General features: G+C 44.3%; 5 protein-coding genes and 1 pseudogene across 6 annotated transcripts; 1 reads left to right on the forward strand and 5 right to left on the reverse strand.

Annotated features, from left to right (window-relative positions):
- Positions 1–6,277: 6,277 nt before the first annotated feature.
- On the reverse strand, positions 6,278–9,575 carry LOC133884390 (tubby-like F-box protein 8). Its single transcript, XM_062323785.1, has 5 exons — positions 9,321–9,575; positions 8,117–8,676; positions 7,887–7,974; positions 7,410–7,542; positions 6,278–7,317 (listed from the first exon to the last, which is right to left on the reverse strand). Exons 2-5 carry the CDS (start codon positions 8,480–8,482, stop codon positions 6,570–6,572), a joined length of 1,335 nt encoding a protein of 444 aa, XP_062179769.1. The 5' UTR covers positions 8,483–8,676; positions 9,321–9,575; the 3' UTR covers positions 6,278–6,569.
- A 13,514-nt stretch (positions 9,576–23,089) lies between these two features.
- Positions 23,090–24,731, forward strand: LOC133885525 (soluble inorganic pyrophosphatase-like). 2 transcript variants are annotated; one of them, XM_062325253.1, is made up of 7 exons: positions 23,090–23,370; positions 23,465–23,493; positions 23,584–23,757; positions 23,862–23,927; positions 24,022–24,146; positions 24,247–24,328; positions 24,431–24,731. In XM_062325253.1, exons 1-6 carry the CDS (start codon positions 23,223–23,225, stop codon positions 24,308–24,310), a joined length of 606 nt encoding a protein of 201 aa, XP_062181237.1. In that variant the 5' UTR covers positions 23,090–23,222; the 3' UTR covers positions 24,311–24,328; positions 24,431–24,731. The 2 variants fall into 2 exon arrangements, with proteins under 2 accessions (XP_062181237.1, XP_062181236.1); XM_062325252.1 differs by having other exon boundaries at positions 24,022–24,142.
- A 4,830-nt stretch (positions 24,732–29,561) lies between these two features.
- Positions 29,562–32,797, reverse strand: LOC133885078 (fructose-1,6-bisphosphatase, cytosolic-like). Its single transcript, XM_062324712.1, has 11 exons — positions 32,170–32,797; positions 31,798–31,872; positions 31,620–31,681; positions 31,466–31,532; positions 31,043–31,156; positions 30,868–30,954; positions 30,717–30,787; positions 30,574–30,639; positions 30,201–30,287; positions 30,032–30,107; positions 29,562–29,834 (listed from the first exon to the last, which is right to left on the reverse strand). The coding sequence occupies exons 1-11, from the start codon at positions 32,374–32,376 to the stop codon at positions 29,721–29,723; spliced, it is 1,026 nt and encodes a 341-aa protein (XP_062180696.1). The 5' UTR covers positions 32,377–32,797; the 3' UTR covers positions 29,562–29,720.
- Positions 32,798–34,427: 1,630 nt separating this feature from the next.
- Positions 34,428–34,837, reverse strand: LOC133885922 (histone H3.2-like; annotated as a pseudogene).
- Positions 34,838–43,077: 8,240 nt separating this feature from the next.
- Positions 43,078–46,223, reverse strand: LOC133884480 (actin-1). The gene is made up of 5 exons (XM_062323910.1): positions 45,945–46,223; positions 45,040–45,105; positions 44,562–44,955; positions 43,860–44,473; positions 43,078–43,401 (listed from the first exon to the last, which is right to left on the reverse strand). Exons 2-5 carry the CDS (start codon positions 45,094–45,096, stop codon positions 43,336–43,338), a joined length of 1,131 nt encoding a protein of 376 aa, XP_062179894.1. The 5' UTR covers positions 45,097–45,105; positions 45,945–46,223; the 3' UTR covers positions 43,078–43,335.
- Positions 46,224–51,782: 5,559 nt separating this feature from the next.
- LOC133885921 (RING-H2 finger protein ATL72-like) lies at positions 51,783–52,755 on the reverse strand. The gene has a single exon (XM_062325690.1). The coding sequence runs from the start codon at positions 52,625–52,627 to the stop codon at positions 51,896–51,898; it is 732 nt and encodes a 243-aa protein (XP_062181674.1). The 5' UTR covers positions 52,628–52,755; the 3' UTR covers positions 51,783–51,895.
- Positions 52,756–56,102: the final 3,347 nt, after the last annotated feature.

Genomic DNA, 56,102 nt, shown 5'->3' on the forward strand with positions numbered 1-56,102 from the left:
AAGAAGAAACTCAAAATAAATATATATGAAAAGTTGACAAATAACTTGAGTTGGTAAGAAAAGGAAACATCATGCCCTCATATCTCACAAATATAGCATTCATTGATGGCACAAGAGATGGAGAGCGGTGCATGGAAGTTCAGTAGGAAATTACTGCTTCCAAACAGGCCCATCGATGGCGATATGCAGCTGCTGTTGCACACACACACACTATCTTCTTTGGGGGCAGAGAGAGAGAGAGAGAGAGAGAGAGAAGACGACGACGACAGCGGCGGCGACAACGAAAGGAAACCATAGGCCATCTCTGTGTATACAGTTTTCATCATCGGGCAACACATTTTTTAAGACATTATAAAAGGCAATACTGCCATTCATCGTTCAAAAGAAAATAAGCAGTCTCAATTTATTAAAACAAGAAATTTGGTGCAGCGACAACTCCATAAATGGGAGAGCAAAACAGGCCTGTTAAGATGTAATATGAAGTTTCAAAAAGCAACCAAAAAAATGGGAAACTCAATAGGATAAGAGAGGGGAACCCACAAGCATATACAACGAAATTTGATGATAAAATGCCTAGCAAGTCACATCTTACAACAGAGGACCGACTTCCACTCGAGAATGAAATATAAACATACTGCTCTTCATAATAACCCAACTAAAGGAGGACTTTGACTCCGACGACAGATGAAGCGATCATAAAAAAGAAAAGGAAAATATCATATTACTAGTGGTCTATATTACCAAGTGGCCCTCAGACTATGTGACAAGCAAGTGCTGCTGTATTTCATCATAGGCTTATGCAGCGAGCTTCAAGCCTCCAACACTAGCGCTGGAGCATGTTTCAAGGGATCAGTAGAATAGAAGATAACGAGGATGACGGTGATCGTCGTGCCAGCAGCGGCAACAAATGGGGAGGAGGAAGAAGAAGAATGAAAAAGAAAAGAAAGAAAGAAAGAAGCAGAGACAATGGGCGTGCCCATCTGTCAGTGAGAGTTCCACTTCATTGCATTTGATACCCAAGCATGCTTCAGCGCCCAGATCATGGTGAAGCCAACACAGCACAAACCGTTTCAAGGGCTCCAACCTTGCAACTGCAAAGGTTGTCCCACCAGGATCAAATCTGTTTCAGGCCACCTATCCATCTATCGACGAGTTTCAACATAATCATCATCGGGCCAAGGGCAAATCAAGCAAGCAGCCAGCAAAAAATAGAAATGTCCTAAAATGGACAGCTACAACTTACAATATCACTATATGCAGCAGAGTTATGGCATTCATTGATGGCACAAAAGATGGGTCATACATTCTTTCAAAGTAACACAAACAATCAGAGTATAGATGCAAGCACCAAGAAGCAAGACAAGCAACTATAGAAGAAGTAGGAAACCGTGGAGGTAGTATCAACAGTATCACTCTACCACCGAATACTGTTTTTACAACAGTGTTGTAGACTTCAGTGGCGCCATCGAGGAGACAAAAGAGAAGCAGAGGATGGGTGCTAGAAATAAACCTAGCACCATCTCTGCCACATCGCACAACCCACATACTAAAGCTTAACCATTGAGCATTACACCAAAGCATTCACACCAAGGCAATAACACCTCAGCAACATGATTATTTTAGCGTGTGTTCACACATATAAGAGATCATCAAATCGATTCCAATAAAAACATCGAAATGTTTATAGCAAATAGCCCTCAGATTTGACAAGTCTGTTCTATCCATCAGAGGCTAATGCAGCGGGCTTCAGCGCTGGCACTGGAGCATGTCTCGAGGTCTCGATAGAAGAAGAAGGAACAATCCATCCGAGCAAGCTAGGGTTTACTTACTAACAAAGAAGAAATCGATCCAAGTTCGGATGGATCCACACATCCAGTACCAATAGAGGCAAGAAAAGAGGAGGAGGAGGAGGAGGCGATTGGCCAGCCACAAGGGCGGACCAACTTGTCAGTGAGAGTGTTCATCCGATCCCCAAGCATGCTTCGGCGCCCAGAACACGGAGAAGCCAACACCGCACTAGCAATTTCGGCAGCTCCAACCCTGCAAACGCAAAGGGTGACCCCGTGGAGCACAAATCCGAGCCGATCTATCTGTCTATCCATCCATCATCCGATGGGGGTGTCATCGCGATCATCATCGGGCATGGGTAAATCCAAGCAACGAGCGCAAAAATCGGAGCACGAATGCAGAAACAAACCGAAGGATCCAATCTACGCCACGATACCGATCGAAGTCTCAAAACCGAGGCAAAATCGAAACAGGCGAAGCGCAGAGACCGCGAGAAGAATCGAACGACGAGACGGGAGCGGAAGCGGGTGCGGGTGCGGAGAACCTCCCAACCGAGGCGGAGAGAGCCGCGGCCGGCGGGTCGGAGCCCTCCCCTCCGGCTCCGGCGGCTGCGGAGGGGACGACACGAGGGTTTGCGCCTCCCTCCGATCCCGCTGCCGCGACACAAAACCCTTCGATACTGGACTCCGATCCTGTGCAGTGGAGATGGGCAATGTATTTTACTGTAGCAGCCGAAACAGTAAATTATAAATAGATGAACAGATACTCTGATCTGATTGGTTGATTTTTAATTTGACGGTTGAGGAAGTATCCTAATGTATTTTACTGTAGCTCTACGCAGTTGCTAGTTGTAACTGCAGATGATCCCGATTGCTCGATTCTGGTGCGGTGGTGCCGTTGCTCTGCCACACACGACGCCCTGCTTTTTAGGCGTTCGAGGGCAGGCTCCACTACCGAGAAACTAAAGGCCGCGCCATCGGCTTCCAACTTTCCAAGCAGCACGTCGAGAGTAGCACCGGCAATGTTATGGGTACGTTTTGTTTCGACGGGGTATGTTGCCTACTGTGTTGAGTATGTTATGGACACATCACTAACATATGAGGTATAGACTGAATGTTAGTAAAGGTCTATGAGTGTTTGAAATCTATAAGTCAGAAGTATAAATAAATAGATTTGTTAAAAAGTGATTTTTAAGAAATTAGAAACATGTTTCTGAGAAAATTAACTAACTGAGAGTAGTTTTTCTAAGGAGTAATGTGTTGAAAAGCTAAAAAATTATTGTAAAATTCAAAATCTAAAATCCAAAAGTAGCTTTTCAGAAAAATAAAAAATACAGCTTTTCAGATAAGCCAGAAGTAAAACCAAGCAAACAGACACTAACTGTGCAGTAGTTGTATAATATGTTAGAAGATCTTTGTCCGTTTTGTTTTAGTCGACGAGTCAATTATTTGATGGAGGAAATTTACATCTAGCATGGGCGTAAAAAATAATTACGGGTGTATTTAGATCGTTGCCGTCGTTTGTCATGCCTGACTAGGTAAGAAATCAGATATTTGATTATCTTGCTCGCTATCTCGATGTCTACACTTTTTAAGATTTGTTTTAGCCCGAGCAAACTATAATAACTTTTCAACGCCGACAAAACTAGTCTTATTGAGTGAGACGAGCAAACCAATCAAACACGCCCTACCCGTGGGCATGAGACCACACCAACCCACGGTTACTATCTAAGCGTGCGCCTGCGTCGATTCGACCACCAAAAAATTGATAGGGAGTCATGACTCATGAGTAGCAATCCAGACAAGCTTTATATACCGACGGTGGAGGACGATAGTGCGTTCAAGCTCGCCAAGCTTGCTGTTGCCTTGCTCCGTTTCGCTTACTGAGAGAAATGATTTACTTCTCCTTTCTTTTGGACCATTGGGTGAGAAGAACGTGCTGTAATGCTGCAGCGTTTTCAAATAAGATCGATGAACGTAACAAAAGCAACTTAGCAAGTATGGCGTGATCTCAATCAAATAAAGCAAAAATGGAGAAATCTGCTAGAATTGTATATCGACCCTGTTATTATTAGGAATTGCTTGTTACTAGCAAGGTGATTCGTGTAAATTACGTGGCTAAAGCAATCATTTTTTTTTATGTTGATATTTTGTAATTTGGTTACTTTAGAACCTTTTCCTATATGTATTATGGTCTTCGAGTAAAGTAGTTTTTCTTTAATGAGAAGAAGTACAGTTTGCAATCATAAATAATAGACCGTAATTTACATTGCCTAATGGTTCCTTTGCATGGCGACTTTGTTGTGCTGAGGGTTTAGTGTCCTTTAATTCTCTTCTAGCATGTACAATCGTCCAGGTAACCAGGTCAGGTGGCTGCCCACTGCAGCGCCCTGCCCAACGTTAGGTGCGAAAGACGGAGGAGGCATGACGCAAGCATGAGCGGGAGTCAGTACTAAGCTTTCTATGCCGCAACATGGCATGTTTAATTATGAAATTAGCAAAAAGAAAAGGGAAACAAACGCGATCTGCAAAGATAAAGCTGCGTCGCTGCTACATAAAAAAAGGAACCACTTTGTGTCGTCGAAGGGTGAGGATCGAATTGAGGATTTGCATTTGAATTACATTTGTGTCGTTTCACTTCACTTTCCGTTTGAAAAAATTGCAAAAACATGTCTATTTTTATAATTTTTTCAAATGGACTCATGTGTTTTCAATTTTTTATAGCATTCTTGAGCGACAAACGTTTATTTTTTTTATCATTTCAGCGGATGATAGACGTATATTTTTATAATTTTTGTAAATGGTCGTCTATTTTTATAATTTTTTGATTTTCAAAATTAAAAAAACTCACAATCAGAAGGATGGCTAGTGGGCAAGTAGCTGTACCGGCTGAGAGCATCTCCAACCGGCTACTCATATTTGACCCTCTATTTCTCTTATTTAGGGACTCCTCATCCAGATTTCATCCCCTATTTCTCAACGCGTTCCAACCGACCTCTCATATTTGACCCCTATATTCGAATCACCTCTATTTTATTAATATTTAATAACTCTCTCTCCTCTCTCTCCTCTCTCTCCCCTCTCTCCCTCTCTCTCTCCCCTCTCTCCCAAATGAGGGGTTGGATGAGGAGTCCCTAGATGTAGGGGGTGAGGGATGAGATTTGAGGGTTTCTCAAATAAAGGGGATCGGATAGGGGGTCGGTTGAAGACCGTTTTTTATCGTTTTTTCCTCAAATATAGGATAGGGGGTGAGAAGAGGGCTCGGTTGGAGATGCTCTGAGAGCCCATGTTCGAGTAGATAAATAGGGGAGAGATCGATCGGAGTGGGCAAGAAAGATAAACAAAGAACTCTGAACCCTGTATCCCTCTTCTCTCTCGATCGCCAATCCCCAGATTGCTTCCGAACCCGACACAAATTCTCCAATTCCCGGTCTATATCGATCGTTCTTGTGACACACGACACCGGTGCAGAATCTGGCGAGCAGACAGAACCGGATTATGCCATCATTGTTCGTGCTGTGGACAGAATCCATCGCATTCCCCGTAGTGGAATTCCACTGCGTCGTTCCACCATGCCGCCCATGCACGAATCGGCTGGAAAGCGAGGCAGACAAGATCAGAAATTCCCCCTCCTGATCTACCGGGAAGTGATGCTCGTCGAGTTGCATGAGCGCATCTGCCATTCGCCCAATTAAACGGAGGGGTTTTGTTCGATCTCCTCAATCTGAATATGCAAACGCGGCCAAGTAACTTCATCGAGAAGCAATGGTCCAAGGGCTTCATCCTTCTGAATCATATCGAGCACCAGGTCTTGCGCCATCTCTAGTGATGAGACCACGCGCACTGCCACCATTCTTGTAGCCGTGAGCACTTCGTATTGCACCGGGAATGATTACCAGGCACCATGTATTCAATTATTTCTTTCACTCACTCATCGTCCAGTTATATGTGCATTCCAACTCAGTCACATGCTCACCTGCACAATAATTATTCCTTCACCCAATCACACTCATCATGGGTTCAAGTGCACCCTTCTTTCCCTTTTATCACTACAGAAATGTATCCTCTTCCTCCACACAGAAAAGTGCTCAATTTTCTCACAAAAGAGAAAGGAAAAAAGCTGCTCAATTTTCTCACAAAAGAGAAAGGAAAAAAGCTGAAAGGCACAACATTGTGCTGAGATGAAGGGGCACATACATGTGCAATGATTCTCCTATCAGGCATAACCACTGCACTTAACGCGCCAAACAAAAGGGGGCATATTAAAAGTGATGATGGATACATTATGGTTAAAAGTGTAGATCATGCCATGATGATACATTAAGGTTGTGACCAACCATGTTAATATAAAAGGTTAAGGCTCTATCATGCGAGGCAAGTCCGGTACAACCGAGCATGATTCTCATCTTGTATAATAATGCAAGCACCCATGCACAACAGATTTTTTTTAAATAAAAAAATGCCTCGGCCTTTTTTAGTTCACCACCATGTCGCAGAATCCACGCAAAGCTCAAAAATATTTTTTCAATGGAACCTTTCACGTTACAGGTGGGATCTCATGCACATCACACATGGCACCAATGCACGAACTCTAGTTTCAAATGGAACAACTAACCATGGTGCCAGCAGGTGAAACATACATGCTAAGATGTCCAGTTCCAGGCTACAGCAAGCAGAAAATAACAACACAACAAAATGCAGACATCGACTAGAATCCTAGGGCCAAATGCATCTCCTTTTTGTGCATTTCCAGTTCTGCCTCCATTGATTCTGCACTATCATTTATTCACAGGCCAATTTGGTGTCAAAGCTACTCAAACAGATCGCGAATGCCTGGAAAGCTGAGAGTGGATAGCGGTAGTCCATCGTGAACATATCCTTCGCTACCTTACCAAACTGTAGAATAATCTTGTCCTGGTCTGATGGAGCAGGTTGCGACGGTGTTGGAGCCCCGGCAGGGGGCTGGGTTGATGTGGCGATCAACTGGAAATTCTTCACCGAGGCAATGGTTACACGGCCACGGAAGTTAAGGCACCAGCATTGGAGCTGTTCATGCCACCTGGGGGACTTATTGCGAAGAACTAATGGCCTCGCCTTATTCTGTCCCTCTTCGTCACCAGCTATGGTGCCTCCGGCAATGTCAGAAAAGTGGGCACTGCTGAAATTGCGGGAACTAATGAAATCCATGGATCGGTCCATGATGGAGGACTTGGAGGAGGTGGTGCTGCGAAACGACTCCTCTAAAGCTCGGGGCACTATATGCTCAGGCTGTCCAGGGACTATGCCACCAGGCTCAACCGCGGAGGCAGGTATGGAGTGCATGATGCAGTGCATCCGCCTAGGGCCCCTCGTTCCAAGAACATTCAGCTCATATATCACCTGAGCTATGTTGTAACTACCAGTTGGCACCTTAGGAGAGACTTTCTTAGAGTTGAATCTCCGGCTCGTCCGTCCAGCATGAGGGCCTACAGCCCCATTATAAGGGGGCTGTGTGTCATAAATCATAAATTTTGTGCCAAGGAAGTTCGACCTGGAAATGACAAGAAACACAGAAATTGGCTTAGACGAACAAATAAATGGGACCTGAGAGAAAGGTTTGTCATCAGCATGCATTTCAATTACCTCAGTTTTCCAATATAAGTGCTGCTCGATCTCGAGATGTTGTCAGCATCCATCGAGACAACATACTCCGTGCAGGTTGTTTTACGGTTCCTTTTAGCTGATAAAAGGAACTTGCCATTCTCCACAAGTACGGCTGATTCCAAAAACAGAAAAGGAATCAAAGATGTGCCAATTTATTCAATCAAATGAAATCAAATGTGCCAGATTTTTAGCCATTCGATAGCTTAAAGAAATATTGGAACAGAAAATGTTGCGAACACACAAGGACCAAAATTAAGACTTGGTGCTAGAAGAGATTCGCCAAAAAATTATTCATCGTTTTTTTAAACGGGTATTGTACCCTTGCTCATGACAGGATCAAACCAGCGTCGCGAGCTTGGCACCCTTGCGCCTTGACCGTCGCTGTCTCGTTTCTAACAATGTTAAAACAGTGAAGGAAAGATCTACTTTTACAGGCAAAAGGGAAGCGTAACGTACCAGTGCTCAGGCACAAGTAGAGATGATACGTAGACTTTGATTTATCTCGCTTTATGAAACATTGAATCATTCCATCTCGAGGGCCAGGCTGTGAAGACAAGCAACGTGGAAAATGTCATTAACATGAACGATGTAAGAATAAGCAAAGGGCTGCCATCACTAAGTACAAAATATCATTCTTGGAAGCATTCAGTTCAAGGTTTGCTTTCTTCGGAGAATGTGGAGTTTACCTGCTTTAGAGAGACTGGGAAGGTAAGCTTCCCACAAAACTCTGGGCTCAGCACAATCTCCCTGCACCTCTCCCTCCACGCTCTACAGACAGCAGCGCAGGACACGACATTCTTGCGAGAGGGCCAGGTGCTCTCACTAGCCTCCAGCCTCCGGATCACATCGCGGAGGAGCTCAGGAGGGAGATTAGCCCAACGACTCTCCTGGATTATGAGATCTGCATCACGGAGCTCATGCACCGTGCTCTGAGACTTCCCCCTGTGATGCCCGGTGAGTCCAGAAAGGCCAGCAAGGGTCACCTCAAAGCTACGTCTCGACAGGCTACCAAAACCATCCCTGACATCACGAACGATGCTGCGAAACGACATCTGTGCTGGCTAGAGCCTGGCAGTAAGGTCTGGAAGAACCTTGAGATTTGGCCTACCAGTATATATATCAGGGAAGGTCACCGACAATCTTTGCAGCTGTTCCACTTATGGAACAGTGATCCACCAGATCACGCCACCACCACGGGGATTACTGCTTTGGGGGCGTCTATACAGATGCAACCACCACCTGTAACCTGCGAGAAGAAAAGAATTTTGATGAGAAAGCGTGTGAATCTTAGCATGGAATAGAGCCAGCGATATATGCTACGAACAATATAGACAGATTCCGAATACAGTTCGCCGCAATCAAATCAAGGTTCGTGTAAAGCAAGGGGAAAAAATAGTCTTATGGTAAACCACATAGAACTACACAAATTTCAGGAGTGCAGTTGCGAGAGAGGGCCAGGAAATTAGGCGTTCCATGATCAAAAGATCATAAAGACACCTTTTTCTCCCGATTCAACAAGGATAAGATAAAAAGGAGAGATCTTCGAGAAAATACACATCAAGTAACAAATCGACAGGCTACGAAATCTCGGAAGAGACGGAACGGACGCAAGATCTAAGTAAGGGAAGCGACAGCAGCCGCAGACCAGTAGTCAAGCCATAGGGCAACGCAACAGTCTCTTCATCATCAAATTGAACCGACGAAGGGACAAGACAAGGAGCCCCAAAAACTCGATGATTTGGAACAAAAAAATGGCAGGCATTTACTGCGACGCCCGGACAAGAAAACGCCCACAAAAACGATGCCTTTCCTCGCACCCCTACCGCCGAATCGACGCGTCAATCAGAGAAATTAGGACCAAATCGGACCACCCAAGGGGAGAAAACTCACATCAGCGCGTGCCGGAAGGACGCGGACCCGTACGGAGCCGCCTCGGCCTCCGCCTCCAGCGGAAGACAGATCGAACCGCAGGCAGTTCCGATGCCTTCAGCAAGCTGGATTTTTCTTTATCTCTCGGTTTCCCTCCTGAACAGGGAAGAGGAGGAGCTGAGGAAGAGGGGAGGTGGAGGTGGGTGGAGAGGGAGACTCGGAGCGAGCAAGAAGGGAAGGCGAAACGAGAAAGAGAGAGGGCACGAGGTGTGTGTTGTTTATTAAGGGACCGGACTGGTCAACGGAGGGGCTGGGCAGGGTTGACCATCCCGTTCCGTTCCGTTTGGGAGGGAGGGGCCGACGCGCGTGGAGCGTAACGGCGTCATGTGTCGTCCGCTCGTGCGTACTTGGTACTTCTGCGCCAGGACCGGGCTGAGGTGAGCGCCTTCAGTCTCTGCTCGCCCCGGTGCCCGCGCCACGGAAAGCGGGTCGTCTTTGGTGTACTCGTCGGTTCGTTCCCGTCCCCGACTCGGCGTGGCTGCGTGGCAGCGACAGGGAGCCAGGGAACACGGCACGGCTCGGCTGATAGCCGCGGCCGCACGCTGACGTCGCTGGCTTGCGCATCAGGGATGTGAACGTGTGTGTACCAATCTAAACGTTGCTATGGGCAAACGGATTAGATTTTAGAACAAATATTTGGACCCTGAGCCTGGATTCGTTATGCATATCCCATGCAAGTTGCGCCGGAAGTGCTTCTGTAAAGAGATCGAAAAAATGCCATTCTGTTGCTGGCCGACTCTACAGGTGCCGAAGCGGAATTTTCTAGCTTCGTACCGTGCGGCCGTGGATCACACCGGGCATGAACAACGTCTATTCGTTATGGATTGACATAGATCGATCCATGGGGTATCTAGTTAGTTAGTTAGTTAAGTTAAATTAGAGTGGATCTGTGGACATCCATTGATCAACACGTCAATCCCTCTTGTTCATGACTTCGTGCCAAATGATCATCCCGGTATCAGGTTGCTTTTCTTCTCGTGCATCATGAATTCCTGATTGGAAGCAAAATGCACTCCAATATCATCCAACCGGTGGAGCCGAGCAATATAAGAATTTTTTAAATAATATTATTTTACTAGAAAATTATAAAAATATTATTTAAAATGAGAAATTTGCGAAAATACCTGTCAGTTGATACTTTAATTGGCGACTAGCCATCTATTGACATATATGGAGGCTTGTTGGCACTCTGATTGTTGACGGATCATATGTCTTATAGGATGATATTTAAAGAAAAATTTATAACTATTTCATATAATCCTAGATAGAGATGATCTTTATATAAAAATTGTACATATTGATGATATCTACAACTTTGCAGTTAAAAACTTTTCTATTTGTATCCGTTTAGATGCTCAAAAAGTGACTAGAAATTCTATATCTAATTTTTCAGATCTGAAATTTATAACCTCTTTTTAGACATCTACTAAAAAGTTATATATACTGTCAATAGTTACAATTTTCATATAAAAAACATATTCATTCAAGATCATATGAATGGGTACAAATTTCATATAAACAACATATTCATCCGAGATCATATGAATTTTTATAATATCATCTTCGGTAATTAGAATACCGACAAGTCTACGGGGAATTACATATCGCCTATCTGGTTGCCGATAAAGGACTAGTCGGTAATTCAATTATTGATAGATGACTAGTCGACAATTAAAATGCTCACTAGCACATGTTTATATGACTTTTATATTTTGAATATTATTTTTATAATTTTTTTAATAAAATAATACTCCTGTGACGGCGACAGCTCAAGTATCACTCACAATAAGGTTATTTTGTTTTTTAATTTTGATTATAGATTTTAGCTTCAAAATAAAAAAAACACTCATTTATAAAAAATGATTTTCATAATTTATAAGCTAAATTATACTATAAATCCTACAATTTATAATCTAATGAGATAAAACTTCTACAAATTTTATTAAACTAGATTTATACTATCTAAAGCTAAAACAAACGTGTCTAGATCTCTTGTGTTGACCACCGCCAACCCTCTGTGCCGGTGGTAAAATAGATGCGCGGCGCAGAGAGTCTGTGCAGAGTGCAGGGTGACGAGGTCGGCCGGCGCCCGGCGTGCGTCGCGCGGGTGTGAAAAGCCGAGCGCGCCCCCGACGCCGTGCACGCTGTCGTGCTCCATGCTGATCATCAGCCGCAACAAAAAAAGGCTCCTTTTCCTTAACAGCCGCCATTAAAAGAAGGGATCAGCACAGACTTTTTTAATCCGGCACGGTTTGCTAGCACTACAACTACGCTCGAGGAGAGGTGGAAGCGAAGCTCAGGTCGACCTCCGCTGCCCAGTGACTAAGCTGGCACCACCTACGCCGTTGGATGCGGATCGCACGGCCCGCTCGGGACCTCGCCGTGACGGTGCACAGGACACGCGCGTGCGAGGACGTGACAAGGAGAACTCGAGAAGGTCGCGAACGGTACAGGTCGGCGCCCGAGGTGGCGGCTGATCATGGCCTGTCCCTTTCGCGAGCTGGACGGGGCGGGGGCGGGGGCGGGGGCCGGTCGGAGCGGAGCAGGTCGTACCGAACGCCGGGTACGTGTGCTTCCCTCTCGGTGCACGGCCCCCGTTCGCTAGCGTCTGCGCGTGGGTTCTGGCTGGAGCGAGCGGGGCCGTGTGCCCGCGCAGCTGTTTCGCTTGGAACCAGGTCGGTCGGCGTGGCTTGAAGAAGCGTCGCACGTATGACGCACGCATCCCGTCCAGGGTTCCGACGTGTCGGTACCATCCTATCGGCTTGAAAGAGACGGGTAAATGCTCTGCTCGTGCTAGTACGCTGGAGTTTCGTAATCCTTGTGCTGCCGAAGTGGACTGTTCTTCGATTTGCCTCGGATGGATAAGGAAGCGAGTTGCGTGCTAATATACTCGAGTCGACCAGGAACGCATGACAGAAGGGTCTGTTGGTTCACACGAAGATGCTTGCGAAGCTCAGCTAATTTATGCCCGTTTCTTCTTATTTTCTAAGGAACTTCAAATGACTTAACAGTATGGTCCAGTGGGAGGACTCATCTACTAGTAGTATCTTCATTCAAAACATAGTTGCATGCTGGAATTTATGCTAGAAGGAGCTGCCGTATGCAGATGATACACTAATTTTCTCCTCTGCTGAGGAAAATAAGCTTAGGAATCTGAAATGCACTCTAGTCTGTTTTGAGAAATTGTCAGGGATGTACAAGTGATGCCATACCTGTGCATCTAGATGATGACCAGGTTCATAAGATCTCACATATTTTTGGGTGTCCAATAGGCAATTTGCCTATCAAATATCTTGGAGTTCCTTTACACTTTAGTAAACTCAGAAAAGAGGACATCCAACCATTAGTGGATAAGATTATTAAGAAGATAGCAGGTTGGAGAGGCAGATTATTATCCTATGGAGGTACACTTATTTTGATCAAGATTTGCTCGGCCAGTATACCAGTCTATCTGCTCTCCTTTATAAAGTTTCCCAAGTGGGCAATAAAAATGATTAACTCTCACCTAGCTCACTGCTTGTGGAATAATTTTTAGGGACATAAAAGTTACCATTTAGCAAATTGGCCAAGTGTATGTCTGAAGTAAGAGTATGGTGGTCTAGGTATCCCTGATTTGAGAGATCTTAACATGTGTCTTTGAGGTTCTTGGATAAAGAGGTACATTAACGGAGAAAACAAATTGTGGAAAGAGGTAGTGTATTTTAAATACAACACTAGTAGTCCAAACAATTTTGTTGCTAAAGATGACAATGCATACCAATTCTGGAAGGGAGTGATGTGGGCAGCTCAAGTAGCAAAACTATGTTATAGATGGCATGTAGGACATGGGAAAAAGGTTTAGTTCTGGGAGGATAACTGGCTTGGATCTTCTAGTTTAGCTGTCAAATACTGGGAGTTGTATGTTATTGTTAATGAACAAACAGACGATGACGATAGCCGAGCTTTGGGATGGAACTAATCTGAAATGCACCTTTAGCACTTGATGAGAAAAATGGGAAGAAATAGTACAAATTGCTTCTACCATCTCCTTAACTAATGAGGAGGATGGATGCCTTGATTTGGCAGTACAACTCTAATGGTGTGTCCTTTTATCAATCTCTGTATAAAATTGCGAACTTTAGAGGGGTCATGCCAATCTGTACTCCTGCGTTGTGGAAGTTGTATATCCCACCAAGAGTGCATATCTTTCTATGGCTGTTGTCCAAAAATAAAAAAACTCACTAGAGATAACTTGGGAAAAAGAAGAAAAGTTGATGACATGTCTTGCTTATTCTGTACTGAGCATGAAATTATTCATCATCTGTTTTTTGAGTGTGCAGTAGCTAGGAAAATGTGGCATACTCTGTCAGAAGTAGTTGGCAGATCTTTTGGGAATGATTTTGAATCAATTTCTCAGCTATGGATTAGTAATAAAAAGCATGTGACTATCAATATGTTCAGTTCTGCCGCCCTGTGGGGGCTGTGGAAGCTAAGAAATCATCTCTGTTTTCAGAATGGGTCGTGGAGGAGTTTGGCGCAAATCTGACGAAGCGTGATCCCTATGCTCAAGAATTGGGCGATACTATGCCCGGTATGCATTTTGGAGGACTGTCATCTCTTGCTTGGCGCTTCGGAGAAGGTGTCCACGAGACCGGAGAGGCTCAGCTGCGTGGCGGTGGCAGCTGGGGGAACCTGATCCTGCAACAGTGCACAGGCATGGTCTGGAGGAAGGGTGGCCTGACGAGTGACAAGATGCAAGGGGCACTGCCTCAGGGGTCTTTTGTGTAGGTGGTGTGTAGTTGTGCCAAAATGATGTAAACTATGAATTGGCGCTGTAAACCGTCATGTCCTATTTGCAATGCATGATGGACTGGGGCTGTGGGGCATGTTCCTAGTAGAACTCTAAAAGAAGAAAAACATTCTGACTTACCAGAGCGAACGCTTCGACATCTTTCAATCTTTCGTCACATGGACCTTGAACTACGGAAGCGATTTTTTAATATAACTGTACAGTATGATGCTATCGATGACATGTGAAGCTAGCACACATATTAACGGACACGTCACGATGCTACAATCTGCTCCCTAAACTACCTTCGTGTCACGGCAACCTCTCCTCTAAGTCGATTGATTTGAATATGCCGCTATCAACTAGGTTAGGAGTAGGATGTTTCCGGAAGACAATGCTCGATGCTGATAGATGTTCGAGTCTCGTTTGATTGATCTCGTGAAAACTAAGACGCGGCACATATGCGCACGGTCCCCGATCATCGTCCGCACAAGCGATAGGTGACCCTTGGTTTCGGCCGTGAGTTCCTCGTACGTACGTGTCCCTTGGAAAACTTCAAAAAGCAAGTTTCAGTGAAACGTGGCATGCAATCGAAGTATCGATCATCCAGACATGACAAGGTAGACGCGTCACGTCGGACATATAGCTCCAATGACCGACCGTACTACTACCCAAACTCAGCCCATGCATTCAGCAGATGATCCGCCATCCACTCCCCGTTCGATGCGCTTAGACATTTCTTAGGTAATGGAAATTGTTTCCAGCCTATATCGTTAAGAGATGTACGTAGCCTGGATACGCTTAGACATCGCGAGACAGAAAATTTAGGGCGCGTCTGCAAAGAATAGTTCGATTTCGTTTTCCAAACCAACAACGTAGAATCAAATGAAACAAAGGAACTTAGTCGTGCCGTTCCTCAAACAATCAGCTGGAAGGAAAAATGGAGCACGCGCATAGACACCATAATTTTAGATGTCAAGCGACGCTCGCCGGAGTGGATGCCGGAAGCTCGCCGGCGTCCGCTTCCGCCGTTTCCTTCCCCTTGCCTAGATCAGCGTCGTCTTCGGGCCCTCCTTTACACCTTTGGTTCCTCTTGCTCTTTCGTTCCAATGTTTTTTTTCGAAGGGTGGATGGATATTCATTAAAGCAATGAACAGTACACCCTGAATTTTACAAACAGGTCCTGAAGAAAGATAAAAAATACAACTAGAGGACACAACAAAGACTCAAGTGTTGCTGATCGACCGTACTAGAAACTTGCAACCAGGCTGAGGAGCTCTCGCGTGCGAAGGAATGAGTGAACATGCATGGATCATCGTCTTTGTCGTCGTGGCATACCAAAACGTTGGCGTAGTCGAACAAATCGATAGCTCAGATAAAAAAAAAACTGGCCTCGTCGATGAGGACATCAACGACCCAAAGTACAATCCCAACCTAAGAGAAACGAGATCCATCAAGCTCCAACGGAAAAGAGCTGAGGAAAAGAAAACTCACACCTTCAGCACAGGAGCCGATGTCGTCACCATCGCCATGACCAGAGTTAAAGCGGAGAAACGAAAAGACCCATGACGCATGCATCGTCAAGGGGAACAACATCTCCCGTGGTCCTACAACGGCAGCAGCAACACCAGGGAGGATCAGAGAGAATAAAACAACCCCAACCAGTAACGTTGCTGTGGGGATTTCTAACACTAACCAACCTAATCCTACACTAGATAAGAGGGATATATACTCCGGACACCAATCTCGTAGCTCCCATTCTCCTGCGGTGTCAGAGTGGCTGCCAAAGGCAAGGGGAGCCGACGAGATCAATGTCGGAACGAGAATCGCCTCTGGTTCGCCTGTTTACTGTAGCAAAGGGGAAGGGATAATCAGGCTGCCATAGGTAGTAAGGCATGCTTAACCACTTTTGACATAATCTATCTATTATCTTAATATTTAAGAGGAAATGCAGGCATCATATTCGCTTTTAAAGTTATAAAGTTACCACGTTATTACCACATTAATCTGAAAAATAAAAATAATCTAGATCACTCATTATTATGAATATCTAACCGTCTAACTTTAATCAAATAGTCCATATCAAATACGATTAATAATTATATAATTTTGTAATTAAATTTAAAATATATGGAAAGAGTCCGAGATAGATTAAAATTCAACCAGTGTTACAAATTGATTTACCATAGTACAAGAGGGAGAAAAAATAACTCCAAAACCAATTGGATTTGACGTTGTACCGGATAAAAATTCCAAAAGCAATCGGAGTACGCCGACTCGGATAGGTAACAGAGGCCTATATATTAACATATACACATGCATTGGTTCTGTATTGTTTCCCTCATGGTTATGAACACTTTTCAGGTCATAAAATCACCATGTTAAAAAAAATTCTAACCACTAATTATTATAAACATCTAACAGTCTAAATTAAATCAAAGAGTTCATATCAAATATGATTAATAAATAGCTAAATTCAAAATTATAAAAAATTAGTAGTTCGATTTCCATATGATTTCAAAAGTAAAATATCTGAATAAAAAGTCCAAATAAAATAAAATAAATAATAATTAAAATTAGGATTAGAATAGAAAAAAGAAGGATCCATACCGAATATAGTCTTAGATAAAAAATCAAATTATTATAGAAATCAAATACCTAAATAAAGAGTTCATGTAATATACAATTAATCAAAGGTTATTATGATAAAATATTACAGCGAGACTAGCCACGCTATGAGCGTTAGCCACCTTAATAGTAATATTATTATTTTAGTGTTAAAAGGAGCCACCATGTTCGCTCTCAATGTCATGAAATTACCACGTTAAATGAGAAAAAAAGATTTAAACTACTCATTATTATGAACATCTAATGGTCTAGATTAAACCACAAAGTCCATATCAAATACGATTAATAAATAAATAAATTCAAAACCCAAAGAATCCATATCAAATATGATTAATAAATTGCTAAATTCGGAATTAGAAATTATGAAAAATTAGCAGTTCAATTTGCGTACGGTTTGGGAAGCAAAATATCTAAATAAAGAGTCCAAGTAAAATAAAATTAGTAATAATTGAAATTGTGGTTAGAATAGAAAAAAAGAATGATCCTTATCAAATATAGTCTTAGAAAAAAATCAAATTGTTATAAAAAATAAATACCTAAATAAATAGTCCATGTAAAAATTAATATCTAAATAAATAGTCCATGTAAATCATATTTGATGATGTGCTGACAAGCCACATAGAAACGCACAGTGAAGCCATTCGAATAAGGGGCCTTGTCCTGCGGAGATGAATTGATGGCGGACAGGATCTCCTCCTCCATGGGAGGGCACCCCAGTGAGGCTAGATTATTTCGTTGAATGCCAAGTAGCTCCCAGTTTTGGTCTTTCTCCCTGTGACGGTCATGTCATGATGTGCTGGAAGTGCTCTTACGCCGTGGAAGACTTGTCCGCATGTGAGGTTGCCCAACCGCTTGTAGTTCGCAAGCGTAGGATGTGATTGCATCTTTCGTGAGCGTTCACCATAGAATGGAAAAATAGTGTTTGCATCCCCTTCTTTAAGGAAGGTTATTCTAAAAGCCTGCCTCTTTTCGGCGCACTCAATTGCGGCCAGGGATAGGACTCGCCTTTTTAGTTGTGCCTTGAAGACCGCCTCGCTTGCAAAGAGAGTCATGCGCTCCTAGGTAGAACCGAGGCGGACAATAACCTCAAGAGCCATGGTAAGCTGCAGCTTCACTCTAGAAAGGAGCGATCTGCTCCAACTAGCGAGGTGAGAAGACGTATTACAAAGCTTTTGATTGAGGATGTGATAAGGGTCATAGTGACCTGCGTTGACCTCCCAAGCTGAAGACAATGCATCCATGAAGCCCGACATACAGGTCAAGTTTTCAAACTTAAAGGACCATGGCCATTTAGGCCCACTCAGGTTGGAGAACAGCAAGTGGCAATGGTAGGAGGTTCAGGAGGAAAGGGCCTGAAGCCTGTGATAGCTGAAGAACGAATCCCACTTAGGGTTACAAAGGAATCTATCCAACTTGACTAGGGTGGGCTCTTGAGATGGATATCCTACGGGTTGCAGAAGTCTATTGCACATTTGAAGTGCCTCATGTGGCGTAAATGAGGCTTGCTGTTGTTTTTGTCTGTAGCCTTGTAGATGATATTGAAGTCACCAAGGGAAAGCCAGGGGGTTCCCAGGGGCGGACGGAGCTATCTGAGCTCCTGAAGAAAAGGCTCCTTAAGGGAATGCCTAGTGGGGCTGTAGATCGAGGTTAGCAGGAAGGAGGTCTGACAGAACTTAGAGGTGACGGTGGTGGTAATGTGGAAAGCTCCCAAGGAGCTATCGTGAACGTTCAGCATCCTCTCGTCGCAGAGAAGAAGGATTTCAACCCTTGGCCACGGGTGGCTTGAAACCGCACAGTGAGCGAAGCCAGTTAAGTAGTTCCCGCCTACATAACGCGTGGTTGCAGAGTCAATATCGTGTAGCTTAGGCTCTTGTAGGCAGACGATGTAACATATGTGTAATCCTAGGAATTGCGAGACAAGGTCACAATGCTCCACTGAGCCTAAGCCTCTAGCGTTCCAGGAGAGAAAGTTGATGTTCAGCCCTAACATTGAGGTAAACGTGGGGACCCTAGAAGCAACTCGCACACCATTAACTATTTACTTGGAGGACAGAGACGAGAGTATTGAACAACCCTATTTCAACACTTTGAAGGGATGGTGGCAAGCAAATGCGAGCTACACTGAAGGACGCAACACAGGCACCAAACCATGTAGATAAAGCGAAAAAGTACGTAGCACGACGGTGCAGTGATTGGGGGTTGGATTTGCATACCCCAATTAGTAGCCCCAAACACAGAAAGACAAAAGAGCCAGAAGATCGTCCGCATGCTTACACAAGTGCCCCACATGACGTCAAAGCAAAAGAATGGGAAGTACGGTCGCATGAACACAAAAGCATCCCAAATGACGACGAAGGTGGAAGGTCATCCCTCAGATCAGTGTGACCTCCATGCAGGATAGGTCATCCAGGAGGTCGGGGCCGTCCTCGTGAAGAATCTCTATTGTCGCGTCTTAGATGTGATCCTCAGTGTCGGTGAGCATGAAAAGTTCTGTCAGGGTGCCAATCACAAGTTCTGGTAGCAGCCCATCGTATATGTCGACGTAGTCTTGCATGGCCTCCTCTAAAGTCTTTGAGGCATCGAGCAGTCCCAGCTTGCAACAGAGTTGGATTTGCGCACGCTGGGTGATTGGCACCTGTCATTTCTTTGACAATTGTTCGCTCCTGCATGTTTGGGACAAGTCGTATGTGCAACACATCCATTTACACCTAGGAGCCATGGCGCAGATTGTTGATGGGGAGGTTGTTGGGGAGGTCATGGCAACAGAGAGCAAGGCTGGCTCTGGCGGCCTAAAGAAGGCAATTGTGCCTTTAGGCAGCGAGGCATTTTGCACAGCAGTCCCGACCCTGGCAGGTGTCTCCACTTGAAGGTCGTGAAGAATGCACACAAAGGCCGCAGGATACCTTGACTACCGCCGCCTGCCCTTTGGGGTGTCGCTATCCTTCTCGGAAGCTAGGCCACGCGGGAGTCCTTTGGAGGCCAGCAGCACACCGTCAACTAGGGTTAGCGGGGTGATGACCAGTGGGCCTAGGTCAACATCGAGGATGGCGAAAGAGAGGATCTGATGGCCCTACTGTAGCATCCCACGCTCAAGCACTGCGGCATCTGTGGCGTTCCAAGCCCTGACCATGGACACCAAGACCCTGAGCGGTTCATGCACCGCTGCAATAGGCCCTGTATTGAAGACATGGGTGGCAAAAGCAAAAATGGAGGACATACTCAAGTGCCACATGGCCGACAAGGGGTGGAAGAAGAAACAAAGAGCGGGGAGGGTGGGCACTGGGGTAATCCATGGCATGATGACAGGGAGCTCTGGAGACGGCGTTGTGTGGGGTCCTTGAAGCTCAGACACCGACTCTAGATCAACAAAGCACGAGGGAGCCGGCACGGGCTTGGATTGCGGGACTGCATCTTCTATCTATGGGATGATGGCCGCAAGCCCCAGCGCATCCAAGAGCGCTCTCAGCTCGCTGGCACTAATGTGTTGAGGGGCTTGTGACAACATGATTCGGGGATAGAGCTAACAAAAGCGGGGATGGAGCCATGTCGTTGCCCATCATCAGCAGCATGTTGCCAACCGGCAGGCCAGTGACCATCGAGAGTAGACCTGTAGGGGGTCCTACAGCGGGAAGCGCCAAGACGGCCTCAACAGTAGCACCAACCCCAAACAGGCCGCCCACACCTTGCCCAGGTGCAACCACTTGTGGGCTAGGAAGAGGTATCTTCACACAGGCTAAGGCCACCATGCTAGGGAGCATTGATGCAAACTTGGTCCCTTTCACCCCATCAGAGAGCGCATGGCGTCGCCAGTCATTGTGTATAGCCCCACGTCGATGAGGAGGCGAGCGCGTACAGTCATGACGTGGCCTGGCACGCGTGGAGAGATCGACCGCAAGGCGGTTGGTCCCATGCCAACGTGGTGGTGAACCGCCCGCACTGTCATCGGAGTCGTCATGGCGCATGTGGCCGTGCGTTTGAGACCTCGATTGATCATCCCCCAAGGAGTGCCACCACCATCCTGGTGCACACGCCACCCTCAGTGCGCCCCATGCCCATCCTCGGACGCATCTTCGGATGGCAGCTTTGTGAAGGACAACACACAATTCGACCTTGGCTTGCCATCGATCTTCCCCCTAAATAGTGATTTTGTTCGTCAAAGGACCAGCCAATGGTGTTGTCGGCTAGTTATGGAGGAAGACAAAGCAGGCTGAGGAGTCCCCCACCATGTCGAGGTGGATGAGCACCCAGAATTTGGCTCTGTATTGCCAATGCTCCATCTATGTTGAGGAAACTTGCATATGAGAGGACGAGCCAACCATCAGTTAGTGAGTAAACATTAGCCAAATTACCTTAGGGATGTGACTCGGGTTCGTTGTCCATACCCACAGGTTCCTGGTGCTCATGTTAGTAAGCCAGAGCATGCCCGACTCAATGTGCTCTAGGGAACAGGTGCAACCGATGATGCGCTACACGATCTTCGAGGACCATGCATGGATGGGGATGCCTTCTAGGCACAGCCGCACCCGGAAGAAGAAGTCCGTGCACATCATTTGATTGAAACTGCACCACAGACACAGGTAGAGGTGGAGACCATTTTGCTTGATGACCCTCAGCTCCAGGGCCTTGGCGCAATGGCACGTATGCTCGAACTTGATCAGGAAGGGTTCGGGGTAGTGGTTGGAGACCGTGACATCTCTACGGTGGAGGCAGAGGGCGTCGAGAATGACATCTTCAATATGGTACGCACCACCCCCTATAGGAGGGCTAAGAGCCCATGAGACGAGGGTGGAGCCCTCCCACTCCTTACGCTCCCGCATGCAATTGAAGGGGAGGGGGATCAGGCAGCCATCCTCATCTAGCCTCAAGTTGGGGTCGCCGAGGTGAACCATTGTTCTCCGGTGGCCTTGGGGATGCCAAGTGGTGGGTGGCATCGGGACCGGGGCAGAGGGCGTAGCGGTAGGGGGACCCAGCCTATCCGAGCCCGAACGACAGGAGGCTTCCTTGTGGATTGAGTGACGGTAGCGGAAGCATCACACTAGGTCGCGATAGGCAGTGACGCGATGATCTCTTTCCAGGTAGCAAACACACAAGTGTCCCCAGAGACCCTTTCGAAGGAGGCACGGTGAGAGAGGGGTGACCCTTGGGCCGATGCTTGGGAGCAGATGCCTGCAATGAATGATAGTCTTTCTTGCACCAACGCTTGCTCCGAATCGGAGTCCAGCTAGACTCCAGTGGCTCCTCCCCAGGGAAGCGAGCCACCCACATACACATCGGCCCTCGAGCGGCGATCGTAGCGGGGATGTGACCGGCTAGGGGGAAGAGGCCTCGTAGGGGGTTCATGATGGCAGAGAGGTAAGCGTCGCTATCGCGGCTAATGCAGAGAGGAGTGACAAGCTGCGGCAGAGCGACTCGGCTCGCGAGCAGAGGCGAGGTGTCCAAGGTTATGTGATAGGGAATTATTATCCCTACCATGTAGAGTGAAGCCGGTGGAGTAAAGGCTGGGGAGAAGCCGTTGGGGGGTAATGGAGCGGCATTAAGGCGTTGCCGAGCGGCTTTTGCGTGCAAGCATGGAAAAGGTCGGGGAGACGAGGTGGCGGTAGGAACTTGGGGCTAACTGGATCCGTGCGTGGGAGACACAGGTGTGACCTAGCCGGCAAACAGATCCGACCTAAGGAGGCGTAGATCCGACTAGGGATGCACGGTCCAGGCAGATTGGGGGAGGCCTCGCGTCGGCCGAAGAAGAGAAAAATGCTGAAATCAAAACACCGGATGGAAGCGGATGAAGGTGGGGGAAACGGTGGTGGGTGAGGATGGAGAGGCGACAGGAAAGGAGGAAAGGGGGCTGTGTCCGAGCGTAACCAAAGTGGCGGCGAGGACGCTAGGAGGGCTAATCTTTTTCGGTTGGTTTGACATCGAAAGAATTACCAAGCTGGGCTCAGTTCGCCAGAACGGCGCTCTGTTTCCGATAAAAAAGGAAATGCCTTTCTGCTTTGACTGAACCCGAGGTACCCGTGGCACGTAGTACTACGCATGGCTTTGACGAACCGAGGCAAGCGGTGACCGGAGAGCCCTGAGCCCCCGTCTGTTCTGACGCGTCCCGCACGACGCGCCGCCTTCCCGGGGACCTGGTTCGCGGCCAGCTCGAAACCCGAAGCGTACAACGTGCGACGCGGGAAGTTTCCCCCGCCAGCGCGGCACCGCACCGCGAACGCGACTCGCACGTGCCGCCTACGCCTCAGCCGCGTCAAACGACGTCCCACTCCTCCCCCACCACCCACCAACCCGCCCGCTTCCCGCACCGCTCGGCCGCTTCCTATATACGTGACCGCAAGATCGTTGCGGTTGCCCAGCCCGTGCCGGTGCCGAGCACGACGTGAAAACGAGCGACGTAGACCAAAGCCCGCGAGACCGAGCTTATCCATCCGTGCCGCGGGAGATCTCGTTTTCCTTCCGGCCGTAGAGCGAAAATGAGCCAGGAGAACGGAGCCAACGGGCACGCCGCCGAGGAGATGGAGGTGGAGCCAAAGCGCCGCGCGCCGCGGCTCAACGAGAGGATCCTCTCGTCCCTGTCGCGGAGGTCCGTCGCCGCGCACCCCTGGCACGACCTCGAGATCGGTGAGTTCTCTCTCGCCAACTTCGTTGACCGGATAGTTCAGATGTACAATGCCGTCAGGGGCTGTGCTAACCAATTGTTCGTGCATGGTTGCAGGTCCTGAAGCTCCGGCCGTGTTCAACGTTGTAAGTATCCGAGATGCACATCTGAGTCTTTATTACTTTGGAGTGTGAACGCGTGATGCATGTCTGATCCGGTGCGCGTCCATCGAGCAGGTCGTGGAGATCACCAAGGGGAGCAAGGTGAAGTACGAGCTCGACAAGAAGACGGGGCTCATCAAGGTCGATCGGATCCTGTACTCATCCGTGGTGTACCCACACAACTACGGCTTCATTCCCCGGACGCTCTGCGAAGACAACGACCCCATGGATGTCCTCGTCCTCATGCAGGTGAGCTCGTACTTTCAGGCTTTCAGCAGGATTAGCATAACCATGTGCAAAATATCATTGCTCTGCAAAGTTCTTGTCACTAACAACTCGTCGTTTGCAACCAGGAGCCAGTTCTTCCCGGCTCCTTCCTCAGGGCCAGGGCCATCGGCCTCATGCCCATGATAGATCAGGTAAGCAAATCAATCCATCCATCTCTCTGTAAACCATTTCTGCCTAGGTAAAAGCATCGGCATTGAGATTACTGTACGCTTCTTTCTGTAACAGGGAGAGAAGGACGACAAGATCATAGCCGTGTGCGCCGACGATCCCGAGTACCGCCACTTCAACAATCTCAGCGAGCTTTCTCCTCACCGCCTTCAGGAGATCAGACGCTTCTTCGAAGACTGTAAGTACGAACGCTTGCTGTCTCATTCCGTATAATCGCTACCTTTCTATGATCCGTGTTGCGCATTCCATTCAATTGTGCACTTTTTTGCTCAAATCTTCCAGACAAGAAGAACGAGAACAAGGAGGTGGCCGTCAACGACTTCTTGCCCGCCACCGAAGCTCGTGATGCCATCCAGTACTCCATGTAAGTTCTGATCATCTCGGAGGATGGCATGGTATGTGTAGCCTTGTCGGATTGGAGTCTGGAATAACGCGTATTGACACGATTTGTTGATCTTTTCTGCAGGGATCTGTACGCGCAGTACATTCTGCAGAGCTTGCGGCGGTAGAGCGTGCCCCATTGTTCTCTCTACCCGCTCTTCTGCGGGCTAATGCAAAGCACATGTCATCGGAACATTTGGGACCTGATGAACAGCCAAGTCACATGAGTTGTCATTCATGTTGACCATCTTTTCCCAGCGATATTTTAGAGTGTATCTCTGTATTAATCGTTTGGAAATTTGTCGTTGTTTCATATACGTACTCTTCTACAGTTCTTACAGAACGAACAAATAAAATAAGAATCTACTATTTTGTTGCTTGGTCGACCTTCTTCTGGCCTGAATATCTGCACATTGCTGATGGTACAATGGATGAAGAACCGGCTGCGGACTTGCGCTCACGTTTTCGCTCTGATATCACACAGAGTATCAGCTGGATAATCGATTCATTTTGTTGGATAGCTTAGTATGGCTGTGCCATTTGGGCTGTGGTTCTGGTTTACCTCGTATCTGGATCATCGCTTGCTTTTTGTTTCTTTTCTGTATCAATGTACACTGGCAGCAGCTTCTTAGAAGCGAGGGAGTAATGAAGTACTTAATCTCCCAAAAGAAGAAAAAAAAGACTTGCGTACAATAACATTGGAGGACTTTTACAGTACACTTAAATGAGTGCATAACGTCCATTTTCTCTATCCGGTGGTTTAGATTGGTCCAATAATACTCTATCGCCCATCAGTATCATGGGTATCATTAAAAAGTATCATGGGTATCATAAGGTTAGGATTGAAAAAAAACTATGATAAACTTGTAAATTATATGTTTAATTAGGGAAGATCAAAATGTTAGTTTATTCTTTAGATAAGCTTTCACTTATTCTGTTCATTTTATTTATTAGGGTTTCCACCCTCCGTCGGTCGGTCGATGATGAGTGGCGAAGGTCCGAAATCCGGTCAGTCAATGACGTAATTACCTCTAAGGGTATCAAGATAATTACAATAATACCTACTAAAATGAACGGTTAGATCACAACAATGATACTCTCCATCATCTAGTATCATGGTGTAATGTAAATGATCTCTAACATTGCTATGAGCTACATGCCACTGGAAATTATACTTTTCCTGTGTGCCATCAGAAAACATCACTTTTCTTTTATGCCACTTGTCCAAATCCGAGATCTTTTCCATGCCACTCATGTTACTTCCCTTAGAAAAGGCCACCGTTAGAGCCTTCAATCTTGTCAGACTAAGATACAGGCTCAGGCGCTGTTGGGAGCAACGCGGAGGACGGGCGGCACAGGCCAGAGCAGAGCGGAGAACGGGTGAGCTGGAGTGTTGGCCGGCCTCGGGAGGCCCTGGCTCTCCTTCGCGGCATGTCCCTCAGCGGCGTGCCCCCGAACGCTGTCACCTTGTTGACATCGCCAGCGTGTAATACCCAAAAAATGCAAAATTCAGAAATTGACCGTGGGACCCACTAGAGGTGCGAAATATGACCTTTTGACCCATTGCTTGGATGGATGATCGGAGACCGCGGATGAGTAGATCTCGTTGAGACAATTTTGTTTTGTTATCTAATGTCCTAATTGAATGCTCGGTGAATCCATAGCAATCCCAATTAATCTAGATCAGTTGATAAAGAGAATAAAAAATAAAATAAAAAAGAAATAAGGTCGAGGGGATCGGTCCTCACCTGATCCACCCATTCGATTGAGTTGTCGATCGCTCCACACCAAATCATCGCCACTGCCTCCTGTCGGTCGTCGCGCCCGCTGGTTGCTGCCCTGCCGTACCTGTCGTGTCTGTCGCCCCGCTTGACATCGTGCTGCCCCAGCTGCTCATCGCGTCGTGCTACGCTGCCCCGGCCGTCCGCTACGCCGCTGCTGCTGTCTGGCCACACAACGCCGCCTCGACCACCGCCACTACCACCTGTGCTGTCGGCACCCGCCACCCGACTGCGTTGTGCCGCCTGCTCCTACCGGAGCCCGGCTAGAGCGTCGCCGACCGGTGAGCAAGGGAGCTGGTGGGTGGAGGGGGCCAGTTTAGGGAGGAGCAGGGAGGAGGGGTGATCAGCTAAAGGCAAGGACCACCCAGCCAAGAAGGAAGAAGAAAAGAAAAGAAAGGAAGGAAAGAAAGAAAGAATAGGGAAGAAGAGGAACGAGGAAGAAGAAGATTGGGGTTTTCCACAAGTTCATCGGTTTTCATCATCGTTTTGCGATCTCACTTCAAATGTGATTTCTAATTAGTCCTTAGAAGCTTGTAGATGTGTGGGGACAATCAATTCTGTCATTGGATTAGTGTTTTAATGATTCATTTAGCATGCAATGATCTCCCTCCTTTCCCTGAAAGAGTCGAGGTCGGAGCCCGCTTGGCAGGCGACAGGAGCTGTGGGCAAGTGCTTGCTTGGTAGGCCAACAGCCCTGTGAACCGGGCGGGGCACTTGACGAAAGGGGGGCACACTGAGGTTTAATATGCGTCGAATTTGACCATATGGTTAAGATGAAAGTTGTAGGCCACGTCGATAGCTCTCTATTGGTGTTAGTCTTGTTGTTATTGGTTGAGCTGTTCAGTAGGTTTTGGCTAATCGGTGTTGTTACCCGACGAGAGTTAGTTTGCGCGTTGTTGATTGTTGTTGTTAGGTCTTCAACCTCTTTAGCGGAAGTTCTCGCTTGATGTCTTACAAGCTAAGTGAAAGATATAGTTCCATAAACCTTGGTTGTCAGGTTTACAAGGTTTTGGTGCGTAGAAGCGTGTGTCATCTTTTATTTTGTTGTTGCGGCATTTTGGTGCTAATTGTGTATTTGTTTAGGTGGGGATATTTCAGGTCGTAGCTAGTGTCGTCTTTATTGCCGGTGAAGGCAAGTGAATATGGTGGTTGCGTTATGTTATAGTTTATTATTTGATTGCCTCTATATTTTAATTAACGTACTCTATAATAATCTATTAAATTGAATGAGCTTATTATTTCTTTCTACCTTATGAAGATTTGATGATTTCATGGATTATGAGGTAAAATAAGTGTGGTATGTTATTTACTTTCAGATATTTATACTATTCACATGCAATACTTGAAGTATATTCATATGTTGGAAGTTATGTCTTTTGATTATGCATGATCTTGTTGTCTTAATATTTCTCTTTCTGAAGTTTACATGAATCTTGAATTAAGAAGTGAAAGAAGTGAGATATGTTATAGCTTTGCAGTTGTTTTTTATCATAGTATGAAAAATTTGAAGTCTTAAGCATATCCTGAAAGTTATGTGTTTAGTTATATATGAAGCATGTCATATATATGCATCGCATGTATTGAAAGTTTTGTTGTCGTCTTTTGGCCGCGATCATACCGATACAACACCATATGTTAACCGATAAGGGGTATAATGCACACCTTTACGTTAATCGAGAAGGGATAAAGGTAAGGAAGAACATATAATGTGCAGTTGTACGCTTTCTCATGGAAGAATTTTATCTTGTAAGTTATGTTTTTTACTTACGCATAAAACATGTCATACAGATGTATTTTATGCATTAAAAGTTTTATCGCTGCTTCAGACCGTAATCATATCTGTACATCACTATATGTTACCCGATGAGGAATACGATGCACACCCTTATGTTACCCGAGAAAAGGTAAGAGTAAGAAAGTGCATATCATGTGCATATTTATGTATACATATGAAGTTCTTTAATTTATTCACATCAATGTTTTATTTTTTTAGATGGCTTATATATAATGCAGTTAAGAAGGATTATGCTATAGGATGTTGAAATGGTTGATATTGCCGTTGAACTTGCTTAGTCTTATTTTCTTTTTGATGTTGATAGTATGTTCTGTTTCTAGTTTTTATTTGAAGATGATTGCTTAATCACTTGTAGTTAAATAGCTCGTTGAAGCAAATTCACTTGCTGAGATTTTTGAATCTTATCCATACTTTTTTTTTTAGATACATTTTAAGGTGATGGCGCACATGTGGGATGGTTAGCTGCCCGTCGCTCGTACTTTTAGCTTTCTCTAGTGTGTTAAGCTTGTTATGCTGCTAATTGGCAATACTTTGCCCTGTGATACTTATTTTTGGATCCGTGGTGGTTTGGTTGTATGATCGAGCCTTGTACCTTGGTTGTTAGGATCTTTATGTTGCTAGTATGATGATCTATATCCTGTTATCTTTCTATATACATTTGTTGCTAGTTATACCTTCAATTTTAGATGAGTTGCTGTCGGAATTTCCTTAAAGTTTCGGCAGTTGGTCCGAGTGATATTTTGGACTGTGCTGGTCCCGGGGCTTTACACAGCGCATGCGCGCCTCGCGGACGCAGGCCAAAAAGTCGGCAGGTTCACATGCGCACGGAGGTCGCCGGATGCGCTCGCAACGCCGTCGTTGCCACCGCGCTCGTCGACGAGGAATGCGCGCGCGATGTTCGATGGTATGTCTGCGCCGGTGAGGAACGCGGTGTCGTAGAGCGCGATATTGTCCGTGTACGCGCAGAACTCGCTTGGGAACGAGGCGATATCAGAACCAAAGGCAATGGCGTGGCGCCCAACCACTGCATGCTGTCGAGCGTTGTCGGTGAGTGCGCGGGCATTGCACGTCTGGGCATGGGCAAGTGCATCCATGGCGCAGTTTTCCGGCTTGGGCACGAAGGCAACAACGCGATTGCAGTGGCTCTGGTTTACATGTACTCGAAATGCGGATGCTATGAGTACTCAAGAAAGGTGTTCCACAGGATCGAGCGGCCCTCTGTCGTTTCCTACACTTCCATCATCGTCGCAGCTGTGAAGTATGGCAAATGTGGCATTGTGAAACGTAAGTACGTAACTCAGTGCAATGGCATGAAACTGAACGAGCCAAAATCAGGTTCATCCCATCTGAAGGGGCAAAACTGTCTTTTCCATCGTCACTTCACAACATTCCAACAGTCAACTGACCAAAGTGGCATGCAAGGGATGGCAAATTTGAATCAGTGGTATGTAATGGAAGTGAAATTTTTGGATGGCGCATAAGGAAAAAGTATAATTTCTATTGGCGTACAAGGAATTTCCTCCTAGATCAATGCAAAGGATTGCTGCAGAGTATCAATCGAATGATGAATGGGACATCCAAAATCAGCAACCAAGCACAACTACACAAGCAATATGTCTTTATATGGAATACTACATATCTGATCAATAAAACCTTGAATTATTATTGAGTTGAACCATGTCCGAATATAGTGGTTTTTTAGATTAAGGTCAAGAACAGAAAATAAATATCTGATCAATAGAGTTACAATGTGGATGCCCGGATAATGGTGCATGTGTCCTCAGGCAGACAGACACAGATCAAGGAGTGCCTGACTCTGAAGCGTATAATGCTTTGATCTCCTCAACATCATCGTAGCTCCCGAGGAATATTGGGGATCTGTCATGAAGCTTAGTGGGAGCAAGTTCAAGGGCCTGCATTGCAAATTAACAACAGCATTGTCAGTTATGGCATGCCAACTATTGCTAAAAAATATGGCGATTTAAGATACTGTGATTTTTTATTTTTGATAAACTCTACATGTAAGTTCTCTAAGTTAACATACACTAATAGCATCAAGATTTTAGTTGGAAAGTGATGATCTGAACAAAAAAATAGAAATTATGCGCACCCGTTGTTTGCCTGTGAAAGCCTGACCTCCAGCTTGTTCCATCAAGAATGACATCGGGAAGACTTCATACAGAACACTGCCGTTCCACATACCAACAACTTCAGGATTTATATCTATGTAAGCAGTTCCACAAGTACTACAGAGAAAGAGATTGTTAGCATAGGCATACCGAAGTTTTCCATTTGGGCTCTTCTTGTCTGCAGGGTACAAAAATATGCCTCCGTATAGCAAGGTACGGTGGACATCAGCAACCATACTGCACCATTCACAAGGACCAAAAGAACACAAATCATTAAGCTCAACAAAACAATAGCGATGAGATTGAAATAACTTCAAGCATATTATTTTTCAAGGAAACTTCAGATATATTCAGCTCATAACCAAAAGAAAGCAAACTTCAAAAATCATCTTGATCAGTAACCGAAAATCATGATTTATCTTTTGTAAATATTGGAATGAATTGGTCTAGAGGTTTTGCCTCATTTGAAAACTATTAACCATATTCCTTTGCCAGAAGATAAACAACTGAAAGACTGAGTCACCTTCCAATATATCTCAAGGATTTAGGTGGTGAACCATCCTGGGGAAACTTGCATTTCTCCACAAATCTGCAATGTTGGCTGAAAATTCAGCTTAACTTCTTAAGAAACTGCTATATTTATAGACAAAAATGAGCCCTACATACTTTGTCGTAGGCGCATCCCAGTTTTTGGCATTCCCTTCATTGACAGAATAGATCTTCCCTTTCTTTGGTATCTGCACAAGAAAAGAAACTTAAAACACAGATGTCCATACTTAAGTATTATCAACCAGGACTGCAGTATTCTTTCATTAACCTTGATATTTGGATGAGTCAGTATAAACTCCCCAAGGGAAGGATCAAGAGTGAAACCATTGACTCCATTTCCAGTGCTCAACACAAGCTGCCATAAATCATAACAGCAGTGAATTTAGGAAGAAGAGTCGGAGCGAATTATCTGAAGATAAAATGGATTTGGTGATCATAATTACCGTGCAGGAACTCCCATACATGCAGTAGCCAGCAGCAAGCATGTCTGTTCCAGGTTGCAGTACATCTCCCAAAGTCACATTGTCCTTATCTTTGATCATGTAAATCCCAAAGATCTGTAGAACAGAGCAGAATATAAAATGTAATGACAGTAAGCGCTTTGCTGTAGAAATGTTTCTCAGAATAAGCCCTTATCGCTTAAAATTACATGAACTTAAGTTCGATAGAGTTGTAATTGAATATTGAAGTTGGACATCGACTAAGATCAAATTTTCAATTGCAAATAATTAGTATAACATCTACTAAAAGGTAAACATGATCCACTTCGTTGGAGCCCAGATCGATCAGTACTTCCTTCCCCGTATAATCTGTCGTTTGACTCATTCACCAGTTAAGATCACAGGTGGAAAAACTCAGATGCATACCGTTCCGATGGAGACACCGCAGTCGATATTGGAGGAGCCATCCAGCGGATCGAAACAAACACAGTACCTGGACAGAAAGGAAACACATGCGTGTCACAAGTCAAAACAATTCACAAGCAACTAAGAACAACATAGAGTGACTGAATTCACACACTTTCCACGGAGGGCCGAGTCGACGAATATGGCCTCCTCGTTCTCTTCGGACACAAGAACGCACTGCACGCAAGCGCAAAGTCAATGTCTAAGTTCAGAATTGAAGTGCTGAAAAAGAACTAAACCATTTTTTTATGGGCGAAAACATGTGTCTACTGGTATGTAGGAGAGTGCATTACGGTGCGGCCGCTGCTGACAAGCGCCTTGACAAAGACTTCGTTGGACAGCACATCCAGCTTCTTCTGCTCCTCACCCTGCAATGTCAACGCAGAGCAAGATAAATTAAACAAAGTGACAAGAGGGCATCACTTGGATCATGTTGTAGTACTAATAAAGAATAAGAACAGCCGATAGACTAGAGCAGTAGTGATCGACGCATGGTCAGTCAGATCCACTTTGCAACTAACGAATGCCAAATGTTCATCTGGACACGGGGGCCGACTCGTCAGAGGCTCAGGGGGTAATCGTAAATTCGTTACCCAGAGCACGCGTCTGTACATGAAAGGTGAAGAAAGGAGGTGGTGGCGCGTGGCCGCGTCTGGTGTGCTTGCCTGGACGTTGGTCTCGCCGGCGAGGCCGATGAGCTTGGCGAGCCCCGCCTTGTTGACTGCTGAGGCGACGAACTTGCAGCCGAGGACGATGTGGGAGAGGAGGATGGTGAAGTCGCCGCGGGACTCCGGGTGGCGGCCCTGCTCGTTGAGCGCGTGCCGCGTGATCGTCATCAGGTCCGTTCGCTGCGCCTCCGCCGCGTGGTCCATCTCCCCCTTCCGCCCTTCCCTACCGCTTCCTCTCCCTCCGCCGACCGGTTTCCGCTACCTCTCCGCTGATCAGGCGAAACCCCCTCGCTTGTTACACTGCGCGCGCTTCCTACGGGTTCCGTGTGGAGTGAGACTGGACAACTAGCTGGGAGGAGCGAAGGGATCGGCGGATGATGATAGGAGATGGGCGGCGGTTGGGAGGCCTTGTCCTGTGGCGCGACGGGGACGGGTGCCCGAGCGGCGAAACAAGAGGGCGCCGTTCCTCTCTCGCCGTGCGGACTGGCCGATTGGGCCGACCACGGAAGAGTGAGCGCGACGGGCGGCAACTTATACTCCTACAGGTGTGCAAACGGAGGAAGAGGAGAGGCGAAGGCGAAGGCGAAGGCGTGCACGGTGCCGGTGCGGTGCGGGCGGCATCTGATCGCAGAAAGGCTAGGGTCCGTGGACGGAAATAGGCAGGGCGCGCGCGCGCGGTGCGTGTTGGTGCTGGGCGAGGGGATGGGTGCGGGTTCCACGTATGTGCCGCATGGGTGCGGATAGCTATCGGCATATGCTCGGCCAGGAAGCTGACTTGGTGGCACGGCGCGGTCACGCAAGCGTGCCCGAGAAACAAGGGAAGGCCAATGGGCTAATAGCAAGTGGATGATTGACTGGCTCGCATCCGGCCGGGTTGGATGCGTCGTTGCAGACCCCCTATTGTGGGGGAGTGTCCTTTGGCATCTGCAAGTCGCAAGAGATCGAGCAGTATATATTACATGATGGAATTGATAGAGGAAGTTTTATTGATTTTTATTATTATATTAAAGTAATATAAATAAATAAGAATTTGTTTTTGATTTCTGTATAGTACGGATGTATATAGTAAAAACAAAATACAAAATACAAAAGGAGCAAAAGGGATATGTTCACGGTATATGCCGAAGAACCAATCTGAAGTTTATACTATTATCTAAATTAAGTAATAATCTCCTTAACCACCGCTCGTTCTATAAAAGTAAGTACATGCCATCGCCATCATAGGTTAGTCCTCTTGCCACTGCAACACTGCTCACAAGCGGAGCAGCCGTGTGTACAAATATAGATAATCTGTAAAGGATAGTTAACTTTTCTATTATCAAACACCACATTATTTTTTATAACCATAACGATCAATAAAAAGCTACCGGCGCCACCATTAGTATGACTTTTCATTGCTTACTAATACCACTAGCCAGTTGGCAAACATGTTTCGACACTTCTCGGTGGGTATAGGTTAGAAGCCACCTAAATAATAAACCATGCAAATCTCGTAAAATGGCAATAAAAAAAGAGGTGCTTAATCGTATCATTTTTTTTTGATAAAAATAACACTTTTGATTATCTTACCATTGTCTCTTGCTGAGGTTATCTTTTATTAGAAAACCTCTTTACGAAGGTACCAAAGGCAAAATTTTATTTTTAACGGTATCTTTTTGTTTCTTCTTGGTTCTTCATTATTTATAATAGCCAGGTAAAGCGACTGCACTGTGAAATTTCCATTTTTGTTCAAATTCTGTCGAATTTCGTCGGGTTCTTATGTTAGATTGATGTTGATAAGGCGAGGAAGAAAATCATTCCATGCTATCAATTTTGGTCCGCTTAGGCCTCGTCGGAAAGCAATATTTGGTGTGAAGGATTCTAGAATGTTGGTGAATGTATCTTGTTTGTTGCGAGCAATGTTATATAGGTAAGGATATTGGTCTCTCAAAGATGAGTTAGTCAAACAATTTCAGGTGCAATATGCAGACAGAAATGTGTCACAACAGGAAATATTCGTTAAATTAGGAGTAATGAGCACAGAAAAACAATGAACAAGTACTGTAGAGTACAGATTCAAGATAACTAGCTTTTAATTGCTGATGATAATGAGATGATAACATCATGAGATAAACCACATCAGGACATCACAACCACATCACGAGCCATTAAGCTTCCACCACACCACAACACCGCCACGACGAAACAAAGACTAAGCGACTACGACCATCTCTACACTTCCCGAGATTAGCCACTATGAAGGACAAACCGCCACCCTAGGTCCTCTCGCCACAGATCCGGTGTGTGAGTTGGATGTCCTTGGGCATGATGCTGACGTGCTTGGCGTGGATGGCACAAAGGTTGGTGTCCTTGAAGAGTCCGACTAGGCAGGCCTCGGCGGCCTCCTGCAGCGCGGCGACAGCGAAGCTCTGGGAGTGGAGGTCGGTCTTGAAGTCCTGTGCGATCTCCCGCACTAACCACTCGAAGGGGAGCTTGCGGATCAGCAGCTCCATGCTCTTCTGGTACTTCTGGATCTCCCGAAGCGCGACGGTGCCATGGCGGAAGCGGTGGGGCTTCTTCACTCCGCGGTCACCGGGGCGAACTTGCGCGCCGCCTTCACCGCCAGCTACTTCCGCAGGGCCTTGCCTCCAGTGGACTTCCTAGCTGTCTGCTTCGTGCGGGCCATCGGGAGCGGAGAGGGGGCAAGGCTAGGGTTTGCTTCTGGTGGGGAGCGAAGAGCGGGAGGCGCAGGAGGGTTTGGTGATTGGGGAATTGGAGTGAGGAGAGAGTGGGGAGGGGTGGGGGTTAAAGTAGGCGGTGGTTGGGCGGGAGACTGTGAAAATTTCGTATTTTCGGGGGCGGTGTGGTTGGTTTTCGGGAGGAAGCGGGGCGATTTGGAGCGTTGGATTTCCGGGGGATGGATGGCTAAGATTGGGTTTAGGGGGAGGAATGCAGATCATGGGGAGCGATCCGTGGGCAGGGGTTCCCAGCGTTCTGATTGGTCGCGGTTGCCTGAGGTCAGACGTAGGGCCCACACGGGCGCGCGGTGTGGGTTTGCTTTGGTTGGTTCAGAGGTTTTGGCATCTAGGCCTAAAATGCCCAGGGTGTAAGTGATGCGATTTTACTTTTGCTTATATTTTCTAAGACCACATCCAACTCCTTCACATCCAATCCAATAGCCCTCCGTCTCCCTATTGCAATGTGTCAGTTTTTTTTTTGTCTTTCTATCTTCCAAATACAGTCCCCATTCACCTCCCCTCTCCCAAATACAGTCAAATAATATCGAGTCATTTCCATCTATTGCCAAATATCGTCCTTGCCCCCGATTAACTTCCCTCATCATAAACAACATTTTGTTTTCTTTCATCATCTCTTGCCAAATAAGTTTTATGTTGCTCTCTCGATGATGTGTCACGCAAACGCAACGACGACGTGCCTCCATCTTCGCCAATAGCACCTGCACTTCTGGCATTGCACTCCCTCCGCCCGAAATAGCAGAGGCAATGGCACCCTCCGCGTGAGCTGCTGCACGGCGCTTTCCACACAGGCTCTGAGCTCGGACCCCGCCTTCCTAAACAGACAGCCAATATCGACAAGCAGCGAGGCAGCCACGGTTGGGAGGTCAACGCCTCCGGCACCACCGCGCACCTTGCTAATGAAGGGGGCGATGAGGAGGTCGAGTTCCAAGGGGACTAGGAGTTTGGGCGGCAGTAGCAAATGACATGGCAGAGACCTTCAATTTTGTGTAAGGTAGTTTCAAAATTCCTAAAATCTCTAACATATTGTCGAATTTTAGTATCATAACCTTGGTGGTATGTTACAAACTTTGACATGGCCGAATTTTAGTATTTCCATGCATCAACAGTATGTTAGAGATTTTTGTGTAAGGCAGTTTTGATTTTTGTGGAATTTAAGTCATGACAAATTAAAATACATGTCAAATTTTCACAAATGTTAAAGACCAATTAATCCAAATTTTAGAGATTGAAAGTCAAGACCAATTGATCCAAGTTTTGGAGATTGAAAGAACATGGTAATTGTAGCCTTGTTGCGATATTTTAAAAGTCATAGTTTCTGATGTTTCAAATATGAGATATATTTATTCATTCTTGGTTGCTTATCGAGATGGTGGTCATTTTTGTGTGTTTGTTGTCTTGTAACTCTACATGTCTAAGAATCATTATTCTAGCATATGTTCATGGTTGCACATAATTTCACCATTTGTACTAAATAAGATGATTGTTCATATAAGCTTGCAGGACCTCATAGTTGTGTCCATCTTTGCACTAAAAGTAGATGAGATAGCTTTTTTGACATGATTTTGTCTTTCCCTTTATTGTTTTTCGGTTTGAGGATGCATATCGGATATCAGTAGGATTGTGAACCCCATTTTGGTATTGGCGTCGATCATTGGTAGAATATAGGTGAAGCAAGAGATGTATAAAATTACTGAAGGAGCTGGAGCAAGTGAGAAACATGCTTCTGCAACCAGTTGTCATGCTAATGTATTGTGCTTTAGTTACCACCAATTTTTGGTGCCCCGGTGACAACACCTTTCTTATCTCAAAATTGGAATAATGGATCATCCTTCTAGATCATGCAAAGAATGGCACTGAATTTAACGATGAAATCCTCTGTTGGTTTGTAGCATTTACAAGTACCTATCAGTGCATCTCCCTACAATGTATTCATATGGTTACTTTGCATTCTTTTATAATAAGCATTTGAGATGGTAATAAATTTGAAACAATTATATTACAGTCAATTTAGAATCGTATTATATATTTCCTATGATATATATGACAGTTTTGATTCAAGAGATATTTTAGTCTTTGACATGGCTCTTGATTGAAACCTATTGCCACATACTGTTTTTCATCCAACAATAGGGTTATTGCTAGACTGAGGAGTGAAAATTTATTTTCTGCAGAGTAATATTTTTGTTGTATTTATTAGGAATTGCTCCTACCACTCACTAACAAATTGAAAGTGTCATATATTGAGATCTACTTTGTCAATACTTAAACAAACTTGTTGTGCTTGAGATTACACAACATCTACCACAATTGATGCTTTGACAACGCTAGTGCCTTCAAGTTCATCCATCAGTCCCTCTATATAATTTGTTTGGATTTTGCCGTAACTGATGCTTTCCATGTGACACGATTTTGACAAATCTCCACTCTTCCCTTTCAGGTTATAGCCATCGAGCGCGCATTGGTTGTAAGTCGAGGTCTTGTGTTTCAGGTCTTTGTTGCATGTTATGTCATCACTTGTTCCACTCCTTGAAAGTCATATGATTTAGACAAATACATCGGAATTTTATGATTATATTCTTTCAGTGCATGCTAATAGTAAGATATCAATGTTTCTAGGGTCTTAAAATTGGCTTTTGATTTTGACTTGTGATAGTTGATGAATAGTACAATTCATGATTTAGCATTTTATTAATATATTATTTTCCTGGCATTAGCTAAATTGATTTTGACTTGTGATTGATTTGTAGGAAAATTCTCAAATTTCCTAACTATATTTAGTTTGTGAAGGGATTTTGTGTCTTCTTGTTTCCCACGTGATTTGAAGATTATCCAACATTTGGAGCTTGAGATTTGTTTGTTCTATGCTTACTTTGAATGCTTTCATTTGTTTAGTCTTTGAGTAGTAGAGTCTTACATATACACATGTGCAGAAATTTGTTTACATCAATGAAGCAGTATGCAGCGTTAGGAGGAGCTTACTTATGAGATTGAGCTTTAGTTCTATACTATAGAAAATTGTTCAGTTTCTGAAAACCAATGCCTTCTTCCTTTTCTAAAATCTGCAATCTTAAGTAGTATCCCAATATTTGCTTTCCTTTTCTTTTACAGGAGATTGGAAAAGAAACCAATAATTTGATTCTTAAAACAGATATGTCTTTTACACGACTGATAGCTTACTTACATGCTTACTTCCATATGCAACCAAAATTTAACAGTGAGAGATTGGAAGTGAACTTGATGTCTACCTATTCAATTCCTATTTGCAAATGCCTTGGCTATCCAACATTAATGCACTCATTTGCAATTAGAGAAAAAAAGTACTATAAAATAGCTAAATCCAAAGAATGAATTCAGAATGTTAGCTCATTGGATAACGATTCGTACTCTTAAAACGGTCTAGTTTTTTTTTTAACTTACACCTCAGTAGAATGGCTAATCATGATGACGGGGACAACCATGGAGAAGCACAGTAAATGAATATAAGGGCATGGGCCAAGACTGACATTTTTTTAGTATGAAGAAATATGTACAACAAGAGCTCTATAATGATTGAAATTACATGATCAAAGTTGCATAAGCAAATGGTCATAGCCTGTTAATGTGCTTCTTTTACATATATAAGCTAATGTTTAAATCCTTTTTATCTAGAGATGCAGTCAAAAGACTTTGTCAGTTAGAAACTAATGATATGTATCAACAAGCAATGAGGTTTTGCCATGACGATCGCATGATCTCTTCTAAAAGAAAAAAAATTTGCAAGATACTGACAGTTTTGTTACTTCCAAAGATTAGACTTATTTTATACTTTCATGAGATTAGGCTGCATTGTCTCTCTTTTTTATGCAGAATTAAGCTAATATTTTTATGTTTCTACATACATGTGTGTCACAGATGAATTCTTTTAAGGATCAGAAAGAATCAACTAGTATAAGCCCCGGCTTTCAAATATTGGAAGGGACCAAGAACACATTGAGTTGTACACTATTAAAAGTTATAACACAGCATAACAAACCAAAGAAGGCACATATAACTAGAGTTGCTCTGCAAGGTACAAATTTCTACCGTGTTTGATATCCTTTCTCTTTAGCTATATTAGTCCCTTATGCATCTGTTTTGTTACAGATTATGTTTGTACTAGAGAAGATATTGCCATTGTCGAATCCATCAAATCACCATATGAAAATAGAATACTTGTGGACATCGATGATGCCCTCGTAGACAAGTTCCATTTCGAGTGCCTTCTACAGCCTAACGAATTATTAAATGATGAAGTAAGTATGCATAAAGCAGTTATATAACACAACACTATAATTTAATCATAATTTATTAATTGTAACTACAGGTCATAAGCGCATATATATATCGTATTAGAGCTGAAGAGTATCTACATTACAGAACTGGTGCAAAAGTCTCCCTAGAGAATACTTATATTTCTAGCATTCTAAAATATGATGGCGAGCTTGCGATGGACAAAATAGATCCTAGCCATGACACCATCGAAAAAAAGGTGGATAATTATCTAGAGCATGACATGGTAACAATCAACACAATATCTATCAATATTATGTTAATATATATGTGGCTAATACTTACGATAAATATTTACTTTCGGTATTCATTCCAATTAACATCACACGATGTCATTGGTACCTAGCGGTTGTGAATGCCCAAAAATATGAGATACACGTTCTCAACTCGCTAGGCCCTACAATGGATTGCAACAACCTCACTTTTATTGTGAGTATTTATAACTTCAATACTCATTTTTTATTATAATAAGGAATACTTGTGATAAACCAAGTGGATATGTACCTTGGTTTATATGTGATGAGCCATTGATAAAGATTGAGTTGAGTTGAATCTAGTTTGCATGGGCATGTCTATGTATTACAATGCATGATTATGATTATGATTAACCGGAGATGGAGAAACTTGTGTGCTTATTTTATGATGTGTAGGTGATAGATGCAACTTGACGGTCGACGGTGAGATGATCGGAGCTAAGCGGGGTGCTCAGTGACGGATGATCAAAGAGGCCAGACAGAGTCAAGGATGATTCTAGCTGTACACGTGGAGAGCATGCAAAGCTTGAGAAGGTGGATGAAGACGACATGTTGATAAAGTTAAATGAAATGGATGCGATGCAAATGAGAAGACGACCCAAATGATAGGGAGCGAGAGAGACTTGTCGATAGTTGAGATCACAAGACAGAGTACACACGTCATCATCAGGAATGTTACTTGGGATGCAAGCAATCTAGAAAACTTGGGATGCAAGAAAGCTCTAAACGCCTATATATATGAGGGGAGGGCTGTGAGAGCCTCCTTGGGTCATCCATTTTAGAGTTGAGTTTTAGGGTTTTAGAAGAAAAGGAGAGGACTATTTAGCCTATGGTTTAAGTGAGAGTTGTGTATCCAAAACTACTTTATAATCAACCAAAAATAGGGTGTTTCTCTGTAAGTAATGAATATCGTGCTTCCTCTTACCCGTGTGTTCATCTCCTTCTAGTTTCTCTCTTGGCTCTCTTGCATAATTGCAAGTTTTTCGATTTTGTTGTGTTTTTCATTTTTGTTGGAGAGTTGAATTTTTGCATTGTGTTGAAGTTATTTTCCTTATTGCTAGAGGAATAAGAATCATCTATAAGTTAGTCATAAACCTTCGTTTACCTCTAGATTCATCAACTTAGAGTGTTTCTTCACCCGGTGTCTAGTTCTTTGGATTTGAGTGTTTCCTCGTTTAGTTGCAAGTTTTTGTGAGTTATGACTTTTGGAATGTTTTTCTATGGAAACTAGGATTCAAATTCATCCATTAGAGATATGACCAAAACAATCTTTTCGACGATGTTCGGTGTGATTTATTCTTCTTTTTCTCAGTTTCTTGCTTCCGTTTTTTATTTGAGGCGCGTTGAGTGGAAGATTAGGATAGGCCATCCAAAAATTTGGTGAGTTTCCTATTCAACCCCCCTCTCTAGTCGCCTTTCATGGTCCTATAACTTTTTTGTTATTATCTTACCTCTGATACTACTGTGCAAAAGCCTATGAACAAGGATTATTTCAACATGGGCGTAAGGATGTACGCTTGTGACGAGATCAACCTTTTAATGAACACACAATATCACTATATGGACCTTCAGTTTTGGATACGATATAATATATTCATGTAATCATCATGTTTACATATAATCTTGCGAACTCTCTTATTTATCATAGTTGTTGTGTGACTTCGGACGAGAGCTATCACGTAGAACAAAGCATGATGTCCAGTTGTGAGCAAAAATATTCGATACATGGCATGGGATGGAGTATAATATTTTATAGTGCAAGTTGGTATGTTTTGTTTCGTTGTTTATTGTGTTATGGTTTAGTTTTTCCTGACGATATTGACTATTGTTTGCAGATTCTATTGTCAATATGTCACCATGGGCATTTCATACTATTTGCATTTAACATGGTGGCTAGAAGTGTATCGGTATTGGACCCAATATATATATAGGATTGGTTTAAAGGACATGAACCCACTGTATATATAGGATTGGTTTAAAGGACATGAATCCATAGTGCACTATCTGTTGAAAACTCTCAAATTTTTTTAATAAATTGAATCTAGCTCTAGAAGTAGCAACCACCCATGGATTGATAACATATGTGATTAGTGTCGTATAATACCAATTTGTGTTCAAAAAAATAAAAGATTGGTAAATTTCTTAGAACATCAGTTCAATCAATTAGATTATCCACGTAGATTTAACAATTTATTCTTCTGCAAGTTTGACTCAGGGTTTTTTGTTATTAACTTCATTTGCGCGTGAAACGGTAAACAACTACAACCACTGATTTTGCATTGTGAGTGTTCTCAACATTATTGTGGTTTATATTAAGCAATTGGTCATCTGGTTATGCACTTTTTTTATAATTACAATAAAATATAATGCAATAATAGTATATGAATGAACTAAGAAAGAAATTATTAGTTGATCTGTTGAAATATAATGAGAATGAATCTAAAGCCAACATCCTGAAGTTGTATGATGATTTGTTAAACGTATCGGATAGTGCATCACTCGGAATGAGAGATTGGTTGTGCTATTATTTCTTCTCATGACTATTATATTGTTTATCTTTATCCTTTATATAAGTTTTTACTCATGACTTCAATTATATATAATTGTAATGGATGACTGTAAACTTTAACACCGTAGTTTGCTTAAATAATATAATAGGTGAATGTAAACTTATATATTGTATTTTGCTTAAAATTTTGATTTCGTGTGCATGCACTCGTCACAATATTATTAATTACAAAGAAATAGATCTCATAGGAAAGAGCACCAAAAATATTATGTATGAAATAGATCTCATAGGAAAGAGCAGCCAAAATATTATGTATATAGATGTATTGGAGTAGTGAGATAAATTGGAGTTGTACTTAGATGTATTTTTTTTATAGTTGCAGGCTTGCAGCATGATTAAATTAAGAGTAAATTACATAAAATTATAAGTATTATGTCATTTGTAACACACAACTATATGTATTGTACTTAGTAACACAAAACTTGTGCACTAATTTTACATAAAATCTGATTTTAATTAGATTCTAAAAAATGATCTTATATTTTTCCAAAAATTCTAGAACTTTTTTTACGTGTTCCATAATCCATGTGCAACCCATTTTAATTGGATTCACCGAAAAAGCCTGGGTAGAATTTAAACTAAAATTCTCCAAAATACTACTTTTATAACTCTTAACAATTGTTAGTATCTCAAATAAAATCTCAAAAATATAGAAAAAATCACTAATATTTTTCTTATATGATGGAATAATTTCTAAAATTATTTCCAGCCCTAGTTATCTTGTAGGGCTGAAAATAATTTTAAAAATTTGTCAATCATATAAGAAAAATATTAAAAAAAATTCTAGATTTATATTAACTTGGAATATAAAATATGTCCGTGTAATTTAGAGTACGTGTATCACACTACTATTTTTTCTAAAAAACGTGATGAACCAGTGATCATCCGATGAAGGGACGAGTCGACTCGACTCGCATTATGACTTCGGTAAATGTGTCTCAGGTCGCCTGATAAAAAGAACTCCAGTTGATTCATCAAACAAGGGTTGGAAAAGGCACAGATTCCTTCATACCGTATTACTCCGTAGCCATCAGGATGCAGCGGAACCAAATAAAGGCAAACTATGTAGGCAACACCATACACCGCTGCCGAAAATACATGTGCAATCCGTTTGGTACAGCAGGGAACACCAGAGACTTAAGTGTGTACATGTGTAAATTCATTTTCACGACCTTGGGGTACTACTACAATTATTCCTCTTCACAGACCTCTACCTCTTCTGTATTGCTTCGAGGCAACGGATCGACAAGCCGATAACGTCCTGACGAACCATGCGTCAGACTTCCCCGGGAACTTAGAAGCACTTCATGTGGACAATGCCGGGGCCAGATTCATCATACTCTCCCTTGGAGATCCACATCTGCCAACACGATAGAACCAATGTCAGAGCTTATCCGGAGGGCATGACGAAACGAAGGAAAGGAATGGCACTGAAACAAAAATGTTCAGCGCTATCACGATAGCCATCCCACCATCTGCTTAAATCTATCGCAAGAACAAGCCTAGCACTGATCTCAACTTTTTCATCTCCAACAAAATTATTACTCGGATGGCTCTCCATGTTTGTGCTGATTAAACTAAGACATGAAGCAACAGCTTCAGTGCCCAGGAAGAGAAGTAGATCATTTATGCTCTACAAGTTGATTATCAGTACATTGCCTAAAGCATCAACAAATGTGTATACCAATTGGATTATCGGAAACGGGCAGTGCATACCCTGCCTGTTTGAACTAGATGAGTTGTGCATAATGGATTATTTTTATCTTGCCCACAAAAAAATGGCATGGGGAAGAACGCTGTTGAGAGAGAGAAAGCTACCTGCTGAAAAGTGCTGAGAGAGGCGAGAATAGATCCACCAATCCAGACACTGTATTTCCTTTCAGGTGGTGCAATCACTTTAACCTTCATGCTGCTAGGAGCCAGGGCCGTGATCTCCTTGCTCATGCGATCAGCAATTCCAGGAAACATGGTGGATCCTCCACTGAGCACAATGTTACCGTACAAATCCTTCCTGATATCAACATCGCACTTCATGATGGAGTTGTATGTGGCTTCATGTATGCCAGGAGATTCCATACCAACAAGAGATGGCTGGAACAACACCTCAGGGCACCTGAACCTTTCTGACCCAATGGTGATAACCTGGCCATCAGGCATCTCGTAGCTCTTCTCCACAGAGGAGTTGCTCCTAGCAGTTTCCAGCTCCTGCTCGTAATCGAGGGCAACGTATGCGAGCTTCTCCTTTATATCCCTGACTATTTCCCGCTCGGCACTCGTCGTGAGGGAGTACCCTCTCTCTGTGAGGATCTTCATTAGATGGTCGGTGAGGTCACGGCCGGCAAGATCCAAACGGAGAATAGCATGAGGGAGAGTATAGCCTTCATATATTGGAACGGTGTGGCTCACACCATCACCAGAGTCAAGCACAATACCTGCACATACACAAATACACATAAAAAAATGTCACTGCTCCTAACCGATGAATTTTAGTTTGAACTGTTCACATTGACACAATCTTACCAGTTGTCCGACCACTAGCGTACAAAGAAAGAACGGCCTGAATCGCGACATACATTGCTGGGCAATTGAAGGTCTCAAACATGATCTGTGTCATCTTCTCCCTATTGGCCTTGGGGTTGAGAGGGGCCTCGGTCAGCAGAACAGGGTGGTCTTCAGGTGCAGCACGGAGCTCATTGTAGAAGGTGTGATGCCATATCTTCTCCATGTCATCCCAGTTGTTGACGATGCCATGCTCAATCGGGTATTTCAATGTCAGGATGCCTCTCTTTGCTTGAGCTTCATCACCCACATAGGCATCCTTCTGGCCCATACCAACCATGACACCGGTATGGCGTGGTCTGCCTACAATGCTAGGGAAGACAGCCCTTGGTGCATCATCACCGGCAAAACCTGCCTGTTAATGTTAAGAAAGTTGATCATTAATCGCTTGATGTAGAAGGTGTGCTTTATTGGAAGGATTCTTTTGCAGGATAACAACCTTGACCATTCCAGTGCCATTATCACACACAATGGGCTGAATATCCTCGTCCGCCATCGCACAGTTCTGCAACAGAAATCGAATTTCAGTATACATCCAAGAAATCTGCAATAGTTTTGATCACTAGGTAGTTGCAGGCTTAGTAAGGATCTCCAAACTACAGTCCTACAAGCTAGCCAGCAGCATCTAAAGTATCCAAAACGTAAATAATATCAAGGTATAATGCAGATACAGATAACTTCAGCTCTTGATTGATCCCAAATTTGTAAAATAAAGTGCATATCATCACGGCTCACATACAGAATTTAAACAAGAAACGGTGAAGGTTTCTTATGGGGAATTTAGGGAGAACAGCGAACAGTTGTATCCACACAATTTGTCCTTGCTGCTGCTGTATGTATGTATAATATTGATCAATATTTTACAGTAACACCACCAGCTAGCTGAATATATCATCATTGCAAGACTACAAAATTAGTACATCGTCTGAGAGCATCGGATGCTATAATACGAATTCGCAATAACTTCCACAAGGAAGAGGGGAAAGTTCCACAACAGCTATTACACTACTCCAGTATTAGCAAGCAATTTGCAACATACGACTGGCAAGTTGCGGACCTAATGTTTCAGTACTGACAACTGACGGCGCCCTAGCATAATCCAGTACTAGAGCACGCAGTTGGCAATAAAACTAAATATCCCAACGGATTTCTTTGCCCCGCAAGGGATCGCCAACGCACCGAATAAATCATGAAAATAAGCAGTACATCACAAACAGACGCAGAAACCACCAAAGAATTCACCAGAGACCGCCAGCAGGAACCTGGTGAGGCGATCTACGGGGAGCTAGCGCTACAAGCCAGCAGAAAATTTCAGATCAAACAGTGAAGGGAGAGGAGTCTCACCTGTTCAAAGAGGTACGGCGATCGCTCCGGCCTCTGGAGGACTCGATCGGGGCGAGTCAGCGAGTGACGGACGCAACCTCGAGAAGCAAGACAAAGGAAACGGACGGACGGGCAGGGGTTTATACGCCTCCGCCGTCTTCGAAGAGGAAGGAGAAATCGAGCACGTGTCGTCGTCAGTCGACACGTCGGAGCGTACTCGCAGCTCGAGACGTGCAAGGACTCGTCTCTCTCGCTGGACGGCTGGAGTCTGGCCGGCCCTGCTGGTAAACCCAATCGGGGACGGCAGAAAAAGGGCCCCAGAGGCTCCGCCGGTCCGGCCTGGCCGTCGCCGTCCCAAGAAACTTCCGGTGCCCAAGGCGGCACACGCCCACGTCGGCGCCAGCGGAGAATTTGGCAGGCGTAGGGCCCGGCGCTTGGGAGTTTGGACCGGTACGCATCCCTAACGGCCGTCACGCACGGCGACCGAAAGTTGGGCACTGATGGGCCGACCTCGCTCGTGTTACGATCGCGGCTTATGGGCTCAATGGATTTACAGGCACACAATACCGGGCCCGCATATCAAGTAGACTTTTTTTTTTCGTCTCTTTGGTAGAGCTTTATGTGATTCAAATTCTTGAGAGAAGCGATTCTGTCGGAAAGTGATTCTTTAATAATTTTTTATTCTAAGTTTTATAGAGAAAGTGAATTAAGTAAAACTGATTTTTTCAACTCATAGCATTTAATTTATTTCAGAGGATCATGCTTACAAAATCACTCTAAGAGATAAAAATACAAATTGTCGTTTGATAGAGCTCTCAACGAATTCACTCTAAGAACTGGTTTAGGAGCTTTGTAAAACTTGCCCTAGAGCTTTGGTATGGCTTGGTGAATTTGCACAGTTCGTCGATTACGTGTGCTATTACTTCTTCTTTTTGGAGTGTACAGTAACATTTCAGCCTGTTCGTCTCAGTAAACAACATTACAAGCTTCATCTATCCCGATTTGTGCTGGTTCTATGTAAAAAAAGAGTATAATACGTGGATTTACATCCAAATTAAGCTCAATTGTAATCCGTAAATGGGTTTGTCCGAGTTACAGCACGAAAGAGCTTCCTCAGGTTCAGCTTCGTACCAACCATCGCCTTCCGTATGCACAGGCCCAGCAACATGACTCTTCACCAACGTGCAAAGAAAAGTAGGCCCGAAACTAGATAAAAGTCATAGAGCACGATGACCACAGTATACTATTTTCCCATAATGTAAGTTTAACGCGAACAAAATGGCAGCATATAGGACATGTTTGGTTGGTAACTAAGTATGCTACAGCAAAGCTTAGATATAAGCCACAATTATGACATGCCTAATTTGCTGAAGAATTTAGGTTATTTGGTTGGTTACCAAGAATTACCTAACTTGTGGCAAATTGAATAAGACCGATGTTTGGATTATTACCACAAGACATGTCACAAGTTTGGCAAAAGTTTATAGCCATTGTTTGGTTTGTGATCAAACTTTGATACAATCATCCCTAGGTATGAAATGGTGAGGCTACCAAACTGCCTTACAATCTCCATAAGTGGACTTTGGGCTAGTGCTCACATATAGTAATGTCATGGGTGAAAATTCTTTCAATAACTCAAACAAGGTTATTGAAATGGCAATGTCACTTAATTGTGTCATAGTTTTTAGATCTTGTAGGTTTTGCTCTCCTTGTCTCTCGGGTCATATGAATCCAAAGCTTGCTTGTGAACCATTGTGCAGGTTGTGTCGATGAAGAGCCAGTTGCGCAACGCTGCAGAGCAGATGCAAGTCACCTCGGCAGCCATACCCTGCATCTGCTCTGGCAGAAAGGCACACTTTACATAGCAGGAGCATGATGTAACTGCTCTTACATTGATCATAAAAGTAGATGGACATATTAGTACTACTACTATCCAAAAGCATGCGTTGATTGTTTGCTACCGAGATCATAAATTTGCGAGGTTCTAACATCAGCTAATTAGTATATCCATTCTGTGAAACAACAAAAGAAGTCAGCAAAAAACCTAAGAGCATGCAACACAACTTATCAGTGGTTGTCATCTCAGCAGCATAAGAACTAGTACACCTAGGTCTCCAAAGTTGTGTCACTGGCTGCAGCTAGGAAACCGCGTAAACCTTCATTCACAGGAAGTGCTAAGTACTGACCAATATTGATTTTATCATTGGTAGCAATGTTTAGTGCCTCTATCCTCTTCCAGAATGGTGTATAAGTATCAGCAGGTTGCAACATTTGGGGTGCAGGAGGGGGGTAACAAGGGCCTTCACGATTTCCTTCATTGTGGTGTAGATTTCATTAGTGGCATCAGTGAAACGGCTCTTAGGCTTTGGCTGCTTCTTAGTTGGAGACTTTTTATCTATCGGACGCTTCATACCAGGTCAAGGTATGCTATAAGAAACATTATCTACACTTCCTGTAGTATTGGGTGTTGTTTTAGGAGCTGTTGGTGATGTTAATGTGTCAGTCATTACCACAGAGGTCGATAGCTATTGTATAGCCAGACATGTCATTCATATCTTCTGAGTCACTATCTTCAGATTTACTGCCGCCATCCAAGCATGTATTTTGGTCCATGGCAAGAGAACCATCAGTATTGTTGCCTGAGAAAAGTTCTGACAACTCATGGAAGAATTTTATGGGCTTACCAAGCAAGCGTCTATCCCTATCCTGCATGCAAATATACCAATGAGTTAGGTCCTCATATGTACTTACTGCTTTATAAACAAAAATTATATATACATACTTTGAGTTGGGCTTTTCAGACTCAGATATAGTTAGCTTGCATTTAATGGCATCAAAACCATTACCACTCTTGTTTAAAGCTGTCTCAACTATCTTCTAGTTCTCTTTTTAGTGCTTATAGTGACGACAAACTTGGATAAGTGTTACCCCCTAAGCAAACCCTATATGGTGTTGTTTTTTCCAAACAAAACCTGCATGCTGATCTTTCTTGTACTCAATATACCAGTCAAGCATGAACTTAGTTTGTTCATCCTCCCGACTGATGGATCTCTCACGGGTAGACCCCTCACATTTCACCTTCCCTTTTACCTTTCCCATTACTAGTTGAGTTAAAGAGAAGTTAGTAGCTAAATCATATTGAGTATATATCTAACATGAAGCACTAACCAAGTAAATCACAAGAAGGATGGAAATATGCTAGAAAGTATCTAATGCATAGAAAACAACTCCTAGTTTGATAGAACATTTGAAATTACATTAATAAACTACAATCATAAAGGATTCAGAAAAACTATGGACTAATGCAATAGAAAGGATTCTGAATTACATTTGAAGTCATACATGTGTAATCTTGCCACTTTGGTGCCATGTGACTTTATAGTGTGGCATCCTAACTATATACTGTGTGACAAGGATGATGAAAAGGATAATCATCTCATAGCTATTCATTAAGATAAAATAAGACATCAATGACATGAGCAAACAACACCAACTAAATAAAATGTTTTACATAGATTAATTACATAATGTCACAAGGGCAAGACCCAATTTTGCCACATAAGTACATAAGCAAAATGCGCTAACTAACTATTAATGTTGGTATTCCGCATTTCTTGATTAGTCTCTGACGTAGATGCTCTAACTTTATCTTCCCACATAATTTGTGCTAGCTGGTCTCTTTTAAATACCCTATCCTGGTTATCATGCGGTATTCACGATAGACGTTATTACTCCTTGGCAGGGCTCTATATCAAGATATATCATCATAGACATACTCATCATCACCATTCTCTAGTATCCAATTGTGAAGCGCACATCATGCAACCACAATCTTCACTTGTGTTTCCAAAGGGAATTTGGTTGACTTGTTAGGATATTAAACCTATTCTTCAAGGTGCCAAATGTTCGTTCAACTGATGTCCTAAGTGAGGAGTGTCGATGATTTAATAGCTCCATGTAATCTTCTGGTTCTCTAGCATCTTTATATTCTTTAAGGTGATAATGAACACCAGAGTATGATAGTAGTATCCTAGGTCTTGCTGCATATCCAGCATCGACTAGGAAGAATTTTCCTACAATATGAACATGCCCCCTAAGATTATTGGTCAACTAATATGATGTTTAATGTTATCACAACTTGAGGTCATACCTTCTAGTATTTTTAGTTCATTGGGACAACTTAAGGCGTCTTGAAGTACATGTGAATCATGGGCTGATCCCTCCCACCCAGGAAGGACATATATGAATCGCAAGTCAAAGTCAACAGCCGCAAGAATATTTTGAGTTGGAATAGACTTTCTACCCCTAAACATGTCTTGCATATGTACATGGACAGATGCTGGTACATGAGTACCATCTAAGGCTCCTATGCATCTCCAAGAGAACATAAGTGTTGTTTCAATTAGATGAATAAGCATTGACACATATGCTTGAAAGCCTAGCACAAAGAATGTGGTGAGTTTACCTCAAAGTAAGAGTGGAATATTCTAGGGCTGCTTGTGATCTTTAGATGTGTTTCAATAGTTCTGATGTATATGAGTCATTTAGCCAGTATACCAAGTGCATCTGGAACATTATTGATATATCTACTAACAGTCTCACCCGATCGAATAAACTCAAAACCTACAGCTCTATTAGACCATTTTTGTCCCACTACATGTATGAACATTGTAATTTTTTTCTTCCACTGTGACATGAAAGGTGTCACTCAAAAGACCCCGTAATCTAAGATGACCACAAAGCTCACAGCTTTTCGCATGCACAGCTCGGAAATACAATGGGCTTTAGTACCATTATATGGACGATTTAGCTGTGTCTCTCGTGACACATCTCTATCCAGCAAGGGACCATATGCTAAACCTTTTCACTTTCTCTTTTGCATATTAATCAAGTACGAGTAACTGGCCAGACATAAAACAACAACAGCAAGCAGCCGTTTCCTCGACATGTAGTAGTGGTTTATAGTAATTAAAGAAATATTGCAAGTGTAACTGTCTCCTTTGGTCCATCTAAGTAACAGAATGGATTTTACCTCAGAGCTAGACCAATTTGGAGAGCACGAGATATAAATTAGATGCAACGATGATGACAATCACATGGAAAACCCCTTGTCCACATGGCCATGGTGATTAGAAGGGGAAATAGAGAAAGAATCACCTGGGAGGTTGTATGCACATTACTTGATTAGGGGAGGGCAGGGGGCGATTGGCTGTGCACTACGAGCACTATCCAAGCATGGTTCTGATGGAGGAGTAAATCCGGAGCTGGATTTAGATGAGAGGGAGAGATGCCCACACCTGGATTTGGAGCAGATCTGAAGCCCTATCCTATGTCCTGCCCCACTCGATCTCCTCGCCAGTCGGACTCCCAGATTCACTCAAGGAGCAGCAAGTTGTTCTAGAGCAGTAACATGCAGTGAGTCCTGCCCCACTCAATCTCTCAATCAGATTTGGGGAGAGGGATTTGCGGGGAGGGAGACCTGGATTTAGGGGAGGGGAGAGTATGAGAGTGGATTTGGTGGAGAGGGAGAGTGAGAGTGAGAGAGTGGATGCTGGATCTGAGAAGATGAGGTAAGCTACGTTGAAGACGCGTTGTTTGTTGGACTCCTAGAATTTGCTCGAGAGAGGCAAAGAAAAGAACCACGTTGGAGTTTTCATGTGACTCTGATCCGCTTCGCGCTAATATTTTCTGGGACGATGACGCTAGCGTGTTTCTTCCTTTCGCGCGCGTGCGTGGCCAAGCAGTGGTGCCATATTTCAGCACCATGACCACGGTAAAGATTTTTTAGGCAAAGTTTGGATGGTGCCTAACTTCTTATAACATTCTAAAATTTGAAAGTAAAACAATCGTTAGGCTAAACTAGTGTGGCACGGCTAACTTGAAGTGCGGTGAGCTTCAATCCAAACATTCCCATATTCCGCTAACACACTGCTAATGTGCACAGTCTGGCGGCCTACGTACGACCACGAGTTCTAAGGCTCCATACGGAGGGTCACGCCATCGCCTACTATCACCACCCGCACAACGGCGACCGGGCCGGCACCGTTCGGCTGCGTGATGGGGGGCTCAGCGAACGCCGCCTGCCTGCAGGTGGGGCACGTCGGCCGCGCCGCGAGCCACCGGTCAATGCAGCGCGCGTGGAACCCGTGGTTGCAGCGGGGCAGCACGCGCACCCGGTCCCCGCGCGCGAACTCGGCGAGGCAGATGGCGCACTCGGACCGCGACGACCCGGCCAGCTCGAGCCCCGCCGAGTACGCCAGGCACGGGAGCGCCTGCACCAGCGCTGCAAGCCGCCGCTGCGGCGGCTTCCTGCCGCGCCCGAGCCGCGCCGTCGGCTGCTCCGCGCCTCCTCCCGTGCGCTCCGGGTGTACATCCTGCGCGCCATCTCCGTAGCACGCGCGGCGAGTGACGCGGAGCGCGCACCGGAGCACGACGCGAAGCGCGAGCGCCGCGACGAGGCCGCAGACGAGGAGGGCGAGGACGAGGATGGCGTTGGCGTTGAGCAAGTGGAAGGCGTCCGCGTCCGGAACTGCGCCGGGCGCCGCGTGGGCGATCGACGGGCTTGCGGCCGGCGCTTGCACCTGTAGGAGTGGCCTGGAGTAGTGTAGCCGGGCTTCCATGGCCGGGTCCGACTCTCCAAGAAGCGCGTGCAGCGAAGTGATCGAGAGCACTTCTTGGAGGTGGGAGCGCGCGAGCAAAGGCATATATATTCAACGTGACGGGCGTACCAGTTTAAGATGCGGGATTGTGCTAGACCGCTGGCAGATAAACTAGAACAGATATCAAAGTCGCTATCTTCGCGTGGTTTACTAGTCGGCAAATGACAAATTAGAGGTGGACTTAATGCTGTTTGTGTATAAGATTGGGGCAAGATAAGACGCACGTCAGGGGCTTAAAAGGAAACGAGAAGTAGAGAGGCACACGTAAAGGTGCGCAAACAAGTGAACAAGATGATGGAGCATGGAGTCAGGAGGAGAAGATTCGAAAGAAAAAAAGACAAATTATGAAGCAAAGTCGAGTAGCCAAAATCGAGCCTAGAGATGGCAATGGATCGGATCAGATATGGGCAAAGCAGATCCGTATCTGACCCACCATCCGAAGTGTCTAATCCGACCCACGTCCGTAAAGGGTGACAGGCAAATTTTCTTGCCAGTGCCCGTGTCCGTACCCGTCGGATACCTAAAACCCGCCGGGTACCTGCAGGTATATGACCAAACCAACACCAATCAGGGGCGTGAGGCCATGAGGGTGGGGTTAGAACTGGGTGTGTGCGCTACAGTTCAATCAACGAACTTATAATCATTGGGCTGGGCAATGGATAATGTACTGGACTAGACTAATAATACAAATCATGTATACCTGTTGGTACTCGTGGGCAAACTATAAAACCCGTATCCAACCCATGACTTCGTGTATACCCGACCTGTAATATCCGTGGGTAAAATCCTAGATCGGTGTACGTGCCCATCGGGCAAAATACCTGCGGATTTCACGGGTAGTATTGTCATCCCTAATTGAGCCATGGTCTGACAGCCTGAAACTATGGTCTTGGGAATTTTCACCTAGCAGGATATTCAGGTCAACAGCTTTAAGGGCAAACAAGTCCGGAAAAGCCTGAAACGGTGAGACTTGGCAGCGAGTGTCGATCACCACTACACCAGGACGTATGCAATCCAGAAAGCGGACGGCTTAAACTAGAATTTCCACGGCCAAATCTTCCTCCCCATTTTCGAATGTGTGCCCAGCAACGACGGGAGCATGTTACACCAACTCGCGGGGGTCGACGTCGATCTCGCAAGCCGCACCTAACGGGTCCCACCGTCTCCCGACCAAAGGAAACCCGCGGGGGAGCCAACCGGCATCTTGGATCTCGGGCCCGGACTCCACCAACGGCGACCCGTAGGCGCACGGCGGGGCTGCACGTGGCTAGGGCGGCGGTGACTTGTCAACGTGCGAGTGGCTCTTTCCGGCCATGTCGGACGGCGTGGAGTCCGACGTGTCTGTGCCTGGGGTTTCGGCGGTCCCTGTCTTGCCGGCGATGCGATGCGACTGCTTTTCGGTTCCGTGGGCTGCGAGTGGGCCGGGCTGCCGCTGGCACTTCTTGGAGCAGCGCATACTTGTCGCTTGGCCCAGACTGCTACCGCAAATGGTTAGGCGGCAGAGAAAAAGTCCGAGCGCAAAATTTTGCATTGCATTTCTTACTTCAGTCAAAAATTGAATTCAGTAGACTAACTATTAAATTGCCGTATTTTCGGAGTGGTAAATTAGTACCACATAGATCCAACAGAAGTATGCCGTATTGTCACAAGACTCATCTTACCGGCTAATGCTCTAGCCGCCTCTACTTATGATCATTCGCTAGGGGCATGATCAGGTGGTTGATAAAAAAAATAGAAATACAAAAATAATGTTATAAAATGATTATATATATGCTTGACGTTAAGACATTCTGTTGTATTGAGGCCGAAAGTTATACTGCCTTAATCTAAAGAAAATGTATGATTAACATACGTGACCCAGGAACCAATCGCGCACTGACACATCGGCGCTGCGGAACAGCGTAGAACGCACCAAAAGTAACCCCATGCATCTTGATCATATATTCTCCGGCTATGCCCTATGCATATCCCGAAGTCGACACGCATTTTATATTCGAAGAGAGAAAAAGGGGAGAGGAAGTTGACATGGACATGCGAGATGCAGCACAAGCTGCGCAAGTGCACTGCATGTCAACACATTGCTTCTAGCATGCTCTTGGCGTCTTGAGTCGTGCGTCTCTTTGGCGCAGCTTCTTTTTGTGCAGAAGCCAACTTATGAAGAATCTAGTGGGATATAGCTTGTACTTCTCGGTTCCGTTCCAGTTTACGCCTCATAACATTGGCGACGAATCCTATATTTTGGCAACACTTTGTATAGTTCTGTAGAGAAAGGCATTGATATGTTTCGATACTAGAATAATTTTTGTGTTTTGCGATGAGTCTATAATAAACAAATTCTTTATGAATTTATATTTTTTAAAGGAAAAGGGAATTCTAGAATTTGTTGGCCTTATGTGGAACCTAATTCTAAAGAAGAAATATTTGGAAGTTCATAGAATAAATAATTGGGATCATCCAATGATTATTTAACAACCCCAAACATATAAGATAATAATACAAATGAGATATCACTTTCTTGTGCTTTCACTGGGACTTGGCTTTAGGCTTCTGCTTCTTAAAAGTTGAAATAAACAGGCTAATTTATTGTTGATTTTTAAAAAGTTAAAAAACTAGTTTATGATAAAATGAACTAAAAAGCTGATAAGCTGAATAAAAGTGGCTTTCTGGCTTTTGGCGTACTGAGAACATAGAAATTTCTCGTAAAAACTAAAAGACAAAAGCCATAAGCAGCTTTTAGCAAAAGCCATTTTCCAGTAAAAACGTATAAGTTTCAGTTGTGCTAAACAAAGACTTGATCTAGATTAGTTAAATACCCTTGTGTTGCAACTGGAGGAAAAAAAATGACATGCTGTACTTTGAAATGTTAGGATGTAACAGGTAGGGAAAACTGGTCAAAAGTGAGGCAGCCTATAGGTGACTCCGCAACAGATTTAACTTAGACAAGGAATTGAGCTGCTGCATGTTTCTACTGCCCCCAAGTCATATATTCTCAAATGGTAAACCAGCCAATATTAAATCACGGCCCACTGAATTCCTATAGGTTATTTTCGCCAAAAAAAAGAATTCCTGTAGGTTAAGTGCCAGATTGAAAAGATGGGTGTTTCATTGTGAAAAAAAAACATATCATGCTTTGTGCTGCTAAACAATTTTATCATGTTCGTTTAGAATACAGTACCGAACTACTTTTTCCAATAAATAAGGATAAAAATTCATAAAAAATATTCTGCACAGTTCAGCCCGCTACCAAACAACTAAATGAAGGGAATATTGACCGTAAGAATCACACGAAGCCATAGACACATGTTTGCCAAAGCAAAATCGCTTGTACTTGTCGAACAAGTTAGGCAATATTTTCCAGACTGTATGACTTAAACTACCATCTCAAAGACAAACTTAGATTTCAGAGACTGTATGACTTAAACTACCATCTCAAAGACAAACTTAGATTTCAGAGACTTTCCATCTTGTATAATATGTGCATAGGAAACCAGACAATTTTAGAGTGCAGGCAGCCATTGAA

The sequence above is a fragment of the Phragmites australis genome, chromosome 11, assembly GCF_958298935.1.
Source record: "Phragmites australis chromosome 11, lpPhrAust1.1, whole genome shotgun sequence".
Classification (NCBI taxonomy): domain Eukaryota; kingdom Viridiplantae; phylum Streptophyta; class Magnoliopsida; order Poales; family Poaceae; genus Phragmites; species Phragmites australis.

Coding starts and splice junctions, on each gene's coding strand:
- LOC133885525 (XM_062325252.1), top strand. CDS start 23,223: ATGAGCCAGGAGAACGGAGCCAACGGGCACGCCGCCGAGGAGATGGAG. Junction 23,494..23,583: donor CTCCGGCCGTGTTCAACGTT/GTAAGTATCCGA, acceptor TCCATCGAGCAG/GTCGTGGAGATCACCAAGGG. Junction 24,329..24,430: donor GATGCCATCCAGTACTCCAT/GTAAGTTCTGAT, acceptor TCTTTTCTGCAG/GGATCTGTACGCGCAGTACA.
- LOC133884480 (XM_062323910.1), bottom strand. CDS start 45,096: ATGGCGGACGAGGATATTCAGCCCATTGTGTGTGATAATGGCACTGGA. Junction 44,474..44,561: donor CGCTAGTGGTCGGACAACTG/GTAAGATTGTGT, acceptor GTGTATGTGCAG/GTATTGTGCTTGACTCTGGT. Junction 43,402..43,859: donor CTCTCAGCACTTTTCAGCAG/GTAGCTTTCTCT, acceptor TCGTGTTGGCAG/ATGTGGATCTCCAAGGGAGA.
- LOC133885078 (XM_062324712.1), bottom strand. CDS start 32,376: ATGGACCACGCGGCGGAGGCGCAGCGAACGGACCTGATGACGATCACG. Junction 31,533..31,619: donor GACTCGGCCCTCCGTGGAAA/GTGTGTGAATTC, acceptor CTTTCTGTCCAG/GTACTGTGTTTGTTTCGATC. Junction 30,788..30,867: donor TGACTCATCCAAATATCAAG/GTTAATGAAAGA, acceptor TTTCTTGTGCAG/ATACCAAAGAAAGGGAAGAT.
- LOC133884390 (XM_062323785.1), bottom strand. CDS start 8,482: ATGTCGTTTCGCAGCATCGTTCGTGATGTCAGGGATGGTTTTGGTAGC. Junction 7,975..8,116: donor TCCCAGTCTCTCTAAAGCAG/GTAAACTCCACA, acceptor TTGTCTTCACAG/CCTGGCCCTCGAGATGGAAT. Junction 7,543..7,886: donor CTACTTGTGCCTGAGCACTG/GTACGTTACGCT, acceptor TTTTGGAATCAG/CCGTACTTGTGGAGAATGGC.
- LOC133885921 (XM_062325690.1), bottom strand. CDS start 52,627: ATGCCTTTGCTCGCGCGCTCCCACCTCCAAGAAGTGCTCTCGATCACT.